Source organism: Pongo pygmaeus, chromosome 13 (assembly GCF_028885625.2).
Source record: "Pongo pygmaeus isolate AG05252 chromosome 13, NHGRI_mPonPyg2-v2.0_pri, whole genome shotgun sequence".
Classification (NCBI taxonomy): Eukaryota; Metazoa; Chordata; class Mammalia; order Primates; family Hominidae; genus Pongo; species Pongo pygmaeus.
In genome coordinates, this window is record NC_072386.2 from 105,288,234 (window position 1) to 105,360,322 (window position 72,089).

A 72,089-nucleotide genomic window follows, 5' to 3' on the forward strand; every position below is an offset into this window, starting at 1 on the left:
TGAGTCCTAAACAATGAATAGGAGTGAACCAGAGAAGGTTGAGGGAGGAGAGGGGACTGAAGGTGGGAAAGAGCTGTCCAGATTTTTGGAACATTTCATGTAAAGACATTAAATTGTCCAAGAGCATTTGAAAGAGCTTCAGGTGGCTGAGAGTGCCAGATATTCTAGGAACTGAATACAAAGGGCTCTGTGGGAAGAGGGGCTCCTGGTTTTATTGTATCAGAATTGATATGGTTGAAGACAAAGATTCCTAGATCAAGTTTCCAAGTTAGTTTTACTTCTCTACTCGATTGACATCATGCCATACCATTCTTTGAACCCCCAAAGCAAGGGCAAAAGTTAGAGGACTAGCAAAGTAGGATCATTCTGCTCCCTCTCTAAATGTGAGTCCAATGGTATGTGGGACTGGTCCCCTGAAAGGTAGAACAAAGGGAGTCTTAGTTTCTTTGGGTGAGTGTGCATACATTGGGAGTAGTGAGTGTGCAGATATATACACATGTGTGTGCATGAATGGGGGTGGAATGTGTGTGTGTGCATGGGGTAGATTGTGTGAATGTGTGTGGATGCATGGGGGTTGAATATGTGTGTTTGCATGGGAAGGTGAATGGATGTGTGTGTGAATGTGTGTGCATGCGTGGGGTTGAATATGTGTGTATGTATGTGCATGGGGGTAGATGTGTGTGTGTGTGTGTGTGTGTGTGTGTGCATGCCTGGGGGCACTGAATGTGTATGTGAACATGTGTGCCTGCATGGAGTGTGCTATAGACTGAATGTTTGTGTCCTTGGTAGATTCACAAGTTGAAATCTTAACCCCCAATAGGATGGTATTAGGAGGAAATTAGGTCATGGAATGTAGCCCTCATGATTGGAATTACTGTCCTCATAAAAGAGACCTCAGACATCTACCTTGTCCCTTTTACCATGTGAGGTCACAACACAAATATGGTCATCAATGAACCTGGAAGGTAGTGGGCCCTTGCTAGAAAACAAATCTGCCAGAACCTTGATCTTGGACTTCCTAGACTCCAGAACTGTGAAAAATAAATTTCTGTTGTTTATAAGCCAACCAACCAATGGTGTTCCCCTTGATAGCATCCAAAATGGACTGAGACTTCTTGAGTTTCTGGACCATTCCATCTTCTGATTTACTGAACACCCACTATGTGCCACTGCTGAACTAGACACAAAAAGAATATGACATGTTCATATAAGCTTATGTCCATAAGCTTATAAAGAGCAGGAATCATGTCTGTCTTGTCCAGTGCTGGGTCCCAAGTACCTAATATAGTGTCTGGCACACAATATGCACCCAGAAAATTGTTTGAATAAATGAGTACAGGCCTCAAATTTGGTTTCTTTGTGGAATTAAGACACTCGGCATATCATTGATTCACAGCAATAAAAGTGCTTCTGGAGAAGAGAATAGATGTACAAGGTGATCCAGAGAGTTCTGATGACTTCCCTTCCCACCAGCATTTCAGAAAAAGCACTGATTTTGGGTCAGATAGATCTGGCCTCAAAGTCTGTTCCTTCCACTTTCTCTCTGGGTAAATTGGGCAAGTCATTCCCCTTCTCCAAGCTTTGGGTTCCATCTGTAATTTCCTACAGTGGCCCAAACAGCCTAACCTGAGGGGTGAATATGCATGTGTGTTCATGAGGGGCAAATGTCTGTTGTGTGAATGTGTATGTTTAGAGTGATTGTGTGACATGGGGGTGAATGTGTGTATATTTGTGCATGCATCGAAGGTGAATGTGTCTGTGTTTGTGTGCATGAGAGTGTGTGTGAATGCGTGTGTGTCTATGGAAGTAAATGGGAAATGTGTGTGGGTGTGTGCATGAAGGGTGAATGTGTGTGTGTGTGCACAGGGGTGAATGTGTGTTTAGAGTGATTATGAGTATGTGTGTTCATGAGGTAAATGTATATATGTCTGTGTGTGCCTAGGCGTGATATGTGTATATCTGTGTGTGCATGGGGTTGGGGCGAATGTGCATGTGTGTGGTGTGCAGTTGGAATGAGACAAGAGGAGGGCTGGGAGCCAACACAATGAAACAATACCACTTCTGAGGTCCCACTTTGTTCCAGGAGCCAGAGGGTTAACAGTGATTTCACAAAACCAGCATCTTTGGCTAGAGAAGCACCTGGCAGCTTATCTCACTCTCCCTATAATTCTTGTTTCACCCTTGTAGTAAAATTTAAATTAACTTGCTTTGATGGCCCTGAGTCCACATGGCAGGCTACACAAGATAGAAATGTGCTCGCGTTAGCAGGAAAGAAAAAAAAAGTACAGGCTTGCCCACAAAAGCTGACTCAAATCATTTGTAAGCTGGTACCTCCTAAGAGAACTTTTACTTTCCTTCTTAAATACTTTCGCACAAGTGGAGAAGGGCATGCGAACATTAGATAATGTTCAGTGGAAATAGAATTCTGGGATAAAGATAATAATAATAGATAACATTCACAGACAGCTTAGAGTGAGCTAAGCTGTTTACACGTGGGGTCTCATTTAATACACACAATAATTGAATGAGGAGGCATAATTATCCTCATTCTCATATTACTAATGAAGAGGCTGAGGCTCTGAGAGGTTGCCCATGGTCCTGAAGCTGGTGGAACTTAAGAGATCATCAGTTGCTTGCCCAGAGATACTCAGCAGGTAAGGAGAGGAGTGAAGAGCAGAACCACAGTAGTTTGACTCCAGTCCTCGACCTCCCAAGGTGTGTCCACCATCAAACTTTCTCTAAGGTTTGCAATCACTGTAGGGCTCCATTTGGAAAGAAGCTCACTGCTTGTTTTTTAATGGACTGGGGTGAATATTTATCTTCAGAGAAAAATCCTCAAGGATCTGCATTTTTCTGAGACTTTGGTTGTGGAAAGGTCTGTGAAATCAAGTGCGTAGAATGGTTTCTGTGTTGGAGCTGGTAGATTCTAGCATTCTCAGGAAATCCAAGGTGCATGAGTTCCAGCTCATACTTCAAGAGAAAGACAAGCTGGTCTTCACTGGTTAGGTCATTCACCAACTCCCACTTTGGCTTGGTGCTCATTGTATCTGGGCCTTGTTGGCAGGCTGAGCTCTTGGATCCTAGTTATCAGAATGTGGCCATTCTTGAGTTTCTGGCCCATTCTGTCTTCTGATTTACTGAACACCCACTATGTGCCACTGCTGAGCTAGACACAAAAAGAATATGACATGTTCCCTGCCCTTATGGGACTCACAGTGTAGTGGGGGTGACAGATGCAGACACTAAAAATTTGACTACAGTATGGCTACATAAAATGATAGGGAGGTACTTGTACAAGCTCAGAGAAGGTCTCCAACCTGGTGGTGGCAGAGGAGGGGAAAGAGGGTGTCAGGAAATGCTATAAATGACATCTCATCTGAGACCTGAATTAAGAGAAGTTGGCTAAGTGAAGAGGGGTGTGTGTGTTTGAACATTAAAAATGGGAAGCAATGTGTAAAATCAGAGCTAAGTAACTCAAGCGGACTGCAATACAGTTTGCAAAGGGAGAGTGGTGGGAGGTGAGGCAGAGGTATACATGAGCTGGATCATGCAGGGCCATGCCTGAGAGGAGATGGAATTTATCCTAAGAGCAATGGAGAGTGACACTGAAATATTTCTCTTTCAAACCAATCATTGAATACCATGTGAGGGCCTCACTGGAGAGGTCAGACTACAGGCTGGCAGTCTGTCTAGGAAGCCATTGCTGTGGTAGGACTGCAACTAGTATGGAGGAAATGAAATTGCTGTTGAAATGAATGGAACAAAGAAATGATAAGGCAGGGTTCCATCCATGTTTTGAAGAAATCTGCAGATTAGAGTGTGAGCCTCTTGATGACAATGTCAAGGTTTTCTTCTTTTTAAAAATTGGTGTGCAATTTACATAGAGTAAAATGCATAGATTTTAAGTGCAGGGTCTAATGAGTTTTGATAAATACATATATTGATGTAACCCGTATCACTATTGAGATACAGACTATTTTCTTCATTCCATAAATTTCCCTAGTGTGCCTTCCCTGCCAGTCCCTGCTCAGAGGATAACATTGTTCTGATTTCTATTATTCTGATTTTTATCACTGTAGATTAGTTTGGCCTATTCTACAACTTCATATGAACAATATATATGCATTCTTTTGTGTGTTGCTTTTTAACATGATGTTTTTGAGATTCATACATGTGGTTGCATGGTGAGTAGTAACTTACTGTATAAAATACTGCAGTGTGTTTATCCATACTCTTGTTGATGGACATTTGGGTTAGTTCCAGATTTTGGCTATTATGAATGAATCTTCTCCAAATATCCCTTTTGGGGATATATATTTTAATTTCTCTTGAGTAATACCTAGGAGTAAAATTGTTTGGTCTGGGTGGTTATATAAGAAAACTGTACAAGAAGCTGCCAACAGTTCTCCGGTGTGGCTGTACCATTTTACATTCCCTCCAGCGAGGTGTGAGAGTTCCAAATTCTCAGTGTCTTGGACAATATTTGCTGTTGTCAGTGTTTTTAATACTAGCCATTCTAGTGGGTGTGCCGTGGTTTCTCATTGTGGTTTTATTTGTATTATCCTAATGACTAACGATCTTAAGCACTTTTTAGTGTGCCATTTAGATATCATCCTTGGTGATGTATATGTTTCAGTCTTTGTCCGTTTTTGCTTTGGATTATATAACCTTTTTATTTTTATTTATTTATTTTTTTTGAGACCGAGTCTCACTCTCTTACCCAGTCTGGAGTGCAGTGGTGTGATCTCGGCTTACTGCAACCTTCACCTCCCAGGTTCAAGTGATTCCCTTGTCTCAGCCTCTGGAGTAGCTGCGACTACAGGTGTGAGCGACCACGACTGGCTAATTTTTGTATTTTTTAATAGAGAAGGGATTTCACCAGAGTTCGAGGCAACGTTGTTCTCCAACTTCTGACCTCAGGTGATCCACCCACCTTGGCCTCCCGAAGTGCTGGGATTACAGGCGTGAGCCACTGCGCCCGGCCAAGGACTGTATGACTTTTAAAGATTGAGTTATAGGAATTCTTTTTATGCATTCTGATGTCTAATTTATTATTTTTTCTTTTATAGTTAGTGTTTCCTGTGTCCTGTCTAAAGGATCTCTGTCTATCTCAAGGTTAAGAAGATATACTCCTTTGCTTTTAGCTTTCGTTTTTACGTCTATAATCCATTTCAAATAATTTTTCTGATTCATGATGTGAGTTAATATTTTTCAAATACATATCTAGTTGTTCCTGCATCAATTATGGAAAAGACTTTACCCTTTGAATTATTTGGCCCTTTATAAAAAATCAATAAAAGTTATAAATATAGGAGCATTCTCGGACTCTTTATTTTATTCCACTGAAATATTTATCTATCCTTGTGTCAATATGAAACTGCCTTGATTACTATAGCTTTACCATAAGTCTTGAAGGCAGGCAGAGTAAGTCTTCCAACTATATTTTTCTTTCACAAGATTGTGTTGGTTATTTTAAATCCTTTGCAATTTCTTATGCAGTTTAGAGCCAACCTATCAATTTCTATTAAAAAACAAGTCTACTGGGGTTTTGATTTAGATGGCAATGAATTATTTATTAATCAATAATAGACAGAAATGACATCTTAGCAATATTGAGTTTAGCAATCCAAAAAGTGGTAAATGTGTGTACTTTTTTTTTTTTTTTCTTTTGAGATGGAGTCTCACTCTGTCACCCAGGCTGGAGTGCAGTGGCACTGTCTTGGCTCGCTGCAACCTCCGCCTCCCAGGTTCAAGCAATTCTCCTGCCTCAGCCTCCTGAGTATCTGAGACTACAGGCAAGTACCACCACGCCCAGCTGATTTTTTGTATTTTTAGTAGAGACCGGGTTTCACCGTGTTAGCCAGGATGGTCTTGATCTCCTGACCTCGTGATCCACCCACCTCAGCCTCCCAAGTGCTGGGATTACAGGCATGAGCCACTGATCCCGGCCAATGTCTGCACTTTTTAAGGTCTTCTTTAAGTTCTCCAAACATTGTTCAGTAATTTTCAGTGTAGAGCAGGGGTGGGCAAGCAATTTTTTGGTAAAGGTCCAGATAGTAATTATTTAAGCTTTGTGGCTAAGGGGCCAAATAGAAGATATTAGGTAGACTGTCATATAACAAGACAGAAAACAAATTTTCACAATTTTATTTTGATGAAATAAAAATATTGACTGCATTTTTTGGTATCTTTCTGTTATACCCTTTCAGGTTCTCTCCATTTTCACCAAGACGTTACTAAAACTAAGGTTTACTTTCACTCTAAAATCATTATATCCCTATGCTCTCAATCTAACTCTTTAAACTATCACACAATTAGAGTTATTGAGTTAGATGAAAATTAAAATGCTTAAGGTTGCCACAATGAAAAATTCACATGTACTGAAAATTCAGCATCAGGGAAACTCTATTAAGGAGGAAAAACTGTAGATACATTCTCGCTTTAAAGATATTTTTGTAATGTGGTTTAAGCTGCAGTATTTTTAATATATTTCATAGCTTTAATAGGTCTCAGGAATAGAATTTACTTTTTTTGTAGAATGGTGTTATTTATATGCTTCAATTTTGACTTCAAATTTAAAGTCTTAACATTTTTAAAAGACTCACTATAATTAAAAATTGTAAAGCAATTCAATGTAAACAGTTCAAGATGTATAGTATCTAAATTTCTTCCTTTCAGTAGGCTATTTCTCAATTAAGTATTCCTTCATTCAGCACATTTTCATTATGTGCCCACTATTAGGTTGGTGCAAAAGTAATTGCAGTTTTTGCCATTACTTAAAAAAATGGCAAAACTACAATTACTTGTATACCAACCTGATATATGCAAGGCACTGGGCCAGGTGCTGGTAGTCAGCAGTGAGAAGGCAGATGTGTTACTACTACCTTAAAACACATTAAAAGAAATAAAAAATAATGCAAGAGGCTATGAAGGAAACAAAAGAGATGCAGAGCTCTATGTAGAGTGATCTGGGAAAGTCACACTAACGAGGTCATCAATGAATTGGCTGACTTTGAATAACTGTTGGTGAAAGCATGGATGAGAAGGACAATCTCAACAAACCACCTGAGACAACAGCAGACTCATTTCAGATTGCTTATGGCAATATGGAATCTAGTTTCATTTCCATTCATTCAGTCTTAGAAGTTTCTATATGTGGCTGCTGAGCTGGAACTAATATGTATTGTTGCTGTTGAGCTGTGCTAACTGCTGAATTTTTAGTTCATTCGTCCCCTGAAAGAGCTGCTGCTGGAAATTGCGGTCAAAAGGGCCTGCTGCAGTAGCTTCTGAAGTGTCATTGGTACCTAAATACCAGATGGTCAAACTGTGAGGAATCCAGAGTACCTCGTTCCAGAGCATCCTGATTCTGAATCTCAGGATCTGGAAAGGCTTCTACTAGTGGCTTATTAGCTGTAGAGTTAGGAAGAGACCCTAATCTATCTGGAGGATTATTCTGGACCCCAGATGCTCAACTACTTTGGTTGGAGAGATGTAACAACTTCTAGGAGTACAACGAAAATCTTTGTAATTAACATCATTTCATTTCTTTGGAAAGTGTTGAATTTCCCCCCCCCCCCGGCCCCTCCCCTTGGTGGGGGTTGGTCCTTGGTTTAAGGACTTGTTGAAATGGGACTAAGGTAGTGTAGTACAGCCTACTCCTAATTATGGCCTTTCTAGAGTCTCAATGAATGCCTGTGGTTACAGTGAACTGTTTCTACCCTGGCTTGTCATAATTCCATCTTATCCTGATAGTGTGAGATCTCTGTAATCCCCATTCAGTTCTTGGGCCTCTGCAGCTGTCTTCTGTGAGGCTTCTGCACTTGCACAGTTTAACATTCAACCAAAGGGACCTACATGAAGATTTCTGCAGCTTCTCTGCATAGCATCCTTCTTTCCTTTATTCTTTGCCACAAATTCTAGCTATTGCAATAGCGCCAAAATCTGTTATATATTTCCCCAACCTTGTAAGATTGATGCTCTCTCTTTGGGCTTACTTTCCTGTGTCACTGGCAATTTTACAGGCAGAAAACTGAGGTAAACATGGAGTACATCTCACATATTTTCCTTCTCTCAAAGATTGTAGCCCTATGTTATCTGTTGTCTAATGTCCAATTTTATAGTTGTTATAATAAGCAGGCAAGTCCTATAGCCATTGCTCTGTCTTGGCTAGAACTGGGAGTTCCAATGTTTTCTTCATCTTTTTTTTTTTTTCTCAGAACTTAGAGTAGTTCCTAGAACTAGGTGCTTGGGGTTAGTTGAATGAATACACAATAATTTTGTTATGTTGACCTGGATAAGGGCAGATGGCAAAGCAAAATGTAGTAGACCCCTGGTCTCTGGTCTCTTGGTGTGGGCTATTCTATGCTGTATCACACAGGGCTTCATTTTCTTCTCTGTGGTTCTGAATTGGGGATCACAGTTCACTCAACATATACCTTTGTGGATAAAAGCCTCAAGTTCCCCATGAATGACTTTTTTTCCCTCCTTTATAAAATTGACACCCATGCTTGTGATGAAACCACATTTAACCTTTTGGGATTCACTTTGCACTTTGGGGGACTGTGGGGGAAGCACACAGAAATGTCTGGAATTTTTTCAGTACTATCTTCTTAGCTTCCTTCTTCATTTAACAAAGCCACAGAACATGGCTTAGATCATTTGTCTGATAAAATGCGGAGCTACTTTCCTGGTTTCTTGAATAATTCTGTTGATTAGCCAGGTCCTCTTGGGGCAACTGTTTATTGGCCTACATTCTTTCAAGTTGATGCTGAAATACTGATTTTTATTTCACTCACTTTCTTAAGTGACTTAAATATAAATTAAGTGGCTGCAGGGGGAAGTGGGGTACAGCTTAAGTAGCTGCAGAGGGAAGTGGGGTTAGAAGCTTGTGTCGGTCAGAAATGTGGACCCTAGAAGGAAGAAGGCTTTTGAAAGCTAAGTACTATTGTGTATGAGATGTGCAACACTGGCCAATTTTCTCAAGCTCTCTGAACCTCAGTTTCTTTAGGTGTAAAATGGGAATGATAATACTTCTATATAAAGTTGTATTAGTCTCTTCTCATACTGCTATAAAGAACTATCAGAGACTGGGTAATTTATAAAGAAAAGAGGTTTAATTGGCTCATGGTTCCACAAGCTGTACAGAGAGCATGGCTACGGAGGCCTCAGGAAACTTACAACCATGGTGGAAGGCTAAGGGGAAGCTGACACATCTTCATATGGTGGAGCAGGAGAGAGACTGAGAGCAAAGGGGGAGGTGCTACACACTTTTAAACAACCAGATCTCGTGAAAACTCACTCACTGTCATGAGAACAGCGAGAAAGAAATCCACTCCCATGATCCAGTCACTTCCCCCTTGGTCCCTCCCCCAACATTGGGAATTACAATTTGACATGAGATTTAGGTGGGGACAGAGACCCAAACCACATTAATAGTTAAATGAGTTAACAAGGGTAAAGCACCTAGCGCTGTACTTGCCTCAAAGGAGGTTCTCAATAATAGTGTGAATATTCCTTTCTTTTCTTTTCCTTCCCTTCTTTTTTCCTCCTCCTCTTCTCTTTCTCTCTCTCTTTCTTTATCTCTCATTCTTTCTTTTTTCTTTCTCTCTCCCTCTCTCTCTTTCTGTCTTTCCTTCTTCCTTTCTCTCTCACTCTCTCTTTTTTTCTTTGTTCTCTTAAAGAGGACAAGGAAGAGAGGAATAGTATGTTTTATTATAGTGGTTAACAACATGGTTTTTGCAATCAGACAGACCTTGGTTTAAATCTTGGCTCCATAGCTCATTACCTTTGGGACTTTGGAAGAGTCACAGCATATCTTCAACCCTCAGTCTATTTAGCTGTAAAATGGAGGTAATGATTTCTGATTGATAAAATTATTGTGAGACCTGAATAAAAACTGAGTAAATGAGAAGTGGCCACCTAAACCTGTTTCATGGCAGGTGCCCAGAAATTCTCTCTTCCAGTTTAGCTGTGGGTCAATCCCAGTTGTCATCCTATGATCAGCTACTTGATAGGTCTAGGTCCTCCCATTCTGAGTCCCTCTCCTTTTTCCTCACTAGGGAAAGTTGTTTTGGGGTGAAGATATGAGTGGAAACTGGATTTATATTTATTCAAAACCATAAATGATTAAAATGCATTTTGCAGATTTGGGTTGGAACTTCCCCCTCCATTTTCCCCAACCTGCTTCCACTTCCCATATAAAGCCTGTTTTTGCTCTGGGTGACATCCTTGGGAATAGGTAGGATTGAATAAAAACTGGAAATTGGAAGACAAATGTATATAGGGAAGGAATCCAGATATGAAACTATGTTGAATAGTTTGTCCCACAAACATTTATTAGAGTTCAGCTGATGCCAGTTCCTAAAAGTGAGTAAGACACCATCAGATGGGGGAAAGACAGACGATCAGACAACATGCCCGAGACAAGGGATGGGGAGGGTTCCTGTGAGAGTCCCTGCATAAGGCATTCAGGGTTGGCTCCGCAGATGAAGGGACAGCTGAGCAGAGTCTTGAGAAATGACTAGCAGTTCACCACCCGGTAGGGGAGGGCAGGCATTCTACCCAGAGTGCTTTAATCAGGGGTGCTAGGGCAAATGTGTACCAATTTACAAGAAGGGAATATTAAATTACCAGGAGTTTTGTGAGCTGGTCATTAAACACAGCCATAATAAAATTAAGTTACATAAACCTACATTTATATAAATTATATTACAACAAAGGTAATGAATACTCCAAACTTGTCACTTCTTAATTATTACTACATTATACGATTATCTATCCTCTTGTGGTTGTAAATATCTATTGTATCCATATAGCTGAAATACATCCCCTCTGAACTCACTGGCAACACATTGGTTGCTTGTAGTTGGTCATGGTGGAAATGTTTACCACACAGATAGCAACAAATGGTGCAAATCAGGGCTTTATTTTGGAGAGCTGGATGTTCAACATTTATTAGCACATCACTGCCTCTATAACATAGGCAGATGGGACATAGGAAACCAAATGAAGAAGAGAGGTTGGTAGGGACTGGATCAGGAAGGGCTTTGAATGCCAAATCCAGGAGCTTGGATTTCCCTCTAAAGGTGATAGGAAGCTACCCTGGCCTTTCGAAGAAGCAGAGTTCTATGAACTGTTTTTGTAATAGCAAGACCACTCTAGTTGCTGTAGAGCAGATGGACTTCAGTGGGCTTCACTTGGTGCAGGGAGACCAGTGAGGAGGCTATTGACATGAAGAAGGAAAGAAGGGGTCTAATTTGAGACTCAGGAGTTGGCCTTAGTGAGTGATTAAATGTGAGCGAGGGGGAGAGTGGCCAGCCTAAGATGACCCAGGGTTCTGTCTTGGGACACTTGGTGAAAGATGGTGATGCCTCAGAAGTACAAGTGCCCATGGGCAGATGGACAGAGTGTGACAGTGTCCTGGAGAGAAGGGAAGGGCAGATCCCAAAGCATTCAGACCTCACTCCTCAATTCCTGCCTTTATCAAACTCGTAAACACAGGGATTTATTTTTGCTAGACTTGCAGAGTGGGGTCTCTCTGACCCTTTTGCCCATGGACTGAACGCCTAAGGCAGCATCATGGGACTAGAAGCATGGTACTGGATTTGGTCAGATCTGGCTCAGTCCCTTTAGTCCTATGAATATGATGGCTTCCTTTCTGAGCCTTGATTCATCTTTTTGTATAATGGGTATTCTCATCCAGACCATACTTTCCTCCCCATGGAGCTCTTGAAAGAAGGGACACATGCTGGTAATTTTCCTTATCCTTATGATGTCAGATCGTGTTTGTTAGCACAAGGGCAAAAACCAGGAAAACTTCCTGGCACACAGGAAAGCAAAGTCTATTTGGGCGTCATTCTTGAAAAACAGTAGGGAGTGCCAAGGACAACGTTGGATCTTCCTGTAGTGGCTGCAGGAGAAAAGTTTTCCATTGAGAGGCTGGAGTGGAGCTCTAGGGATTGGTGGGGTTGTCACCAGCCATGCCAGTGGATTCTAAGGCACAACTTGTTTGCTTTGGCCCAGAAACAGCTGGCAGTTGGCCAGTGCCCAGCCACCTTGTCCTTTGCCCATGAAGGCTCTAGTAATCAGCAATATTCACTGAATGAATCACAATTGCTATCAGCGAGTAATTGTGCTATGGAGTCATGAGTCTAAATGTTAACTAAATCAAACACACTGTGCAGAGTGGCCTTAGAGAGGCCTTCACTGAATCACTGACTTGGAAATTGGGTCCCATTTTTGTTCTTCATCTTTACAGCCTGTTTTTCTCCTTTAGATCACTTATCACAATATGTTATTGCACAGTAATTCCTTTATTGTAAACCTCCCCATCCCCCTCCAACTTCAACCCAATAGCATGGAAGCTTTATGAGTTTAGTAGCTATGTTTATTTCATGTGCAGCACCTGGCATTGAGGGTACTCATTAAGTAACAGTTGCATGAATGAATAACCAAGTCTCCAGCCCTTCATGTGCCATTCTATTATGATCTTACAATTTCTATAATTTGATGTTGCTTCTTTAAATGTAGAAGAGAAAAAATAGAGACAGCAGAATTTTCAGGTAATTTTCTGATAGAAAAACCACTCTACATTGAGCACTGATGAGGGACCAGGTACCTTTGTGGGTTTCATCTCATTTTATCCTCACAAGGGCGTGGTGAGGCACGTACTACTTTAAAAAAAATTTTTTTTCAAGTATTTCATATTTTTTGAGAAGCTTTCCTTCTGGTACCCATGAGCTTTTAGTTTACAGTATATAAATGTTTTAATGTCTTTATTTCCAAAACACAATACATTGCATTGTCTAAAGCATTCTTAAACCTTGGCATGTAGGAATAGCTTTATGCTGCTCTCATGCAATGGATGAATTGTGGTTTATATAATTAACATAACTAGAGTGTCAAACTCAATGGATATAACTGTGTATTGGGGAAAAATCAACAACAAAGGGATCAGGTCCACTGAGAACTTTTAAGAAGAGATATCAAAAAATATTGTATTGGTACTAGAGTTCTCATTTTGACATGGTCACTGGCCAGGTATGTTACTCGCGACATGTACTGCTTTCATTCCCATTTTGCAGATGAAGAAATTGAGTCTCACGTAGATTAACTCAGCTCTCTGAAATCTCATAGGTAAAAAGTGGCAGAACTGAAAACATAATGCGCATCTATCTAGCTTCAGGGCCCTGCTCTTTCTCTCATGTGCCAGTGCTTTGAAAACTGCGATTCTCAATTCTGGCTGCACACTGGAATTACCTGAGAGGTTAAAGAAAATATATCATTGTCTGCCATGCATGGTGGCTCATGCTTGTAATCCCAGCAGTTAGGGAGGCTGAGGTGGGAGGATTGCTGGAGGCCAGGAGTTTGAGACCAGCATGAGCAACATAGAGAGACGCTGTCTTTATAAGGAATTAAAAAATCATCTAGGCATGGTAGTGCATGCTGGGTAGTCCCAGCTACTCAGGAGGCTGAGGTGGGAGGATTGCTTGAGCCTAGTAGTTGGAAGTTGCAATGATTGTACCACCGTACTCCAGCCTAGGCAACAGAGAGAGGAGTGAGACCTTATCTCTAAAAAAACCATTGTCTATCTTCCATCATTAAGGATTCCGCTTTAATTAGCCTGGGGCATGACCTAGATACTGGGCTTTTTATTTTATCCTAATCCCTGTTCCCATCAATGTGCAGTCGAAATTGGGGACTATTGGGCTGAAAGGTAATGAGATACACGTGGAGTCCATCAAGTATCTTTCCTCCGGAGCAGCCACAGCACAGCTTACTGGGAAAAGCTTTGGTGACGGTGCTTCATGGTTCCCTGGGGTAGATGCACAGGCTGAAGAGGAGGGGCTTTGGGTAAGATGCCCCTTAAAAATTGAGACCTGACTTACCTGGGAGTGCTCAGCTGGTTACTGTTTAGCTGGAATCCTAGAAATTTTGGGTTGAGAGTGTAAGTGGCATTCCTTACTGAGGCGCAAAGAAGTTAGATGACTTACTCAAGACCACACGATGGTTAAGAGGCAGAGATGTGGGCAAACCTGAGAAGCAGAATAAGACAGTTGATGAGAGGCAGGAGTAACACTGACTGATGGGTTCAAATCCACATTTATCATTCTGGCTGTGTGGCTTTGGGAAAGTCACTGTGCCTCATTGAGCCTCAGATTCTCATCTGCAAAATCACAGTGATGATAATAGTACCTGCTCTCCAGGGTTCTGTGATGAGGAGAGGAAATTGTATTTGCTAAGTGCTTAGCACAGTGCTTGGCCTGGGGTAGGTGCTCAAATCTTTCTGTGGTTGACAAAAGCAGAATGGAGAATAGAGACAAAGGCAAAATGGGCACCAGAGGCCAAGTTGGGTGGAGGGTAACATTGCAGAGGATCCTGAGGCCAGTGGAAAAGGGAACCCCACGATCCCGAGGTTGGTAGCTGGAGCTGGTCTGCATGTGGCCAGAGCTGGGGCTCCCCAGCTTGGGCAAGAATAGGCTGACATGATAGTGGTGGTACCAATATTTCTGTTACAGGAACCAGGAATGGGGGATCAAGCAGGACCTGCATTCTAGCAAGAGGACATCCTTGGATCCCTTTGGGGTCAGTATGCCTGATCAATGGTTACTATTTTGAATAGAAGACCCAGTCATCCTTTGAAGATTTGATGGCTCATTCCTGGGAATGCCACCTCTGTAAGAGTAGATGTGGCTTATTGACTTGGAGCCAGGAAATCCACCTTTGATTAAGGATTGCTTTTTTTTTTTTTTTGATACAGAGTGTTACTCTGTAGACCAGCTAGAGTGCAGTGGTGCGATCTTGGCTCACCACAACTTCTGCTTCTGGATTCAAGCGATTCTCTTGCCTCAGCTTCCTGAGTAGCTGGGATTATAGGCACTGCCACAACACCCGGCTAATTTTTGTATTTTTAGTAGAGATGGGTTTTTGTCATGTTGGCCAGGCAGGTCTTGAACACCTGACCTCAAGTGACCTGCCCGCCTTGGCCTCCCAAAGTGCTGGAATGACAGGTGTGCGCCACCACACTCTGCCCTTGATTGAGAATTAAATGAGATGATGCAGGTGAAGTGTTCAACGCTGTAAATGCTCCCAAATGTTTGCTGCTGTTATTCACTATTGACAATGAATTCAGCAAGGGGGACAGTTTTATCCTGATTGACTTGGAAACTTGGTTTAACTGAGTCATCCTGGGCAAGTGGACTTAATCCCTCAGACCTCATTTCCCTCTGTAAAACAAGAGGATAATGCTAATCTCATCGCATTGTGAAATAAGATGAGTTATGTGATGAGTTGAGCTCAATGCCTGACATGGCCTAAGAACACAGGAAACACTAGCTGGTGTAAGGACTGGTATTAAGGTCCAAAATGAACCTGTGAGGATGGCATCCTTGGCTATGCAGAGTGGAGAGTGGGCCACCAAGCCCCACTGAAGGTTAGAGAGACCAGGTGGGGAGAGGAGGAATGAAGTGCTGTCAAAATGGGACAGCACTGGTGGACCTGGGAGTTCACAGCTCAGTTCCAGTTACCTTTCTATTTCCTGCACTGAAGAGGTAAAAAGTCCCCATATATCAGCTGGAGAGCTTTGCAGTCTAAGGTACACGGGGGGATTTTGCTTTCTCTTGGAGAAACCCTCTTGTCTTCTACCACATACCTGAAAAAAGGGAGCTTATTTGAAACTCAAACGCTACAAGCACAGAATTATTGAGACCTGCAAATGGAAGGGAATTTAGCTCAGTTCGTCCACTTCTCCTCCAGATTCTCAGAGAAGGAAACTGAGACCTGTTGAAATGGTTGTTCAAGGCCTTAGAATTTGCCAGTTTGGCAGACCCGGGCCTGGAGCCCAGGACAGCGGACTCCTGATCCATTGCATCTTCTTCAATTCCATCTTGGGCGTTCTTATTACGGCTTATGATGAAGATGATGATGATGTGTGCATGTTGTGGAGGGGGAGTGGAAGCAATGTAAACAGGAATGGTAGTCAGAACGTCTAACAACCAGTGTGGTATGAGCATCCATTAATCAGAATCACATCTAACAAATCGGAACAGATGCCACCCGTGTGCGTCCTAACAGAATGTTAGCTGGGGTCTGGTTGGACACTAGATATCCCCTGTGGACAACTGGACAAACATCAGGAGAGACCAATGGATAGTTTTTCTCTTTGCTCCGAAGTTCTTAGGCATGGAGGGTCCATTTGAGAATTAGTTGAAAAAGTTGTCTTTGGTGACCTAGATTAAATGACTATCAATATTTTTCCTCTAGAGAACTGGCACTATGACTTTTGCAGATACTTGGTTTTTAATAAATTCAGGGCAAATAATTCACTTCTCTCCCCAAGTGTAAAAATATTTTGTTCTTATCACCCCCAGGAATAGAGTGAGAACTGAATTTCAGAAGGCCATCAATACATACATTCTGATTCCCCACTGGGAGGGAAATTTTTGAGTCTGATGTTTTAGAGGAAAGCCTTACCCCCTCTCCCTTGAAGTTTGATTCTACATACAACTATCAGGTGGAAACAAATGAAATTTCTGGCATGTGACCCCTTTTGACCTTCAGAAATGGCAATTTAATATGGTTCAATCTAATATTATTGACTGAGCACCAACAGGGACCCCAGCTACTGTGCTGGAAAACAGAAAGTGATGGATGTGTTGAACCCTTTTGATTCCTGTGGATTGCTGTTTTGACGCAAGGCAGACGGTGTAGTGTCAGAGAGTGACCTGGATCCAAATTCGGGCTCCTCCATATACTGGCATGGGTCTTTATGGCCTCTCTTTCTTTTTCAGGGTTGTTCAATGTGAGATTAAGCTACTCAACTACAAAGTCTTCTAATTCATAAAAGGAACCCTGTAGATTCTCTCCTTCCCTCCTTTTCCCTCATCTGACCAGAATGACACCATCTGTGGTTCAGTTTAAGTTTTATTATAATCTTAAAGTTTTAACTTTATAAAGTTAAGGTTTGTAATATCCTTAAAGTTAAGTTTGTTTTAAGGTTTATTATAACTATGAAAGCCAGTTGCCATTTTGCAGCCAAGTACATGGAGAATTAGATGCATTTTTTTTAAAAAAAAAAATCCCAAGAGGTTACCCTTAGACTTAATCTAGAAAGAAAAACAAAGGAACACATTAACAAAAGAACTGACAGTGTGAAAATTCTTAAGTCTTCAATGCCAGTTTATTAAGTTACATCTATTAAATATATTAACACATACAACATTTCATTTACAGAGATTAGAATTCATACACTAGTACCCAAAGACATGGGATGCATACCAGTTAAGTACGTATCCAACAACATACAATATGCATTTTACCTTGCGGTTGATGTTTTAACATAAAACATAAAATCAATGAAAGCACATGGGGTTTGTCACTAAAACCACATAAACACCTACACTTGTTCAATCTGTACACCCCTGACACAAAAAAAGGGGAACATTATATGCTTTAATGACTTTAAGAATAAAATCATTTGATGAAGTTCAGCTACTTTATTTACTTGGCACTGTGTGTCTTGTTCCTCCTGAATGTATACACTGTGAGAGTAGGACTTGCCTGTCACGTTCCTTCTCAGCTCTCCAGTATCCAGGTAAGTGCTGCCATGTGACAGATGCTCAAAACAAAAATGATTTATGAATGAAGTTGAAAGACTGCTGGGCTTATTGTTAAGAGATCTAAATTCTACTTTTAGCATCCAACTAGCTACTGTCTGGCACTGGCCACGAAGGGTGACAGGGTGTGGATGTGATGGCTCCCTCTGAGCCTGGGTTTCTTCATCCTTGAAATGATATAACTTGGAATAAACTTCGCAGATACTGTCATTTCTAAAATTCCATGACATTTCTCTATTGGCCAAAATCTTAGGGGTACTTTGTGTTGGACACTCTCTGGACAAATGGGAAATGACAGCTAATTACTGAACTCTTGAGAAGGCCTGCCAGGTTTGTGATGATCAACTGGAACACATGGAAGTCAATGAACAAAAGGCCACATAATCATAGATTTGAAAAAGACCTCAGAGATCCTTTGGCTTAATGTCTCCCCCAACCTCTGTGAAGAATAGCTTCTACAAAAACCTTTGTGACAAGCCCTTTGTTTGAGTATCTCCAGGGACTGAGAAATAGCTTCCTAGAAAAATTCTATTTTGGAGTAGAAAGTCCCTTTGGGGATCAAGCCAGAGAGGGCAACCTTGTAACTGCAACTCTGTAGCTCTAGCTCTGTTCTCTGGGGAGCTACAGAAGAAGTCTCCTCCCACTTCCATGTTGTCCTACAGGTGTTTGAAAATACTTCTCCCATCTTCCTTCGAATCACTAAAATGAACTCTATTTGCTAAGAGTAGAGAGGTTAGAAGAGTCCAGGATTACGGTTCAGGAAGACAGCTTCCTAGCTCTAGATCAGCCCTTAACTCATTATGTGGCCCTGGGCAAGTAACTTCTTCCATCCAGGCTGGTATGGTATTTTCATCTCAAAATGGGGTGATGGAAGGGGTGGAGGCAAGTGTGTCTCAGAGCTGGGGAAGTTGTAAATGTGGTTGTTAGAGGGTGACGGGGCATGGATGTGATGGCTCTGATCCACATTCTCTCACCACTGGTGCAAAAGGATTCAAGGGTTATTAGGCTAACAGTCTACTAAATTCTCTGTAGGTCCAGCTGCCAATATGATGCAAAAATGTTAATATCCAGGATAATGATGTACACTTGAAAATTCTGCTACAAATATCAAAACACTCCTAGGACTCTGGGCCATAGGACAGCCAGACATCTTAAGGCAAGAGTTGTTTGCATGTGTTTTTAAGGTACAGAATGTAAACAGTTCTGTCCTGCAGAATTAATCCCCAATGTCATAATCATGGAAACAGAATTGGGTAAGGGCTTGGGAAAATACCTTGCAAGAGAATGTTGGCAATGGCCATGCCTTGTGCACAGTGAGTTAGTTAAACTTTTATAATCCAGGGGGATTACTGACCAGCACAGAGGCGGAATTTCCTCTGGGGTGATGAGAACTGAATAGTTTAGATTGAAATGGAGCCAAGAGTTCTAGTGTGCTCTATTATTGATTCAAACTGACATATTTCAGGAAGTGAAAAGGTACACTTTTCCCTTTTCTTACCGTACCTTAGTAAAAAAAAAATCAGAGGCAGGGCACGGTGGCTCATGCCTGTAATCCCAGCACTTTGGGAGGCTGAGGCGGGCAGATCACGAGGTCAGGAGATCGAGACCATCCTGGCTAACACGGTGAAACCCCGTCTCTACTAAAAATACAAAAAATTAGCCGGACATGGTGGTGGGAGCCTGTAGTCCCAGCTACTCGGGAGGCTGAGGCAGGAGAATGGCATGAACCTGGGAGGCAGAGGTTGCAGTGAGCTGAGATCGCGCCACTGCACTCCAGCCTGGGTGACAGAGCAAGACTCCGTCTCAAAAAAAAAAAAAAAAAAAAAAAAGAAATTTTAGTAGCATAAGCAATTCTGTTCTGCCAAATAGACTGAAACCATGCTAGCATCAAAATGTTAGTGATTATGTGCATTTTGATCATGGTCTCTGTATTTGCTGAGGAACACAGGTTTTCAAAGCATTTCTGGGTCATCCATAAAGTTCTAATATTTTTAAGGGTGTTGATGACCAAACTTGAATACAGCAAATAATAACCTTTCTCTACATGTAGCTTAAATAATGGATTCTACAATAAAAAATGGGAACTTTTTTACCTTCTTGATTTATGGAAAACTATCCTTGAGTAGCTATTTTTAAAAAACCACTTCGAGTAAACACAAATCATTTTGTTAGTCATCAGCCTTCAACAAATGGCATCCATTTTCATAATGAGAATAGATCCATGTGCCTAAAGTTAACGAATTAATTAGCTAATACAACCAAAATAAATTAAAGAATCTGCAGACAGTAGAGGTGCTTGGAAGTTAGAATGAGTGTGTCTGAGACTAAATAATTTATCTCTGTGTCCCCAGGGGCAGTAGGTACACAGTAAATGTTTGTGGAATTGATTTGAATTCAGCCTTTTGAGTGACATTTAACCAGCAAAGCATTTTCTCCCTAAATTTACTATTTTCTAAAGCATGCTTTTTCCTTCCTCCCAAACCCTGAATACACCACATTAACCCCTTTTAGGGGAACATCACATGATCTTAAAAGCATTTTCCCACCTCACTTTTGAAAACAGTGCACTAATTTTTGCTATGGAGATAATAATGCCTTGGAAACAGAAGTTCTGACATGAGCCCTATTAGGAATGTCTGACTGTGCCTTTCTGTAAAAAATATACTGTACGGTACAGAATTTAACAAAATCAGCAGTGAAGACTTGAGCTATGATACATTCTTTAAAGAAAAAGCTTATGACAGGAGCCAAATAAATGCACAGCAGAGAATTTCCCAAAGCCTCAAGCGTCTTCGAATATTAGGAAATTCCTGTAATGGGATAAATTTCCAGATCCACCAAATCACCTGGTGGGCAGGTTTGAGCAGGCCACTCTTCTGTGCAAATCTCCTCCTGCATATCAAAGCTGCTTTGTGCTCTCATGCACCATGAAGACCGGTTCAGAAAGAACATTTTATGTTTTTAATGGGTGTTAGTTCTGATCATAGAGCTAGACTAGAGTTATTGAGGAAATATTCTTGATCTACCAATAAATATTGTCCTAGGAATTGGTTGAGGGAATATTCTCTTATCAAGCAAGTTTTGGAGTTACTGAGAAATCTTTCTTTTCTGCTTTAAGTCAAGGGTAATTCCTCCATCTGAGATGCCCTTTCCCTGTGGTCGTCTGGGGCCCGCCCAGTTTCTTCCAGGCTTCACTTCCTCTATGAAGACTCTGGTGAGCCAGGTGGAGGTGACCACACTCCTCTGTGCTCCCACTGAGTCTGTGCTGACTGTTTTGAGAAATGGAAGGCAAGAAAAAGGCCTGGTTTAAGTTAGCCTAGCAGAGGTTAGAAAATATATTTAGAGCCTTAACCTCCAAACTGAGAAATCAGAAATTAATTTTTATTTAATTATAACTCAAGAAATATTAATGAAGTGCTCCTGCTACACTGGACACTTAGCTCAGGAGCCTCTCAAATGCCTCTCTGCCTCTATAGTCTACTGGAAACCAGAGTGAGAGTGATTTTGGTGCCAAATTTGCTCTCAGACTCATCCGTGAGGTCTCCCAGGATAGGAAGAATTTATAATAGGGGCCAAGGGTCACCAGTCATATCATACCAAAATGCTCAGATGGCACAGAATGCATGAAGTTAACATCTTTCATTCTCATGAGCTCATTTGCTCCTTGGAAACAAATGGGCAGATTCCTGCTTTGCAAAGTCAACAAAGGCTAAGAGAACAGAGCTGCCTCTCCTGCCCTAGACGTATTAGCGTAGGAAAATCATACAGACTAGAGGATATGAACCCACTGAAGCACAGAAGGGACCTCTGCAATGTCCAGCCTCTCCTCCAGTGAAGGTCTTGGCTAGGCTCATTAGCTAATCCCATATGTAAATCCCTTTGAATATTTTAAGGGAAAATACTCACATAATACTCTGCATATAAAGTTGCAAATCAAACCTCAAAGATCTAGGTTAACTTCTTCAGATTTGGTGATTGACTTCTTTTTTCCCTTCCCCCAAGGAGTAAGTCCATTGTCTCCCAGCATCAAACAAGTTGGCAGTATAGTTGATCTAGTTAACTAGGTATCTGTCTTCAGGTTTCTTCAGGAAACTAATCAGCTGGCTATCTTCCAGGCAGCTGGCTATCTTCCACAGTCAGGAGAGTGCCAGAAATCTGATGTAACAGTTTCAGATGATATTTTTTAAGGACTTGGAGTTATTATTTTATTTTATTTTTGGACAGAGTTTTGCTTTTGTTACCCAGGCTGGAGTGCAATGGCACGATCTGGGCTCACCACAACCTCTGCCTCCCCAGTTCAAGCAATTCTCCTGCCTCGGCCTCCTGAGTAGCCAGGATTACAGGCATGAGCTACCACGCCCAGCTAATTTTGTATTTTTAGTAGAGATTGGGTTTCTCCATGTTGGTCAGGCTGGTCTCGAACTCCCGGCCTTAGATGATCCATCTGCCTCGGCCTCCCAAAGTGTTGGGATTACAGGTGTGAGCCACCATGCCTAGCCAAGACTTGGAGTTATTCTTTAGAGTATGTTGACTGATGTTTGATCAGGAAGCATCTAGTGGTGTTCATATAAGTTTTGAGTGAAGTCTGTCTTGTTTTTCATAGTGTCTTCTGGGTTAAGGTAGCACCCAGCACGTAATAGGTGGGCAACAAAACTCTGCTGAACACAAGCAACTGTTGTATTTTTGATATACATGTGAAACTCATACTTGCTTATTTAGATATCTGTGTACATAATCAAAAGAAAGGTAGCTTTTCTCATATGCTGTAGATGACATGAAAACCAACTCCTTCTGTGAGAACATTCATGAGACACACCAACTCTCTTCATTTTTTTTAGGCAAAGCATAAAAGTATGTGGAAATATTGGTGAAGGATTTTGCCTCTGAAAGTTTATAGTGTTTTCTTGAGCTTTCCCTGGACTTCCTTCAAAGCTCCTGAATTGAAGCAAATTTATGATCAAATTGAACAATAACTGGACCACTGGTGACTATTGTATAGCAGGAAGGTGTTGAAATATTTCTCTTTCAATCCTGACCTGAGTAGATCATCCACTCATTTAGCGATCAGTGTCTTAATATTTAGAAACTCGCCAATCCTCCAACCCATCATAATAATATATTTGCTCTCTTCAGCCTTTTTCCAGTTAGTACTCACATCAGTAAGGCACATGAAGTGTGAAATTTTGGGCCCCAAATTTCATAGCTAAACCGTTGTCCCTGTGGAATGCCCCCTACTCCCGGCCCCAAGAAAACCCCTGGTTATAATTACATTTGAACAAAGAAAATTAGGAACTCGGTGGCAGAGGACTTTCACATAATGATATTTGCTCTCCTCCTATAGTAAGAAGGCGCCAAAGAAGGTTTTATCTTCTTTTGTGTAATCCACCAAAGAGATGTCACTGACGTTCACCATTAGCTTGTCCCCTTCTTGCAAGGAGAACATGGCTCCGAGGTAGATGGGCTGGAACCAGTTGCTACCTACTTCGCACACAGACTTGGTCCCCATGAGGAGCTGGGTTGGCTCAGGGTAGCTGTCTGTTACCTTGGTGATGACCACAGTGATGGAGTCTGGCTTGTTTGGTCGGCCTGCTTGTCTGATTTCACTGCACTCAGAGGTCATCCCACGGAATGTGACCTGGGAGTAAATGAAGTAGTCTCCTGACTCTGGGATCAGCAAGAATTTGTTGGTATAGTTCATTCGGTTCTTGGTGAAGGCCAGGCCTAGTTCATGTTCCCAGTGCAGAGCTGGGAACTGATTTTTTAAGTGCTGTGTGGGAGTTTGTCTCACAACTGGAAAGACAAGAGAGAGGATTAATTTGCTCATTTGGAAACTGTAGACTTTGCTTAAAAAGGGTCTCATATCATTTTCAAAAAAGACCAAAGTGATCGAATATACCTAACAGCTAAAAACTGCTTTGGGGAGGAATGAATGAAGAATATGTGACTGGACATACACATTTGTTCAAAGAGAATAGCATCTTGGACTAGTGACCTGGGGCAAATTACTTTGCCTTTCTGAGACTGAGTGGTCTGACCTTAAAATTTTAAATTTTACCTGAGACCTATGATCCTGGAGAATAATGAAGGTTAAGGAATCCCCCCATTCTTCTGTGTTTAGGAAAATGGCTTGCTGCCAGAATTATCCTTTCCCAAATGACTCAGATAGAACTCATTGATGCCTCTCTTGTTTATGTATGACAAGGCCAGGCACCAGACCTTTCAAATTCCCATTCTTTGCCCCACAAGTGATTGGCTGAACTGTTTTATCCCCATTCATCAATTGGAACAAAACACTTGTCTTACAGGCATGAGGTAAGTGATAGAAACTTGGCATCTCCCTGGTCCTAATCCTCACTCAGAGCTCACCACAAATAATTTCCTCTTAGTCAAATGATAACACCAATGTCTTGGGCCACAAGGATATCCCCCTGCGGATTGCAAATTTTCTTATAGGTCAGGAGGGTGTGCTTCCTTTTTAACCTTCTAGGTTTTCAATGGGTTCTAACATATCCTTCTGCACTGTCTTGCTCTTTCCCCTGGAGTCTCAGAGGTATAGGAACTCTAGGTGTGAGGTGCCTGGGATTTCTACACTAGACTTGGAAAGTTGGCCAACTGGTGATAGTATGGAATTTCTCTTGATTTCTATACATCGATGAAAATTCTTTGGAAACACCTCCCTGAAGGTAAATGTTTAGTTACATCATCTTGAATAGGGCACAGATGAACTAGATAAATTGGCAACTCTGGGGACTTTTTGTTTGTGACCAGATCCAGAATTACTTGCAGCTCTGAGTTGGAGAGAAGCCATTTCTGAATGACTCAGTGTGTGAATGAAAGAGAGAGACAGGAGAGAAGGAGAGAGGGCCGATAGAATCTGAAAGAAAATGCCCAAGAGACATGGGCTTTTGGAACCCCCCCCAGGGAAGAAGACATCCAAAAAACCCTCCACTGAGATACCTGCACTCACATGCTTATTGCAGCACTATTCACAATCGCAAAAATGTGGAATCAACCTAAGTGTTCATCAACAGATGAATGGATAAGGAAAACGTGTGCGTGTGTGTATATACATATGTGTGTGTACACACACACACACACACACACACACACACACACACACTGGAATATTGAGGGGAGGAGTCTCTTACCAAGGAATATAGTTTTCATTTTAAGCCACTAGAATGAATTTTGGTAAAGTGCTGAAAGAAATCTCAGGATTCTGGCCCATGGTCTCCTGTAAAACACAGCAGGGAGGCTTACCTGTCAGGTGTGCCCTTGGCTTATCTCCATCTGCTCTAAGAGGTGCATCTGTAACAAAAGGAGAAATGTACTTTGTATGAGACAAAGGGTGACTGAAATGAAGATGGCCCTTTGTGAGTTGCACGGTGCGTATGATAGGAGAGAAAACTTGATCTCCTCCAGCTTGGTCCAGTGCCACTCCTTGCAGGATTTTGGATTGGAATGTGGCACCTGCAGCAAGCACCACCAAGGACAGGGTGACTCAGAAGAAAGAGTCTTGAACACAAATGAATCTTGGCTCCATGGCTTTGGGCAAGTATATCTAGCCTGCCTGAGACCCTGTTTTCTCATCTCATCTAAGATGGGCACAGTATAGATGGAGGTGCTTAGCATGAACTTTGCACATCTCACTGCTCTTTCCCTCAAAATTCTTTCATAGGAGTGAATTGGCTTTTTGCCTTCTTCCATGGTCCCTTTAACTATATTCACTGAATAGACGGCCCAAAAGAAATGGGATGAGGAGTGGATGGGAACTATTCTTTAGCTATACGACCTTGGTGAATCCTTTTCCCTCTCTGGGTCTCTGTTTGTCTATTAGTTCTTGAGAAGACCTTAGAATTTCCCTTTGGTTCTCAGAAACTATTATGTTGGATTAGGCGTGGTCCAATTGCAGTTATAAATATGGTGGTGTTGATGATAATAAAAAGCAAAAATCAATTGCATACTTTTGATGTGCTAGACATTGTTCTAACCCCTTTATAGGAATTAACTGATTTAATTCACATTAACCCTGTTGAGTAGGATCTACTATAACTATTTTTACAGGTGAGTAAATGCAGGCAGAGACAGGTGAGATTATTTGCCCAAAGGTCACACTGCTAGTAGATTCCAGAGTTGGAGTTTGAGTTCAGGCCATCAGCTCCACAGGCCATGCACTTGGACATGGTGCCATTTTGCCTTCTCAGTGCCTGCAGTGGAGCCTCAATTCTCCTCTGGATTTGCATCCCTCAGCTTAGCAACTTGTACTTAAAGACTCATCTCTGAACTTCCTACATACAGAACTACTAGAAACGTTCTTATTCCCCACAAGGAAAGGCGTTGAAGATGAGCATACTTACAAACTTGCTGATGTGAAGGTGCAAACTCCTGTCCTTTTAGATCCTATTGGGAAAGAAAGTATAGTTTAGACCAACTGTGGTCCTTTTGATCCCAACACTTACAGCTTCCCATAGCACAGGTATGATTACAAAGCTTCTGCTGCCCAGCCTGGGTACTCTGTGATGAGGGAAATGAGAATGAAAATATTTTTGTTGATGGGAATCTTGCATCTCAGCTCTCCACTTTCCTCCCCTGACACTTCCAATGACCTTCCTCTTTCTTAGGCTTGTCTCTGAAGCTCAACTTTAAGGTTCTTTTTTTGAGAGCTTCTCTCATTCTATTCTAGGGGAACTCAGCATCTTGTCTATGCTTTTGTTACTTGAACAAATAATGGCACTTGCTTTATTTTCTTTTCTCTACCATAATTTAAAAATTGGGACTCTTCTTAAAAATGATACAGAAAAGAAAATAATGGCTGTGTTCTCCTTTTCATCAGCCTCAACAATTCTTCCTTGTTTCTGTGCAATACATAAAGACTTTTTAAGTAATTGCAACCCTAGTTTGTGAGCTATTTCAGATACCACATGATGGTGGAAGAGTAACTGCCTTAGAGGCAGACAGATCTTAATTTAAATCCTTGTTCCACCATTTATTAACAATATGACCTTGAGCAAGACTTTTCCTCTCTGAGCTTTGGTGTCTTTATTTCTAAAGTGGGAATAATAACATACTTAGCCCTAAATTACTCATTGAGGTGAAGAGCAAGTCAGAAAATCTATGAGTTAGTGCAAAGAATGCATGGAAAATGAAGGAACCACCACTCACATACCTGAGCATAAAGCTTAATAGCAAGAATATGCTCTTAGCTTATAAATAATATAATGCATTGGACTATTATACATGGTTGGTGGGAATATAAATTAGTACAGCCACTATGGAAAATAGTATGGATATTTCTCAAAAAACTGAAAATAGGACTACCATACAATCTAGCAATCTCACTACTGGGTACATATTCAAAAGAAAAAAAATGAATATATCAAAGGGATACTTGTGCTCACATGCTTATTGCAAGACTATTCACAATAGTAGAGTTATGGAATCAATCTGATCCATATCTCTATCAAGATATAGATGGAAGGATAAAGAAAATGTGGTACATATAAACAATGGAATACTATTTGGTATAAAAAATGAAATTATGTTATTTGCAGCAACATGGATGGAACTGGAGGTCATTATGTTAAGTGAAATAAACCAGACACAGAAAGACATACTTTGTATGTTCTCATTGATATGTGGGAGCTAAAAGAGTTGGTCTCATGTGGGTAAAGAGTAGAATGACAGACACTAGGTGTGTGAGTGAGAGAGGACGGGGATGAAGTGAGGTTAGACAATGGGTACAAATGTACAGTTGGATAGAAAGTTTAAGTTCTAATGTTTGATAGCAGAGTATGGTGACTACATTTAGCAACTATATGTTATACTGTACATTACAAAGTAGCTAGAAGAGAAAACTTGAAGTGTTCCCAACACATAGAAATGAGAAATACTCAAAGTGATGGATACCCCAAATACCCTGACTTGATCATTACACATTTTATGTATGTAGCAAAATATCACATGTACCCCACACATATATAAAATATTATGTATCAATAAAAAATAAAAATAAAACAAAATTTATGATATTAAAAAAGCCTTCTCTAATATGATTTCGACTCAACCCAATCTTCTGATTTGGTTCTTGTTGCTACACAGTCTCCACTGATAGAGTGATCCTCTTATTATATGAACACTTGATCTATTTTACATCTCAAAATCTGTGTGTTGTGAGTGTATAGTCAGGTTCTATGATTTCCATATTGGCAGATTCAACCAACCGTGGATCAAAAATATTTGAAAAAAATTACAGCCATGAAAATAATGCAAATAACAAACAATATAGCATAGCAACAATTTACATAGCATTTACATTGTATTAGTTATCATAAGTAATCTACGGATGATTTAAAGTATATAGGAGGATGTGACTAGGTTATGTGCAAATACTATGCCATTTTATATCAAGGACTTGAGCATCTGCAGATTTTGGTATCCATGGGGGTCTTGAAATCAATCCCTGTGGATACCAAGGGAGGACTGTCTCATGAATGAGGAATTGTGTGTCTGTGTGAGTGTGAGAGAATACAGCTCCATCACTGGGGAGACTAAATTGATGTGTTTTAGCATCTGTACACTTGTCTGTGATGTGGCGTCATATGTATGGATGTCTTGTCATCTGCCTGCGTAGTCATGTGGATGTAATTGTGTTATTGCTGAGTCTAGGTCTGTGAGCAGGTCTGTGATATCAGTGATTTTGTTAGAGCCAGGACCTCCAGCCTTTTTTCACTCCCAGGTCATGCTACCTAACCTCTACTAGAAGCCCCTTGAGGGCAGAAATCTTGTCTTTGAATGACTAACTGACTTTACAGTCTGTCCAGCCCCTTTCCATCCACTTCTCAATTCTGTTAAAGCCACCATTACTGCTTTCTCTCGATTACCAGACCCGAAATTTTCTTTTTTTCTTCTTCCACAAAACCAAGGGCTGTCATTTCTATTTTGCAACTTTTCTCATGGTGTTTCAATTCCAGGCCTTGGCATGCTGCTCTCCTGGATTCTTTTATCAGCCCCTGGCAGGGTCTTTGTACTTCAGTTTTCTCCTTTTCCTTGATTTATTTCCTGGCCTGCCTTCAGAGGGCTTTTTCTAAAGCATCACTTTATCTAGATACTACACTGCTCATAAACTTTCAATGGCTCCTCATGGCTCTTAAGACCCAGTCCAATCTCATTTTGTCTTGGCATTCAAAGTCCTAACATCCCAGTCTTGCTATCCATTATTTACTTCTCTCTAAGCCCTCTGTGTTCCCAGCCATGAAAGGCAACCACTGTGAATTGATTCAAGGTATCTGAAGAAAACAGAGTAAGTGTAGTTACTTTATTGAATGAGTAGGGACACAGAGAGCTGGCCCAGAAATGGGAGAATCAGAAGAAATTGCTCCTGAACAGAGTCTTACAGGTCCTGCAGGTATTAGCCAGGTGATAAAAGAGGTAATGACTATTCCAGACAAGGCCAACAGCTTGCACAACAGCAAATACCTCAATACCCTGCATCTGTGATGTGGTGTCGTATGTATGGATACGACATGTAAGGAGGCTCAACAGGACATGGGAGTAGTTGGAAAACATCAAGGCTTTCTGCTGGGAAATGAATACATTGTGTGCATTTGGCACAGGGTCATGAGTACAGCAGTTTTTGAAAACCTAAATCCAATTTCTGTGATCACTTATCCAGAATCAATAACTTGGATGGTCTTGAGGGAGTGGAGAAGCAGCCCAGAAATGAACTTCTTCTGTAGTCTATTGCCTTCCTTGATATTGACAGAGCTGAAGGAATTGATCCTTTGGCAAGGCAGAAAACTGAAGGTGGAGTTCTCAAAGAGAATCAGAGAGATCTTGATTGCGTCCTCTGGTGTAGGAAAGATACCTGCCCTGGTTGGCCTCTTTTGATGTATTTAATTATCTGCTGAGAAATTTTGAACATCCTGCTTGTCTTTGGCTAAGATGACACTCAGCTAAGAGTTTACAACATTCCTTTTTGACTCAGAATCCCATTGTCATTAGCATGTATCTGAGCTGTGGACACATTTCCCTGTTTGCTCTGCTGGACTTCTGTAACTTGGGCACACATTTTATTTTCATATATGGATGGACAAGTATGGTCCAGTGTGCTACTAAACATCTGGAGGTGGTGAGCAAGCCTGTTGGCAGATGTTGAAGACTACAACATTCCAAGAGTCCACAAGAAGGACGTCATTTGAGACTCTTTCTCCAAGAACAACATCTAAACCTTCCATTGCTGTTGCTCTTAATAACAGCTCTGTCTATCACAGGAGGAAAATTATTGTGATAGGAAGCAGTAATGAATGAGGAAGAAATTTGAGAGGATGGAATAATAGCTTATTTGAGAAAAGGTTTATGCATTACAGCTGTCCCAATGCCTGCTCTCAGGATGGTTCCCGGGAACACCAGGCCAATGCAATGTCTTCTGTGTTCCAGCCCTGACTCATCTCCATCACTTCTCGTTATTCTGGGGGCACCAAAAAGGTGTTGGCTCCTAAGAGGTGCTGGTCATGGAAACATTAGCCTCCAATTGAATAGACATGGTGTCTGATAATGAGATTATTCCTCTATACATATCTTTTCAAACTACTGGCTGAGATCCAGGATTGAATTTTATTATTTATTTGTGTGCTTATGACTTTTCTCGCTCTGAAAATTCAACCTGCCTACAGGTGGGGACCTATATTCCTAGTGCCTCAGTCAGTGCCTGGCACTTTTGCCAGATTATCCAACTGGCAAAATGCACAGATTCTGAGGCATCAGGAAGACAGAGGCAGACAAACAGAGTCAGAGAGGGGGTGAGGATGCAGTGACTTCAGCCAGAGTTTTACAATCCAAAAATCTAGGAAAGATAACTTTTTGTTCCTATTAAAAATGTTTGTCATTTAGTACTAGGGCCTCTAAAGGTCTTCATCAGGCTCTGTGTGGAGCACAGCTGTGGCTCTAGAAAGATTTGTTGTAAGTGGCAAGGCTTAGCCTGGAGCCAGAGTCAGAAAAGCAAATGTGTATGCCCATGAGCATGCATCTTAGAGGGAGATGGGATGCTTGCTCCCACCAGCATAAGTTAGCCCTAGCAAAAAACAGCTGGTGCTTCCCTTCCCCTACCCTGCTTAGTTCTTGTAGGTCAGGGAATTTTTCCTCTCATTTGATTTTTTTTTTTTTTTTGTATATTGACTGGTAATCCCTGACTCAAACTAACCATGGTCTGTTACTACAGGTATTTTTGGAGTTAGTTTAATTATTTAAATTGGGCAGAAGAAAGCATAAAGAGGAGATTGAAGTTTAGTAGAATGCTCCCCAGGTGCCAGGTCCTGTATTGGGCATTTATGTGTCTGCCTCATCTAATACTCCAGCTACTTTTAAAGGAGGGGTGAGCATCACCTTTTCATGGCTTAGAACGGCACGAAAAGAGGTCAAGCAACTGTCTAAGGTCAAAGAGTGCATGGAGGGCTTGGGATGAGAACCTTTAGACCAAGTACAGACCCTGGCACATATTAGGAGCTTCATAAACATTAGCTGAGTGTACAATAGATGAACAAGCCTGAAACAAAATAATCTTTGAGATTTCCTGGCATTTCCCCAGAAAAATCCCCTAAGTGTATTTTAACTAATGATCCATGTAGCCTTTCCTCTCATGTACTATAGTCACTCTCTATCTCTATTCATAAACAGGGAGAGATATTCAGCTCTTGCTGTCATAAATGCTGTAATTGCAAAGGCATAAATGTTTTATGATCCAAAACATCCTCTCAGCACTTCCAGGAGAAATATGCAGACGTTTGCCTCTTTGTCTCTTCCTTCTGCTTCTGCCTGTTTATGCTTGCACAAGGATAACGCCAACCTGGAAATGTTTTATTCTGAGGTCATTTCATTTCATCATCCTCCGAGGTGCCCTGAATAGGGCTTTATGTGCAACATTCAGCACAGTACAGAGCAAAGATGCTGGTGTGTGCAGGTGAGCAAATTTGGAAATCCCAGCTCCATTATTTCCTGGTGCTCTGATTGTGACATGTCACTTGACCTCAATGGAACTGTTTCCTCGTCAATAAAAGCAGACAATAATTCTTACCTCCCAGGTCTATTGTGATGGCTTAGAAAGGCCAATACATAAGGTTCATTTTCCTTATTTCTTTGGGCTCAATATATGATTGTAGGCTGTATAGTTGGTTCTGCACATCCTCTTTTTGGTCTTACAACTTCAGTTGTACACAGAAGCCACCCTTGTATATCTTTATCACAAGGAGTAGATTTGGATGCTTTAGGAGCTCTGGGAGGCATCTGCTTTTCCCCAAGGACAAACATTCACTAGGCTTCCTCAGGCTTTTGAACTTCTGCCCTTTCAGAATGCAAATAGGTTGAGGGAATGGAATTTATGCCCCACCCACTTCACATCCCCAGCTTGTTGCTGCTGTCAGCTACAAGGAGGGGTCAGGCTGGGAGATGACCCCTCGTAGCCAGTGTGTGGTCTGCAGTGTATGCTCCATTGGGTGCAGATGCAGGAGCTCTCCAAGCTGGCCTGGCACTCAGTGATATGTTCACTCTACCTGGTGGTTGAGTGGATTCTGCTGTTACCAGCTGCAAGCTGCCTGGATGTCTGAGATTCACAGCCAGGCTTGCTTGCCCTTCCTGCCTCTGCACTTCCTCAGTGTGCCTTCACTGCCTCTGGTTTCCCTTCCCTTTGCCACAACCTGATCTTTGGAGCGAGTATCTTCCAGGTATGCTGGTGCTTCCTGAGGTAACAGCAGGGGCATCTTCACTGAGGGATAAGGGGTCTGCAATTTACAAAGTACTTTTATCTCAACTATCTGTTTGTTTTCTCTAGACAACACTGAAAGAGATTATCATGATCCATAATCCTTCCGAAAGAGGAAATAACTTGAGTGAGATAAGAGGGCTCATCCCAGGTGGAGTGGGGAGGGGGAGGGAATCATGTCTGCTGAGCATCTACTCTATGGCAGCAGCTTTCTGGACATTTTGCAGAATTCTCACCATAGTGCTATATAGAAAGTGTATTAATCTCCTCATTTTATAGACAGTGAATCTATGGCCCAGGGATACCTAGCACTGCCCGCCCCTCCAACCCTCTCTTCATCCAGAAAACACTTAGTGAGTGCCTTCTGTGTGCCAGGTACAGATAGGTGCCCTCAGGGGAGGAAGATGACTGGCATTTATTGAGCACTTACTATGGGGTAGGAGCTTTTCATAGTTAAATCCTCTTGCCTATCCCAGGAGGTGAATACTTGGTTGGACTTTTTCCCAAAGGCAGACAACATAGTGATTAGGACAAATATATAGAGTGGATTTAAATCCCAGTGTCACATTCTTTAACTGTGTGACTGGGCACATTGTTTAGCCTTTCCAAACCTCAGCTTCATCATCTCTAAAATGTGGATAATAATAGTAGTTTCCTTATTGTGTGATTTCCATTGTTAACTGAGATGATGCATGTAGTAATGATAGCAAACAAGTATTGCACATGTTTACCTACCAGATACCATGCTAGATGCTTTATAGGTGTGATCTCATGTACTTGTCTCAAGACCTTTAATATGAAAAAATTTAGTGTGTTTTCTGCTATATAATAAGTTATTAAGAGGTCGCAGCTGTGATGTGGTGGAGCCATGGCTTTTCCTCAAGTCTGTATGACTCTGAAGCCCAAGCCATCACTACAAGACCCTATTGGTCTGATTGGAGACCAGGAGACCTCAGCGGGGAAGAATGGTTCAGGAATAAAAGCCAGGAGCATTGTAGAGATTTTCAGGGAGGCGTGAAGTGAGGTTGGAGGGAACCAAGGAGAATGTGGGGAGACTGTGCAGTTGATGCTAGAAATAGGACTGAAAAGGGAAGGACAGGTTGGGCAGTGGTTAAACCCTGGTCTATGGCATCCCTGAGGATTTGTTGTGAGGTACTGAGTGCCACTGCTGGGCTTAGGCTGAGTCACCTTGGTGCATTCTGCTTTGCCTGCACAGGCTCTGTGTGCCAGAGCTGTGTCCAGAGAGGATGGAGGCCTGGTCTCAGGGGACCTGGGCCCAGAGTAGGGACTGTGGACCCAATCTGAGGGCAGTGGAAGATGCTGTAGGGCCCAAAGAATGTCCAGCCTACAGGGCTGTCAAGTGCAGCCAGGTAAAAAATGGATTGAGGAATTAGTGGGGGTTGGGAGGCAAGACCTGGGTGGGGAATGAAACACAGAGACAGCTCATAAACATGGACCAAGAAAATCCCTCTAGCATCAACACCTACTCTCTGGCCAGGCGACGGCAAATTCCAGGGCAGGTGAAGAAGTTGTCTTCTATGATGTAATTTCCCTGAGCAGGGAAATTCCCTGGTCATAATAATAATAATTGTTAACATTTACTAATCCGTCACTCCTTGACAGACACTTCAAATACTTTATTTCTAATTATCCCCATTTTATACATAAAGAAGCCGAGGCCCGAAAGGGTTAGGTAACATGGTTAAGAAGTGTCTAGGCCAGAATTCAAACTGGATTTTAACCCTAAACTCTTCCAAGATACATCTGCTTAATATTCTGCAGAAATCTAAAGGACCTAACAGGTTTTATTATTTCTATACTTTTTTGTATAGGTAGCATACACATTTTGTATGAAAGAGGCTAGGTTTATAAATGACTCCCTCCTTCCCTTGCTGACAAGCCACCCAGTTTTCTACCAGGATGCTAGCAGAATTACCAATTTCTTTTGTGCTCTTCCTGAGATATAATATGCATTTACAAACATGTTCATATAGGTAAATATTTTCATAAAATGAATGTACCATATTATATATGCCGTTAACGCACTTTGCTTTTTTTTCAGTTAACTTGTGTGCAATGGGTTGTATTTGCTGCATAAGAAGGTGAGATATTTATCTTTGCCATCTCTTGGTAGATTGCCTGTGATGTGCATCACTTTCTGGTTTAATGCTTATTCAACAATAAAACTGTTTTCTTTCTCTACTACCTTTGTGGAGAGGATTTCTGGGTTGGGAGAAGACTTTGTTTTTTTTTGTTTTTGTTTTTGTTTTTGAGACGGAGTCTTGCTCTGTCACCCAGGCTGGAGTGAGCTGGCGCGATCCCAGCTCACTGCAACCTCCACCTCCCAGGTTCAAGTGATTATCCTGATTCAGCCTCCTGAGTAGCTGGGACTACAGGCGCGTGTCACCACGCCCAGCTAATTTTTGTATTTTTAGTAGAGACAGGGTTTCACCGTGTTAGCCAGGGTGGTCTCGATCTTATGACCTTGTGATCCGCCTGCCTCGGCCTCCCAAAGTGCTGGGATTACAGGCATAAGCCACTGTGCCCAGCCAGATTTTGTTTTTAATTGTATTTCTGTAACATAAGCATGCTGTGCTAGCGCTCTGATTCTTAATTCTCTCTTTGGAAAAATACAGGTAGCCTTACTCTCTGCTGAGCCAGGAGTTCTAGATGGGTGATTCTGTGGGTGGCATAAGATTTGCCATGTGAAGTTCCTCACTGGGAGAGGGGTGAGGCTCAGTAACTGGTATAGTTGTGGTAATAGTTTACTCCATGGTATTACTGATCTCCTTCTTCCTTTGATCCATGGTGTGGCCACCTGGCACTTGGAACAGCATAAATATGGCTGCCTGAATGCACAGGGAAGGAGGCCAGATGGTCCAGTTTCAAATTGTGGCTCTGTCACTGACTAGAGGTATGGGCTTGCGCAAACCTCTTCAATCCCCTGGGCCTCAGTGTCCCTATCTGCAAAACTAGGCGCTTTAGGCTAGCTGACCTTCAAAGGCCTTGTTATCTCCAATGACCTGCGATTGTCTGACTGGTTTTTATCCATAATGGTGTCTGTGATCTGGACCTCAGCCACAGCATCTAGCCCAGGTGCCTTCCTTCCCTCCTCCAGAAAGCGTTTCCTGAACCACCCCTGCCTCTGTGGCTGGGCCAGGAGAGCATCTGGAATTCCATAGCACCTCTCTGTTGAAATAGCCTATTTCCTGAGGCCAACATCAAATTTTCTCTGTAGTTGCCTGGTGGCTGGGGTAGAGTGATGATCACATCACGGCCACCATGTGCATATGGCTGTCCCCACATTTCTAACATACACAATGCTCCTTCTGCACACGCCTTATTGGTGCTGTCAGAGTATTGATATTAATACCCCCTTCGAAGAAAAGGAAAAAGCCTCAAAGGAATGAAGCCACATGCCTATTTTCATAGCTGGAAGTGAGCCACATTTCACTGTATGTTTACCCAAGTTCTCCTTGGTGCCCTGGTTTTCCCTCCTTGAATCCAGTCTTTTCCCATCTCCTCTGAGCCATTTCTTCTCCATCAGTCCCTCCAGATCCTCTCTCAGCCCTTCCTGACCCTGCTGTGTCCTGTGAAGCTGACTCCTGGCTCAGTTGCCCCTGGACCTTTGAGCCCTGGCTTCCTGCTGAGCCTGGTCAATGGGATTGGATTGGACGCAGGGTGGGGGATGGGGGAGCAGTCAGCATTCCCTCCTTCCTTCTGCGCTCTTGCTGCTGTTTTGGCGTGACTGCCTTTCTCCCCAGAGCCCTTAGGTCTTCCAGGCAGGCCCTCTCCTAGGCTTTAGTTCTCTCTGGGTTTCTCTAACACTTCTCCCTCTATGTGCCCTTCATGCCAAGGCATCGTTGCTGGTTTCCCACTGTTGCTAGTCCTGGATGCTCCAGCCCTTTCAGTTCCCTTCAATCCGTCTGCATCTCAGCAAAGAGGCCCTTCTTTAAACCCCTTCAAACTCTTTAAATATTCTTTTACAAACACACTTTCTTGAGTGAGCCAGCTGTTTCTTTTCAGGACCCTGATTGCTACATGAGCCCAGCCTCACCCCCATTTCCCTCTCCTTTTCTTCTGACACACTAAGAAGTTACAGAGCTTGGGCAAACCAGAGCTGCAATCATCCCCACACATCTCTCCAGCAAGATGAGTTTAATGATAATGGAATGGATGGTGTCAGCCTTATTCATTTCTTGAGCATCTGCAATTGGATAGGCACAGTGATAGATTCGGCGGGGCGGTAGCAGTGAGTAAAAAAGACCCTGTGCCTTCCTTCACCGAGCTTCCTGTCTAGTGACAGTGCATGTCTCCATCTCACCTTCTGCCTGGGCAAGTCATGGATCCTCCCTGGACTGTAACATTCTGCTTGCTGGTCTTCTAGATAGACAAATGTATTCCTTGCCTTCTGCTGACCAAGGGCTCTCAGACATCATCTTGATCATGGGAACCTGTCATGCCTCTGGGCTTCCTTCAGACCCCAGTGCAGGTTTCTGGAAGCCACTCAGTGTCTCATTCAAGGACAACTGTCTCCTTCTGGCTAAAGAGGGACAGAGTCCCAGAGCACCAACTGGGCGCTGCAGTTTGACTTCCAGCAGAAACTGGCGCCTTGGTGGTCAAAGGGTCAAAGTCTGACTTCCCATGACCTGCGGTTCACCTTTAACAAAAACAGCATTTCCGGGTTGTCTGCATATTTCTACATTTTATGAGCAATGGCATCTGGCCATGAACGCTGCTGCCTGAATCACAGTCTGTTTGTTGACCCTGATGGGGCAGCGAGAATTACAGATTTTCCATGGCTTACTTGTGGTGTCTATGCTTTGAAACTCGCCAGGATTGCTTAGAGGCCAGGTTTCCAGTTAAACCCATTAAAAACCCATTTTTTTCCCTTTGCAATTTAATACTTTGAACTGAAACGAAATCAGCCATCATAGATTATGAAGGGACATTTTTAAAAAGGATATTACTGGAAAGACACATTCCTTAGGTTTTGAGGTAAGTCTCTGATGTTCCCAGCCAAGAATTATGTTTTCTTCTTGACACCTATCCCAGCCCCTACCATTGTTCTCCCTAGATTTTATATTCTTTTTCTGACTAGGCTTCTCCCAGGCCTCAGCAAGACCTTAGAGATAGACAATCAGGCAGGAGGTTCTTTCTTAAGCCCTAAAAAAAGAAAAAGTTCTAAACCCAAGAAAAAGAGTGGGTAGAGAAATTATAGCATCCACATATAGGAATGTGTATCTATAGCATCATGCTGTTGTGAATTCATTAGCATATAAATAAAATAATATATTAGCAGACTCAGAATAATCTCGTCTCATTAAAAAATCCATTTTATATCTGCTATATAATTCTGTACAGAATTATATATCCCAAATTGTTAACAGTGGTCAGCTATAAGAGTTATGGGTAATGATGACTTTCTTCCTCTCCTTATCTGTATTTTCTAACTTTTTTCAATGACCATGTTAGTTATGTAATTTTAAAAGTTTTTTTCTTAAATAAAAAGAATGTTCCCAAATTACCAGTATACTATGATTATAATTATTTAAAAAATATGAGGCTGAAGGTTATTCCCATAGTAAAAGAAGGGACTATTCATTCCCTAGAAATATTAAGAATAAACACCAAATTGAACCTCTCCACCCCTCCCACTCTACATTTCCTCTGCATGTAGAAACAAGAAATGTGATACATCAAGAAACTCTGTCCTCTGTCCAGAGCTGAAATAGTTGCCACTCGCTGCAGAGAGTCCACTGATCCTCCCCAAGGTCAGAGTGGCATGTGGCTTACCTGGAACTGCACACAGGCCTCTCCCTGGGCCTGGAGCTGGCTGACAAGCAGGTATGTGGTGAGTCCTGCAAGGAAGGGGAGCAACACCAGGCAGCAGGTGAGAGCCCAGCGTGCGCTGCTGCTCCTGGCCTTGGGCCTGCAGCTGCCGTGCTCTGGCAGCATTTCCACACTGGCTGTTTCCCCAAAGCTGAGTCCCAGATCCTCGGCCATGCTTCTGCTGCTCCTGGAGGCACCTCTGACTCCTGGGCAGAGAGAGCCCCCATTAAATAGAAGACCAGCTCTCAACAGTGGGTGACTTAATCACTCAGTCTCCTCCTTCCCTTTTCCTCTCCCCTCCCCTCTTCAAGAGCACACTGTGGCCCTACCCTGCTAGAGAATGCACCGCCTACAACAGAAACCAAGTTTGGTTTAAGGAAAAAAAAAAGAAGAAGAAGGAGAAGAAGAAAGCTTTCCCAAGCATATTTATATACAGTATGCTCATGTGCTCCTTCCTTCGTTTACAGAAGGAAGTTAGGAAAGTCCCTGAAGGAGGAGAGAAAGAATTCATCAAGTCAGTGGGTGGGGTAAATTAAAATATACCTGTTCCCTGCACTGGAGGCTTACCAGCTGTGCCAGTCTGGGGAGTGTGCTTCTGGAAGTGAAAGTGAGGGATGAGAGGTGTGTGGTTTGCAGGTTGGGAAACGGAAATCACATTTGCATCAGCCTTTTGCAAAGTGCTGCCTAGCCCTCTGTCATTTTGAACCTCATAGAAACTCATTCTCAGTGTACAGATGGGAATAGCAAAGTTCTAAAAGGTGAAGGCACTTGTTCTAGGTCATCCAAGGATGAAGACAGAGGAGCTAGGAAGATGACCTAGTTCTAAATCACGGCTTGGAGTTGTAACCTCTAGCACATGACTGCCCATGAAAGGAAAGTGTATTTCCAGCCTGCATTGACCATTGTTTAATCAGAGTACGAGGTCACAGATCGAGGTGACTGTCTGTGAGGGTAGAACATTAACCACTACTCCCTGATTAGTCCAAAGTTAATTGATCATGTGATGTGCTTTGCCTGCAGTTGGGTGTGGGGGCCACAACATGTAATAAAAGATTGTATTTATTAAGTGCTTACTTTGTGCGAATCACTGCTCTAAGTTAAATATATCAATAAAATTATTCAATCCTGAGATAAGTTTTGTGACAATAAAGCTATCACTCTCATTTTACACATAAGGAAATAAAGCACAGAGGGCAAGTGGTACAGCCAGGATCGGGACTCAGGCAGGCTGGCTGCTGGCTTCTTCACCATCACACTTCACTGTAGGTACTGCTGGATCATGCATGTTCATAAATACCTGCACCCTCTTTACCCAGGAGGGGGTAAGACCCTGCAGTGAGGGGGTTGGGGGGGCTTCCTGGAGAAAGAGGTGGTGTTGGAACTCGGCCTTAGAGCTCAGGAAGGGTTGATCTCAGAGGAAAGTAAAGGACCCTGGGAAAAGATGGGTTCTAGAAATAGGAAAGTTTAAGGAATGGCCTGTGATGTATGGCAGAAACCAGTTTTACTAGCGCCTCCATCCAGTTGTTACTTCTGGTTATATCACAGCCTGGACTCTCCAGGCTACTTGGAAAGGCCTTTCATGGCTTGGTCCCTGCTCACTGTCACCCCTCCCCAGTGTCCAGCCTCAACTTTTACTACTTTCCCAAGCTGCAGTTCCCCGGATACACTATTGACTAGCTGTACTGTTGCAAAATGGAAGTGTCCAGTCCTCTTCCTTCATATCACTATGCTCCTATACTCATTCTAGCAAAGGATGATTTTCAAGTCCCATGGCTACTCATTCTTGGTTTAACAAATCTATTAAAAAATGTCTTTGAGACTAACCTAAATCTCTGCTATTGTAACTTAACCTTTCTTTTCTATGCTTCTGTTCCTTAATTGTGTGTAGGAACCATTCTTGTATCCGCCTGCCTCCAAGATTGGGTAAGATGATCATATTCTATGTTCCTATAGCTTCCTTTTCTTCCCTATCATTGAATACTTCCTACTAGACTGTGTTTCACCATTCCTTCTGTCTCCCCAATTAGACCATCAGGTCTGGGAGAGCAGGTACTAAGTCATAACCCTTCCCCATGACTATTGCTCCTAACTGTTATGCAATAGACTCATTACCATCTACTAAAATAAGCATCTAATGTATTTTCAAAGAATTCTAGCAAAGGATGATTTTCATGTCCCATGGTTACTCATTCTGGGTTGAACAAATCTATTAAGAAATATCTTTGAGATTAACCTAAATCTTTGCTATTGTAACTTAACCTTTCTTTTGATGACTGAGTAGCATTCTATGGTACAGATATACAATAGTTTGTTTAATCATTCGCCCACTGAAGGACATTTGGGTTATTTCCAGTTTTGAGTTATTATGAATAATGCTGTTGTGAATATTTGTGTACAGATTATTTTGTGTGAACATGTTTTCACTTTTTCTGGTATAAATGCCCAAAGTGAAATTGTTGGCTGTATGGTAAACACATGTTTAATTTGTCATGGTAAAATTAACTGCCATGGTAAAAACATGGTATGTTTTTACCATGGCAGTTACCTATAAAATTTAAGCAGTTGCCTAAATATGGCAGTTATCTACAATTAATTCTGTAGATAACTGTATGGCAGATACCTACAACCAGAGTGGTTGTATCATTTTACTTCCCACAAGTAATGTGTGACAGGTCCAGCATCCTCTCTGTATCCTCCCTCCAGCATTTGGTGCCTTTACTATATTTTGCTTTCACCGTTCTGATAAGTGTGTGGTCGTTTCTCACTGTGGTTTTAATTTGCATTCCCCTAATGGCTAATCATGTTGAACATCTTTTCACATACTTATTCGCCATCTGTATAACCTTTTTGATAATACAGAGATCTATTTTGGCTGCCAGGAGGTACTTCTTTTTTCCTTCTTGAATCTCAGTGGATCCAAAGGCAAAAGGTAAATCACTTACAGATAAATGATGAGTTACCGCACTTGAGTATGTGCAAGATAGTGTTCTAGGTACTGCGGATAAAGCAGTGAAGAGAACAGACAAAACCTCCTGCTTTCATGAAGCTTATATTCTGGTGGGAGGAGATGGTCAGTAATTAAAACAAATAATTTATAGTACATTAGATGGCCTTAAGTGGTTTAGGGAAAAAAAGAGAAAATGATCTTAATTGCAATTGAAAATAGAGTTGTCAGAATAGACCTCATTGAGAGGAGACATTTGAGTGAAGACTTGAAGAGGGTGGGGGAGGCCATGGAGGTGTCTGGAGGAAGGGAGCCTGGCGTTGAAGCCAGTGTATATGGTGTATTTACAGAGTAGCTAGGTGGCCAGGTTAGCTGGGGCAGTGGGTGAGGGGGAGTGGGGGGGCCACAAGGTCAGAGTGAAGGAGGAGGCTGACCGTGTGTGTCCTCCTGGGTCCAGGTAGGACTTGGCTTCTTCTTCACTGAGTTTGACGGGAAGAGGGGTGGTGGTGAGTGGAGTAGGGGTTCTTTGGAAGATGATGGGCGGAGAGGTGGCAGGCTCTGATTTTACTTTGAAAAGATCATCCTGTGTGCTGCGTTGAGAACAGCCTGAAGCAGGAAGTGTGGAGTCTGGGAGACCCATTTGGAAACCACTGCAATCATCCGGGAGAGGCAGGATGGTGGCTTGGATGAGGTGATGACAATGAGGGTCACAAGAAATAGTGGATCCTGGATATATTAATATTTTAAACTAGAGCAGACATAATTTCTTATTATGCTAGATGTGGAGTGAGAGAGAAAGAGAAGAGAAAAGTCTGAGTCGAGGGCTTTTGGTTTGAGCGTGGGGTGCGTAAAGACATCTTTAATGGAGGCAGGGCAGGCTTTGGCTAGATGCTTGAGAGCGGAGACTGAGATAAACAAAGTCTAAGGGGACTTTTAGATGACCAAGCGGAGGCAATTAATAGGTAGATGGATGGTTATTTGGGGCTTCCAGGCAGGGGCTTGCGTGGAGATACTAATTTGAGAGTCATGCTTGGCACAGCACCTACCGCACAGTTAATACTCAAAGCAGAGGGTCTCCATATGGTTACAGGCCCTCAAATCCTGTATCTCAAGTCCTTGGAGCCAGGTTTCAAAAAGCATTAAGTTGAACCATCTGAAATTGCATATATCTGGTCATTTTTGACCTGCAGTAATAATAGTTATATATGGTTGTCCTGAGGATCCTATTACACATACCTTATATTTCATAACACTTTTGGTGGGGTCTGAAACAACACCTAATAATCAAATACAGAAAGAATTCTGCAGCCCAACATGCTCATACTGAATGCGATAGGTAACGATTCCCAACAACACATGCCTTTCAGGTCAGCTTTTGCTGTCAAATGCTTTCAGTTTTTAGATATTTTTGGATTTTGTTTATGGACTGGTATTATTATCACTGTTGCTGTTATTATTGTTACCATTCTGTATGGCATTCAGGAGATTGAACTAGGCAATAAGTAGAAGTTACTGAAAGGCAAACTTTGGCTCAATTTGAAGACTTTGTCAATACTGTCCAAAGATAAATCATGTTGCTTCCAGAGGTGGGAGCTCTGTTTCAACGATACGGATGAGACCTGAATGGCCACTTATTGAGAATATTTTAGAGGAAATTTGATTATTGGAGAAGTGATTGGAGTTGATGTCTTTTACAGCTTTTGCTCTTACTGAGACAAGATGACTCTAAATTTTTTCTACTTTTCAGGCCTTCTCCTCTCCATGTGTTAAATGGGGACAGGGAGCTTTGTGATTGCTAAGGATGCTTCTACCATTAACGTTTTCAGGGTCTCGTGCTTCCCTGTGTCTTCTCTTTGCTTGTTGGTTGTTCCTTCCACCCATCTCTGCACATCTTTGCTTACATCCTTGTTTGCTAAGAAATACGTTTTTCAGAATGTCCCATAGCAATTTCCTCATGATGTGCAAATGAGGGATTAGCAAGGGCAGCTGAGTTGTGTCAGCAGATGTTTTCTCTGTTGCTTGAGTTAGTAAAAAAAGCTAATTTTTCAGCAATTACTTCTAGATATGTTTTGGACTTGAGCAATATCCACAGCCTTTCTGCAAGGGTGCTTATTTGGGCATAGCCCTACTTTCCTGGACTGGCATCGATGGTTGGCAAGACCTCCCCGCTGTCTGGTTCTCTTGGGAAAAGAGCTATTTGATGAAATAGAAATTTTCAGTGGCTAACTCACTGTCTTCTAAGTGGCAACAGAAAAAGTGCAAACATTTTGAATAGAAACCTTTCTAAAATACAGTTTAAACTTTTAAAACAGTTTTTCTTATGATTATAAAAGTAACATTTTAACTTTAGAAAACTAAAACGGAAGACAATTGAGTCTTCTGCACTTATTGAATCACAAAGAGCAATGTTATTCCTATGCGGAATATGCCCTGAAAATCAGGCTTTGAGAAATCTTTCTTCTTTTCCTTTCTTCTTAATCATTTTCTTTCTTCCTGCTTTGCTTAAATCTAGCTTCCCTTTGGATTAATAAAAATTCTCAAGAGGGTGAGAGCCAACTATTTCACTTACAGGCATATACCCGAGAGAAACCCTCACATATGTTCAACAGGAGGTATGTATGAGGAACAAGGAGCTTAACTGTAGCACCGTCATCACAGTGGCACAAACCTGGATGCACACCAGATGCCTGTCTTCAGGCAGGTAGCAAATAAACTGTGGTGAGCCACACAATAGGGCATTGTTCAGCCATCCAGATAAAGGATCAACAGCAACATGCCTCAGTGCGGATGAATCTTAACACAATAATACTAAGTGAAGATGCAAATTTCCAAAGATTTTATACAACAAAGCTTACATAAAGTTAAAAATAACATGTGTGCATTTGTGGTACACACACACATATGGACATATATACATACCACTCATTGAAATGGAGAGCAAAGCAATGATGAATACAGGACTCTGGGTGATGGATACCCTGAGCAGGGGGATCAGAGGGTGGATTGGCAAGGGGTTTCATATGGTGTCATTTGATGCCCCATCCAGGCCCTAGCTTCCATTTTATGTCATGGGTTACTAGGTACTTATAACATTGCAACTAATTAACTAACTGACTTAATAAAAGAAGTCCAGGCACGAACCTTGATGACAATGTGACATAATCTGAGGATGATGATTATTCCAATTCTGTGTATCTGAGATCCAAAAACAGAATAGAAATGGGAGTCAGTGGGCACTGTATGAGATCCTAATAAACTTTCCATGAATCATGGGATGAGCATTAGTGCACAGATTTCACAGTGTCTATTTTGGCTTCACATAGAAACATTTTAAAAATTTTTTTCTTAGTTCTTGGCATTGGTCCAGGCAGGTGATGTTGCCAGACACATGAGATCTTGCAGAACCTGGCCCCACTCTTAAAGCTAATAAGCACTTCCTTGAAAGAGCCTGGAGTTATGACTTTGTATTTGATGGCCATTTCGTTCCAGTTAGAATATAGGAGTAGACCTGTCTCTGGGTAGGTGACAAGCTCTGGTTGAGAGAGTAGGGCCCATGTGGAGAGAGGACTGGCAGAGGTTCAGGAATAGAGAACAGCCAGCACCGAGGTAGAGAGATGCACCTGGTAGTGAGAGAGCATCTGCAATTCTGAGCCAGCCAGGTGGAGCCCAGGGAGTCTTGGCCAACCAGACAATTTCATTGGACCCTTTCTCCCTTCTCTGGCTTTGAGATTACTCAGTTTTAACTAAGAATGCTGCTAAATTGTGAGGCCTGGCTGAAGATGTGGACAATCTCTCATTCCTTGGATACTGACTCTGTGGCCCAGAGTCTATCAGAACCTGGAGATACAGATGCAATCCAGATCTGAAGTTGGAGATTGTTATTATTTTTCCATGGTTGTAGCCATACTTCTCAGGAAGAAGGTACTAGCTTTCAGTGCTGAGCTGAGTTAGTGGATCTTGCTATTAAGGAGCAAAGGGATTAGCTATAGACTGCGTTTACAGCGGCAGCCCCAGGCAAAGTTAGAGCTCCCTCTTTTGAGTGTGTGTCCAGCCCACATCTCCATTACTGTATTCTTATCACATCGCATTGTTATGATTTATTTACCTGTGGCTGCCACCCACTAGCTTGTGAACATCTCAAGGTAGAGACCATGTCTTTTTCATTGCCAAGTCTCCCAAGCCCAGGGTGCAGTGTAGGTGCTAAATAAGTGTTTGAGGGGACACCATATATTGCACTTTGTGGCTGATGCCTGGTGAGTGAAATTCAAGGTGTGGACAGATGATCACTGGTTAGGAGGGATCCAAGGGGAATTTAGAAGGGAGGAGGGGGTGGTTTGCCTTGGGCTTTGAGTGAATTTTATGAATGGAGATGATAGGGAGAGTGAAGGCGGTGATGAGGGAGTTTTGGTATTGCTGCTGGTGGTATGGGGATATTCAAAGTAATAACCAGAACTGCATCCCTGCTGACCCACCAGAGTGGATTCTGGCTGTAAATAGTCAGCATTGCCACTCCTGTGCCTCCTAGCTGCAGGTCAGCCCTGAAGATAATGAGGGGTGTGGGGCCATGATGGTGCTGTGGTAGAACGGGAATAAACGTTTCAGCATCACCACCTTTATTCCAGCTTGGTATCAGGACCTTTTTGTATATGACCTTTGCTGATTCTCATACAACCTTGACAGGTGGGCACTATTACCTTCAATTTTGAAACAGACCCAGAAGGGTGACACAAGTGGCAGGGCTGGTGCTGAAGTTGAGCCCAGGTTCCTAGTTGCTGGGACTGTGCTCTGTTCTCTCTGGAAGGTGTGGGCGGCAGGGGTCAGAGCCAAGACGCCTACCGGGTCTTGAGCAGGAGCCATGAGATAGGTCCAGGGGCAAATGTGGGGGAAGAGCAGGAGATCTGGCTTTAGAAGAGGGATAGCAGGGTGTTTAGGGCTGGAGTGGATAAAGCACCATATTCAGGCATCTGTGTTCAGAACATTCTCTTCCTTCATATCCAAGGAAGCTCACACCCTTGGCATAGCCTTGCTGGGAAATGTTTCTGGAACTGGACACAGAGTTCAGGGTCAATGGAAGGAAAAGTGCTGCCCTGGAATCAGGGCCAGAGACAACAATTTTGGAATTGAGAGTGGAGAGGTTGAGCACAAGGTTTCAGTCACTGGGGCTGGAGATGAGTAATGCCTGCCTGGTTAGGGGAGAAACTTCATTAGAGGGATGAAAAGAAAGTGATTTTAAAAATAAAAGGACAAAAAGTCAGAAACTGAAGATGTAGTTGAACAAGAAAGTGGTTTTAGTACCAGCTATGGTGAGAGAGAAACGCTCAAGGACCAGTTTCCTAGGGGTGCATTTTACATAAAAAAGTGTCTGACTGATTTATTGATGGAGGCAATATGTATAAGGGAGAGATAGAGGGAGGGTTGCGAAAGAGGTGAAAAGACGCACAGAAACAGAAAGACAGACTGAGATGGAGGCGGGAATATACAAAGGCAAAAGAAATACAAATACAGTAACCCAGAGACACAGAGGAGGATAACAAGCCAGAGGTCCAGCGACAAAAGGAAACCGGGACAGAGAGAATCAGAGACAGGGAGAAAAGGACAGAGACAGAAAGAGGAAGGGGTCCAATGACACAAATGCCCAATGCATAGCTGTGTTTAATGGAGAAAACACAGTGAAACTTCCTGAGAAGGACTGCATCCTGGGCCTTGGGGCCTCCCCAGGAGGATGGGTCTTTTGGCTTAGCTGAGATACTGAATGGTCCTATGTCTCTGTGCCTTCCTCACTGTCTTAGTCTGTTACAGTTGCTATAGCAAAATACCTTAAACTGGGTAATTTATAAATAATAGAAGTTTATTGGTCTTAGTTCTGGAGGCTGGGAAGTCCAAGATCAAGGCACCAGCAGATTCAGTGTCTGGTGAAGGCTCACTCTCTGTTTCAAAGATGGTGACTTCTTGCTGCATCCTTATACGGAGGAAGGGACAAACCAGCTCCCTCAGGCCTCTTTTATAAAAACACTAATCCCAAAGGTTCTGCCCTCATGACCTAATCACCTCTAGAAGGCCCCACCTTTTAATACTATTGCATTTGGGATTAAGCCTCAAGATATCAATTTTTTTTTTTGGTGGGGGGCACAGACCTTCAGACCATAGCACTCCCTGACATGTGGAAACTCCTGGGCCAAAGGCTACCTTTAATACAGATTTTCCATGTAATGACAGCATCTTAGCACTGGAAGAGAGAGGCCTTGGAGCCATCTCCCATTCTTTTATCTCAGACTGCTGCTTGCTCCTCTGCAATTAACTCCAGTCACCAGTTGCTCATTACTCTTCCAGAACATCATTCCTTAAACTGAGCTACCTCCCTGTGATTTCCACAGTTTGGGAGCAACACATGTGCAAATCTAGTATTGGTTTTTCTCTTGGCTTTTCAGGTTGTTGATGACAACAACAACCTTGTTCCCAACTATGTTCTTTCTTCTTTGGGTCAATCTCCTGCATTTCCTTCACTGGTGTTATTAGTCAGGACAAGCTAGGTTATGCTGTAGAAACAAACAACTCCAAGATCTCAGGAGCTCTCAGGAGCAAAGGTTAATTTCCTGCTCACACTATGTATTCATCACAGGCTAAAACAACTTTACTCTGCTCTAACCCATATTCACCCCAGGACTCAATGTTGATCAAGTAGACTCTATCTAAAACATTGCTGATCATGGTGATTGAAGAAAAAGAGAACACGAGTCTTCATACCCTGTTTCTGAAAGTTTCTACCAGAACTGAAACATATCACCTTCACTCATGTGACATTGGCCATGCCAATGAGGTGGGGAAGGGAAATTTGCTCTTAGGAAGGGACAGAAAATATTTGTGAACAATAATAGTCTACTACAATTGGCTTCTCCCATCCCACAGTTTCTAGCTCTCTATAGAAACTACTCCCCTGTTCATGGAGGCTTAAAAGTTTATTGATGTTTCTCTTGATATTTGGGAGCCAGTACAGAACAAGCCACTTGGAGGGAGGTGATGCTCACGGGGCACCAGGTGACCATACTCACGAATGGTCCTCCTCTGTCTTAGAGCTGCACCATATACAATACGTGTCCACTGAGTTTGCCAATGCCATGAAGAGAGAAGAAGCACACTTTTAATCTGATCTTTCTACTCAGGTTAAGTGGGCCTTTATCCCTTGAAGCCTTTTAAACAATCTCATCCTTTATTGCTTAAGTTCTAGAAGCAATTTTCTTTTCTGTAGCTCCAAGATGAAAAAGGTCTTCCCTACCTTCATTGGATTTTGAATGAGTGAGTAATAAACTTTTATTGTATTAATCCACTGAAATTTTCAGGATTTGTCTGTTTTAGCAGCTAGTGCCAATTAGTCTAATGCAGAAATTGATACTGGTAGTGAGGGTGCTTCATTAAAAAAAAGGTTAATAGAAACGATTTTAGCTTAGTGGTCAAGAGACAGGTAATTGGAAACTGAACTGTAGACTGGAAAGATGGAGATCAGGTTATGCAGGGGCAAAGTTTTGGAAAGTTGTCACCTGTGATGACTAGACGGGCAAACAGTGCTCATTGAACTCATCATTTCAGAGCAAGAAGTAGGAAAATAGTGTTATGGTAGCATAGCTGTATTTGGCAAGGTATTAGGAGTATTACACAAGCTCAAGAAATTGTTAGATGAGTTGCCAGCAGAAATTCAGAATAATAGAGCCCAGAAAGATGGGGCCTTGGAGTTGAAACAGCAGACTATTTCTAGGTTCTACACAATATGAGATGGAATTTAAAAGGGATTTACGTGGCAAGGGCCCAGTAAAATCTCCTGTTTGCGAAATGACTCAGGTCAAAGATCAAATTAGAAGTGTGGTCTTCTCATTGATTTTTCCATGTAGCCTCAAGGTAGCTGCTATTAGGTGAAGAGAGAGAGAAACAAGGTGACGAAAAAGAAAAGGAAAAGGCAGATTGAGGAAGTATATCTTAAAAAGAACTTTGCCTGTGTTCACTGGCAAATACATCAGAAGCCTATTAAGTTATTGAGTGAAATGCAACACCAAAGAAGCCTCAAGTCTGGGCTGGACAGTCTTTGAGATTTAAAGCAATCCCTGGGATGCCAGCCTCCCATGAACAGAAAATGGATTAAGGAAACTATTTAAACTCCAAGGAGTGTTGTGGGAAAGAGAAACCCCCCAACCCCCAACCAAAGAGTGGAGCCAGTTGTCATGAGAACAATGGACAAGGCTGAGCTTCCCTGAGAGAAGATTCACAGCCCGTCACCTAGAGCTGGAGCCTTCAGGACATCTGCCCAGCGGGATTTCAGAGCAGCTCTGTATCTGTGACTCCTGTGTGTGTCCCATTCTTTCCAGCAGGTGTGTTTATTGTGGCTGTCCCGTCCTGTTCCATCTTTGTATCTTGGATTTGTAGTGTGTGTAGGGGTTGTTGGCAGAGAAGGATGTAGAAAATGTCCTTACAGATTATGGGCCTAGGGCAGTGACTCTCAACTGGGGGCACTTTTGGCCACAGGAACTTTTGTTAATAGCGGAGGGCGTTTTTGGTTGTCACAACTAAAGGTGGTGGTGATATTGACAACTAGTGGGCTGAGGGCAGGATTGCCGTGAAACATTCTACAATGCAGGGGACAGTCCCCCCACGACAATGAGTTATCTAGTCTAAAATATCTACATGACCAAGGCATTTATTCCCTTGTCTAGGCAATAAAAGGCACAACATCCCAATCTCATAGCAAGATTATAGGACATCACCTGGCAATCAGAGAGCCTGGTGTGGAGTTGGTGCTCAGTTCTTCATTCAACAGACACTGAGTATCTGTGGACGGTTGGGGGAGGTAAAGCAGTGGGGATTTGTCAGGGTAATTAATGCTGGTTGCTGCAATAGACAAGCCCCCCAAATCTCACTCAGTGTCTTAAACAATAAAGGTTTATTTTTCACATCATGTCAAAGAAAATCTGTTTCTCTTCTGATCATCAGATATATATTTTTTCTCTTATGGGCAGTGTAAGACTGGTAATGGATTGATTTTCCTCATTGATTTGGCTACTAGGCAGCTCATTATAACAACTGCTTCTTGCTGTTTACTGATGTTTCCTGGCTTTTCTTATTATCTGACATTCATTTGCTCATTACTCTGATTTCTTCTGCCTGCCTGCTACCCACTACTGTCAAAATACCTTTGGGATGAGATAAGCTATAAACTAATGAATGAAGCAAAAACATTCTTGCTGGCACATGGCTGCATGAAAGAGAAATCTGGGAATCACTGTGTGCCTCTTTCCTTTTCTAAAAAGGAAAGTGGAGCTTTGAGTCCTGGCTTAAAGATTTACAGAATTGAAACATTTTGGGGTTGGGATCTTCAAACAGCTTTTCTTTTTGCATTCTGTAGTTTTACTTACCCATGTTAAGTTGCTATTTTAACAATCCAGAGTCTCATTTGCTTTAGCTGAGCAAGGGAGGAGACAAGAAACCAAGATCTTTTCTCCAAGATCTTTTGGGGAATCACTTCATGCAAATGTCTTTGTATCAGAAGGAAACTGTCTGAAGGTCAGCCCCCTCTCCACTCCTGAAAGGCATAATTCAGAGTTGGTATTTTTAGTTTTGCTTTTCTATTTCCAAATATGAAACAGACAAGGAGTCAGGAGACCCATCATGAACTTGCTATGTGACTTCAGGCTGTTCACACCCCTGTCTCTGGTCTCCAGAAAAACAAGAGGGCTGAGAATCCACCCAGATCCATGGTTTTTGTGTATCTGTGGAGTGGGCTATTCCAGTGAAATGTGCGTTTTGATGATCATGGCTAAGTGGGACTTTAGTGACTCAAACCCTATGTTCAGATGAAGCCTGCTCAGATTTCTCCTATAAGCATAGAAGAAATGAGGGTTTTGGAGGCCCAGGCTGGGATCTCACTGGACAGTCTTGAGAGGTGGGAGTGAATGTGAACTCTGGAGCACGCTGGTTTCCACATGTCCCTCTGTTGTGTAACCCCAGGCAAACCATGGAGCCTCCTTAGGCCTCAGAGTCCTCATGGACTACAACAGGATGACAGAACTACTTGTTACGAAGAATAAGTGACATGATGCTTATAAAGTCCTGGGTACATTCTGTAATTCACAATCCTGATTACTGCCCTTCATTGGGTCAGATGTGGCTGGGTTGGAGTATGACCACCAGGAGGACTGGGACAGGATGCCCTCACCCAGGGCACCACTGACTGGCCTCTTTCTCCTTGAAAGAGGTTAGAAAATAGTTGCCCCAGCAACTCTCCCTGAACAAAGAACAAGAAGGATACAGAAACATCTTTACTGCTAAGGTTCCAGACAGCCAGCTTGCAATTTGCAGGGTCTTCTTCCTCTCCATCCAAATGTTCCTCAAGACACAAGCCGCTTTTCCTTTCTGGGTTTCCATTTTCTCCTCTGTAAAATGAATAAATTAGATTAGATCGTTCCTAATCTATCTGGGTGCAGTGGCATGTGCCTGTAATCCCAGCTACTTTGGAGGCTGAGGCAGGAGGATTGCTTGAGCCCAGGGGTTTGAGACCAGTCCAGGCAACATAGTGAAGCCCTGTGTTAATAAAGGGGAAAAAAATGTGTGCCTCTCATCTAATCTTGGCACTACTGGCATTTTAGACCAAGTAATTCTTTGTTGATCTGTGCACTGTAGGACGTTTAGCAGCACCCCTGCCTCTGCCTACTAGAAGCCAGTAGCAACCTTCTCCTGAGTTGTGACAACCACAAATTTGGCAAGAGATTGCCAAATATCCCCTGGGGGCAAAATGGCCCTGGTTGAAAACCATGATTTAAGAGTACTTAAACACAGCAATGCTGAACACCTTTATTAAGTACTTCTTTATTCCAGCTACTGTGCTAAGAGATTTCCGTGTCCTAATCTTAATCAATCCTCATGACATCCTTGTGAAGTCAGTAATTATCTTTTGCTTTGCAAACGAGGGTGATGAGCTGCTGATAAATCACGAAGCTGGGATTTGAACCCGTGTTTTCCTGACTTCAGAGCCTGTAAGCTTCACCATTCTGAAAATTTTGAAATACAGGGGTGGTCTTTTGAAGACCAAGGCAAAATGGTTGATGTAGTAAAAGCATAGGATTTGGGACCAGGTGGACCTGACTTGGAATCTCAACTCCATGCGGATGAGCTTATCACTGTCTGCATGCTGACCCCCACTTCTGCCATTGTTAAATTGGGAGTAACACCAGCCATGCAGACTGTTGGAGGATAGAATAAGGCTGCAGGACACCGGACATATCAGGTCCTTTTCCCGCTAAACTATATGCTTAACGACAATGGAGAGCTCTGTGAACGTTGCTTTTGTTCCTTCCCCACCATCCCCCATTTGGTGTCAGCTCTCCTGGGGTAGATGAAGACCTCACGACACAGTGTATCACCCCCATCTTGGTACCACTGTCCCTTGGGTGTTGAGGCCTTTCTTCCAAGCCCCATACCAGTATAGACAGTGGGCTGCTGGAAAATTCATACTCAATATAACTAGAATCAAAATAGGCATGTTGCCCCAATCTGCAACTCCCCTGTGTCTCCTATCTCAGCGACCACCAGAGTGGTCCCAAGGCAGGACTCTGGGAGTCATACTTGACTTCTCCCAGCACCTCACTTCCATAGCCAAGCAGTAGCCAGGCACCGTCCGCCATACTTACTCAGCCCCACTGGCATTTGTTTGCGTGTCTCATCCTTGCTGCCTTTTCCCTGGGCCAGGCTGCCATACCCCTCACCTGGACTGCTGAAAGCGCCTTCTAACTAGTCTCCCTGCCTCCCCTCTTGCCCTCACCATCTATCCTGACAGTGCCCTCACCATCTATCCTGACTGTGCCTCCAGAACAATCCTTCTCCTCTGGAAATCTGAGCAGGTCTCCGCCTCCTTGTTCTGAGATAAAGCGTAGCTCCTTAACTGGCACATAAAACCCCTCTCATTCTGGCTCTGTCTTCTTTTCACCCTCCTCTTCGGCCTCTCTCACCTTAATTTTCTCAGTTTCAGTCCTAGGGGACCATTCACAGTTTCTCGAAGGCACCATGCTCTCTCTTCAGCCGTCGGAATATACTTTTGTCCAGCCTAGAGCTCTTCTCTGCCACTTTTGCTTTGGCCTAGATGACTCTTTTAAGCTTCAGCTTAGAGTTCACTTCCCCTTGGGAGCCTTCTCTGATCCCTCAACATGGGTCAAGTACAGTCATGCGTCTTTAATGACGGAAATACATTCTGAGAAATGTGTTGTTAGGCAATTTCGTTGTTGTGTGAACATCATAGAGTGTACTTAAAACAAACCCAGATGGCACAGCTACAGCACACCCAGGCTATATGGTAGAGCCTACTGCTCCTAGGCTACAACCCTGTACAGCATGCTGCTGTACTGAATACTTAGGCAACTGTAACGCAGTGGTAAGTTTTGTCTATCTAAACATAGAAAATGTCCAGTAAAAATATGGTATAAAAGATTTTAAAAATGGAAAAGCAGTATAGGACGCTTACTATGAATGGAGTTTGCTGAAATGGAAGTTGCTCCGAGTGAGTCAGTGTGTGAGTGGCGAGTGAATGTGAAGGCCTAGGACATTACTGTACACTACTGCACTTTGTAAACACTCTACATTTAGGCTACACTAAATTGACATAAACATTTTCTTTCTTCAATAATAACCTTAGTGAACAGTAACTTTTTAACTTTATGAACTTTAACTTTTTAACTCAGTTAAAAAGTTAACTTATTAACTTTATTTTTTAAATTTTTGACTCTTTTGTAACACCTAGCTTAAAACACAAACACATTGTACAGCTGTATAAAAATATTTTATTTCTTTCTATCATTGATCTATAAGCTTTTTTCTATTTTAAAATATTTTTAAAATTTTTTATTTTGAAAACATTTTTGTTTAAAGACACAAATACACACATTATCCTAGGCCTACACAGGGTCAGAATCATTAATATCAGTGTTTTTCATTTTCACATGCTGTCCCATTGGAAGGTCTACAGGGACAATACCATGCATGGAGCTGTCATCTCCTATGATACTAACGCTTTCTTCTGGAAAACCTCCTGAGGCTGTTTTGCAGTTAATTTAAATTCAGTAGAGGGAGTACATGTGAAAATAATGATAAAAAGTATTGTATAGTAAACACATAGTCTAATAACATAGTCATTTCTTATCATTATCCAGTATTATGTACTGCACATAATTGCATGTGCTATATGACTAGCAGCACAGTAGGTTCGTTTACACCAGCATCATCATAAATATGGGAGTAATGCATTGTGCTACAACGTTATGATGGCTATGATGTCACTAGGTGATAGAAATTTTTCAGCTCCATTATAATCTTATGGGGCCACCACCATACATGTGGTCTGTCATTAACCAAAATGTCCTTATGTGGCATGTGACTGTATCTACTTAGGGCTTCCCCACTAAGGTAGTTACTCTTGTATGCCATAACCATCCATTGATGTGTCTGTCTCCCCCACCAGACTGAGAATTTTTTTTTTTTTTGAGAGAAGAAAGTATGTCTTTTTGTATAACCCCTAGACCCCAGAACAGGCATTGCTACAATCATTGTTGGTAGCACAAATGAATGATAGGTGGTGTTGCATAACTTAAAGCGTAGCATAAGGAGGTGGGAAGAAATGAAGGCAGGGAGCTATGGACTCTGACAAACAAGCAGTCATGACCAGTTTTGAAACTGGCTCAGCATCCCCTCATCCCATTTTGAAATCTCCAGGAATTCAACAGGTAAATTATCCTATTTGTGGAAATATGACTCAAGGCAACTTTATCTTTGACATTAAGAGAAATAAAAAACTAATGCAGAAACAGAAAATCAAACATCACATATTCTCACTTACAAGTGGGAGCTAAACATTGGGTACACATGGACAGAAAGATGAGAACAATAGACACTGGGGACTGCTAAAAGGGAGAGAGAAGGGAAGCAAGGGCTGAAAAACCACTTATTAGGTACTATGTTCACTTCCTAGGTGATGGGTTTAGTTATACCTCACACCTTAGCATCATGCAATATACCTTTGTAACAAACCTGCACATGTAGCCTCTGATTCTAAAATAAAAGTTGAAAAAGAAAAATAGAAACCAAAACCAAAACCAAAACATCTTTGCACCTGACAAGAAAGCTGTGCTCCTTTTGTGTGATCTAAATGTCAGATGGGGAGGTTCAAGAGCCAGGAGCTATGGGACCTATGATTCATTCTTAGCTGGGATGTTAAATAATTTATTAACAAGACTATCTGTTGAGGTAACTTGAAAAACCAGATGAGCTTTTGGTATGCTTAGAGCAGGATTTCCCACCCTTGACACCATTGACATTTTGGACCAGATAATTCTTTGTTGTGGGGACTTGTTCTATGCATTGTAGGATGCATAGTATCATCCCTGGCTTCTACCCATTAGATGTCAGTAGAACTCCCTCTGCTCCTATTGTGACAACTGAAGATGCCTTCAGACATTGCCCTGTGGGGACAAAGTCAGCCCTGGTTAAGAATTACTGTCCCAGAGGAATTGGAGCCCATCTAATGGAATCAAAGAAGCACTGGATGAGAGTTGAGTTTGAAGTCCATTGCCAACTCTGCCATTTAGTGAAGATGTTTTCTTTAAGTTCTATCTGAATTCAAGGTCAGGCCGTTTGACTCTGGATAAACAGCTTGACCTGCTGGATAGCAGCCTTCTTATCTCAGGTAATAGAATAATGCAAGTCCAGAATATTGTTGATATTTCTGAGTTCAGCTTTGGTCTTAGGAGTGATCTGGGGGATGGGTGAGCTCAGACCTCAGGATGGGAATCGGTGGCCTGGCAAACACAGTCAGATGATAAGATTCAGGCCCCTGCTAGCTCCAGATGGTTTGTCTCCACAGGCTAGCTCTGCTCTCTTCCTCGGGCTTTTCCAGATGTCCCAGGGAGGACTCTGTCTCACCCATTCGTTTCTGGGCTTTCCTTTTTTTCCTAACAGCTCAGGCTGAAGTGTGCTTAGAAACATTTGATATCAGCCCTTTGCTACAGAGGGGTAAACTGAGGCTCAGAGGAGGGAAGAGATTTGGCTGAGGTCATATAGTGAGCTAGAGTAAGTCCCTTATATGTCCAAGTTTTAAAATTCATAGCGTGGTATTCTTTCTCTTACTCTGTGCTACCTAACTGTGGGAGCCCACTCCCATATCTTGGTGGAACTCTTAATTGTAGACTTTTCTTTTTATTTCATTGAAACTCACACGTCTTTAGTTTTACACTACCTGCATCTTGCTTTCTGCTTGGTGACAGCCATCTTACATGAAAGTAGGACTGTAACACTTTAGCAAGAAATAATGGGCTTACTTTACATCCCTAGTGCAACATTTGGTTTTTAATTGAGCTTTAATCCAATGAAGCAAAACTAATGGTAAGACTTTGAGGGACTTAGCTAGGTTTAGAAAGACTTTTGGAGCAGCTAGGCCCTTTTGGGAAACTCCCCCATTCTTGGAAGCCATCTAGTCTACCATTGTAGGGTTACACACTGGGGTTATTTCCCATCATGTGATTTGGAGGGAAGAGCCTGGGCTTTGGACATTGGTTCAGATTCCAGCTCCATCATCTCATAGCTATGTGAATTTACCACAAGGGTAACACCACGTTTTTCAATGGTCACTGTGGGCTGGTTAAATTATATATTACTTTAATATACTTTACAAGGACTGTGAGAAGAAGGGTTTACAGTTTATAAAAGAGAATACAAAGTGGCAGATAGTTTAAGACACAAAGTTACTACATTAAGGAACAAAGTTAAAAGTATCAGAACCAGGAGTTGAACCCAAGGCAATCTGGCTCAGGATTATAAGTGATTAAAATCAGATTTTAAAAAATGATTAGGTATAGCATAACTTTCTCAAACTTCAGTTACTTAGAAGGCTAAGTTGGGAGGATAATACCTCCTTAGAAAAACTGCTCTGAGGATTAGATAAAGTAATGCCTTCACAGCACGTGGCACCAAGTGTCTGTTTAATAGATACCTAGTCTTCCTCTCTTTAGCACAAGTTGTTAAAGTTAGCTAATTGTCAGTTATGATTTAACAACTGCTAGCTTGGTGCAGGCACATTGCTAAGGAGCTTACATTTATAATTTCACAAAAATAACATGAAGTTCGTATTATTTACTCCATATTCTCACTGAAGAAATGGAGGCACAGAGAGCTGGAAGGAAACTGCGCAAGTTCAAACAGGGAGGTGATGGCAGACTGAGGATTTTTGCATTCACACCTAGCTAACTCCAAAGCTACACTCTTGGCTCTGGGCCATGCTCACCTCCTCTAACTACTCAAACCTTCAGAAAATCTCAGCTGCCCTAAGTTATCCCATTAGCATGCTTTGCACCTTTACAAACTAAAATAAACCAAGTTCTCATTTTAAGTAGTAGATCTTTTCCTGTTCAGGAGGCTGGTACCTTGAGAACCATCTGAGTTCTATTAAGCCTTGAGGATGCTGGAGTCATTTCTTGCTTATTCCTAGTGAATTTCTAATTTAGACTTGTTTCCATCTTTCTTCCAGTGTACCCAATACCTCCTCAGGGACTTCAGACTGACTAATCTTCAGCTGAACTGGAGTGAGATCTAATTAAAGTTGTTCATGGTCTGGGCCTAAAGCACCTAGCCAATCTCATTTTTCAGCATACCCTCTCCTCTCCAAGCCCCCTGTGACTCACAGCTTCCTGGACCCTCTGAAGCCTTTAGCCAGGCAGGCCCCTGCTCCTCTGCTTGGCATTTCCAAATCCAGCCCAGCCCTGTCTCCATCTGATTCAAATATTTCTTCTCTCTGAAGCTATGTCTGCAAGTATGAGAAAGCTGGGTGAAGTCAGAGTCACATATTTCAGACCAAAGTTATCAGACTGAAAGCTCATTTTCTCTTTGTCTCCATAAGAGCCCAATATAGTGCCCCAAGCTGTAGGCCCTGATAAATGCCTGGTTAAAAAAACAAAACAAAACAGAAAACTGCATATGGCGTAAAAGCAGGGGCTGTGGAGGCAGACAGACCTGGGTGTGAACCTCAGCACTTATTAGTTCTTTGATCTTAGGTTATACCAAGATATTATTCTGAACCTCTCTTAGCCTCAGTTTCCTTATTGGTAAATGGGGGACAGCAATGTGATTGTTGTGAAGATTTAAGGATGTCTTACCTATGAAAGCATGTAGCATTGCTGAGTTTGGTCTAAGCGGATGGTTACTAAATCATAGCAGAACCATAAGTTGCTCTTCTTGGATAGAATAAACAACCTTTGGGAGAAAAAGAACTCTATTGTGCTTCAAGGAGAAATGCATAAGAATCAGTTTGTGAAGGTAGGGATTGTATTTGTCTCAGTCACAGCTGTGTCCTCATCACTTGACACGGTGACAGGTGATATCCGGTATTCAACATATAACTACTGGAAAAATGAATATGGGTCCAGAAATATTTAGCCTATTAGAGTGCATAAAACTCACTTGGACTGATACCCATCTAGCCTCAGAAAGAAAAACTGAGGCCCAAGGAAGGGAAAGGACTCCCCAGTTTCACACAGAGACTTGGCAGCAGGTATTTTAGGTTACCTGGTATATAGTATTATCTATAACCTGGTATCACCATGGTGATTGGTTGACAAAGGCTGACTTGGTGTGGCCAGTCAGAACTGAATCTAGCCCGATTCTCTTGCTCCTCAGTGACTGGCAAGAGTGGAACCAAGCAGAGGATGAAAAGGGCTAAAGCATTCAAGGGGAGTAAGCACCTGTGTAGTAATCCACTCGGCACAGCTAGAGTACGGGCTGCCTGGAGAAGAAACAGGGGAGGAAAGGAGGGCACAAAGATAACGAAGACCCGGTAAACCAGGCTCACTGGGACTTTGTACCTGTGATTGTAGATTGTAGGCAGAAGAGAGACTTGATCATGTCTGCGTGTTAGAATATTCATTCTGGCAGCTGTGTGAAGGGTGAGTTGGTGGTAAGAGAGGCTGGAGGCAAGGCCCCCCATGGAAGGAAGTTGCCTTTGTCCAGGTGAGAGATGCTTAAGACAGGGGCCAGATAGATGGGGTGGAGGAATAGATGAAAATAACATTAAGAGATATGATCCATCAAGGCCTCAGATTCCCCATCTGTAGTTGAATATTTCAGAACCAAAATTTCAATGATGGCTTCAAAGACTAGAATAGAGTGTAACTACAGCTAGGATTTGGGATGCCCTGGGAAATGAGTGGACTCCTGGAATAAGATTTTGTAGATTCCCTATTGTTTTATTGGCTAGATATATTTCATGGGGGTGGGGGTGCAGTGAGTGTTTCAATATTTATAATAGTCCTCCTAAATGGTGAAGAAAGTGCTATGGGCCTTGAATGATGGGTTCTAAGGCTGGGTATATTTGAATGGTGGCAAGAGTTGGAAGAGCTTTAGAAGCCAACTTGTTGGGTGCTCTCAACACCTCTACAACCTGCTCACCAAGAGATTGTCCAGTCTCTTTTTGGATCTCTTCTGTAATGAGAAGACTTTTGCCTCCTGGATAGCGTGTTCCACTACTGAGAAGTTTCAAGTTGCATATCAACACATTTGTCTCATTTTTACTCCGCCTTGGCCAGAGGAAAGAGTGTCTTTGAAAGAGATTGTGTTAAGAATCCTTGCACAAAAATACCCAGTAAATGAAGGCATGAAAAAGGCAAGCCATCACCTTGACTGAAATTGATTTTCAGTTTTTCTCATTTGAGGCCCAATAGTATTTCAAGCTGCATGTCAAACAGAGACAGAAACATGGTAGAGCTCAAGAAGGATTTTTGTCAAAATGGAGCTCTGGTAGCCAGGTAAATCCAATGCCAACAGTACAGTTGAGATAGCTCCATTCATGGAGGAGCCCATCGTGGGGAGGAGGAGCACAAGGTGGAGTCTGAGAAAACTGGAATCTATTCTTGGTGGTGGGGATGATGTCAAAGCATGAATACAAGCTTAAACTCATGATCATTAGAATGTATGATCACAGTCACTAGGATGTACATGGGAGCTGTTAAGAAATAAGGAAGAAACTGCTGCAGTGAGTGTGACCAGAGGGTTGGAAAAACATTGAGGCAATGACTTTAAATGCAATGGGCTGTGTACTACCCTCTCTTACCTCCACTTCCCTTATCCTCCTCCTACTCCAAACCTCTTCTTCCCAGTTTCTTCCATTGTCCTTTATCTAAACTGACTACCTCCTTCCTCCTTCCTTCCCCACCTAGATCTTCCTCACTCCAGGTTTCTGTCTCATTCCCCCCATAGAAGCCATGCCTTACGTTTTTATAATGGTTGGCAGTTCACAATGCTAGCTGGAATACATTATTTCATCAACCTCGTAACCACACTTGTAGGTAGGTGCTGTCCCCATTCTGCAGATGATGAAAATGAGCCTAAGGGAGATGAAGTCACTGGCCTAAAGTCACATAGCCACGTGGGGGCAGAGGCACAATGATGGCCCATGGTTTTTTCTCCATTCACCTCTCCAACTTTACAGATTAAGTCCCTGGCATTCCAGTGTGCTGACTTGCACTAGATTTGCCCTGAATGTTGAAAACCAAGTGATCCCCTCATTTAAGGACCCCAAGGTGGCTACTTTCTCTAGGAGGGATTTTTAGAGTGAAAAGAGGATTTGTCTCCCTGAAAGTTGTCTTGAATTCTGGGGAAGTCCCATCCTAAGTCATTGGAATCTTTTAATGCCCAAGCCCTTTGCCTATGTTCAAACTCCATTCTGATGATACTGATATGTGGGTACAAATCAGCAGGCTAGAATCAGCAGCGAGCTGGAGCCCACATATACTGGCTTGTTGGTTAAATTTTCAGGAATTTTTTGAGCTGGCTGTTAAACACAACCATTATTGAAAATTATTTAAGCTTATAATCAAGTGAATTATATTGAAAACAAAGGAAAGGGATATTCAAAACTCATTACTTCTTATTTTGCTAGATTCTACTATTACTGTAATTAATGTACTCTTGAAGTTATTCCCATGTATTGTATCCGAAAGAGGAAAATGCCATATAATGCTCTGCTGTTGCTCATCTCTTTCCCACTCTGTGTTTAGTGACATCACATTGGCAGCTTGAAATTTGCCACAGAGAGAATATTTACACCATGGAAATCAGCAAAAGTTACAAATCAAGGTCCTCTTTCTCCCTCATTAAACATTTACCAGCCAACCACAGGCTAAGATACATCAAGGTTTATGGTAATTGGGCCTCTAGACTCCTGAATGCCAAGGCTGGTTCTCCTTCCTGCCAGCATGAAGCTGGGCAGAAGGCAGAATGGTGTCTAGAGAAGAATGGAGATAATAGAAATCAGGAGGTAACTCACTACTTGTCCTGTCTTCCTCCACCTTGGTAGTGATGACAATACCAGCAATGATATAGGACACTTAAGACCATTATGGACCAGGTGATGTATTAGGCATTTTAATTACCCTGTCTGTTTAAGTCTCACACAAATCATATAAGACATTATTGTTCCCATTTTACAGGTGGAAATCTGAAGCTCTGAGAGGTGGAATGGGTTGCCTGAGTTTACCAGAATGTGGGATTTACCAGAATGTTTGCCAGAACGAATTTACCAGTCAGGCTTTGAGGCCGGATCTGTCTGATCCAAAATCAGTGCTCTTTCTGAAATGCTGATACAAAAGGAAGTCATCAGAACTCTATAGACCAACCCTGCACATTTGTTACCTTCTCCAGAAGTGCTTTCATTGCTGATATACCAGATGTCTTTTGTTAAAATTAATCTACTACCATCACTGTATGGGGAATAACTCTGGCTAGCCTAAGAAAAGCAACCTTACATAGATAAAAATAATTGCACCCCTTCCATCTGCCAAAAGAATTCTATTGTCTGTTTCCCAGGCAATATATGGGCTTTGGGAAATATTGCCATTAGACAATCTGAGTGTGGTTGCAGTAAAGTATTCTAGAATGACTGGAATACCCAGCAAACTGGGTAAGAATCATGTGTTCTGCCATCAGCAGACCTTGCCTGGGCCTGGCAAACTCTGCCTCTGGGGTTAGCAAAACTCCCTTACTCTCCCCTCTTTCAAACAAGAGTGATTATCAGTTGTCAAAGTTGTTACTTCTGCAGAGAAGGAAAAGTGCTGGACACTGTCCACAGATTATTTCCTCCTCTGGGGCAAGAGGATTGGGAGAGGGGTGTGCACATGTTTTTCTCAATTTGTGGTTTTCTGTTTGGGTTTGTGGTTTAAATCCCTAATTTTGGCAGTCACCTCTGCCACAGACCATCCAATCCATGCAGGTGGGTTCATTCCATACTTGGTGAAATATATTTTGATGTTAGAGGGGTGGAGATGTCTGGTTTATTGTTTCATCCTTGTCTCTGGGGAGGGGAAGCAAAGCTAGTAGTAGTTTTTTTTTTTTTCAAGGGCAATCTCAGGCCATTCTAGAATGCTTCATTGCAGCCACACTCAAATTGCCTAATGGCAATATTTCCTGAAGCCTATATTTTGCCTGGGAAACAGACAGTAGAACTCTTTTGGCAGATGGAAGGGGTGCAGTTATTTCAATCTATGTAAGGTTGATTTCCTGAGGCTAGCTGGAGTTATTCCCCATATTGCGATGGTAGTAGAAACCTCTTGAAAAGGCTGGAAGCCTACAGAGGAAAGTCCCTTGGGAAACCTGATTGTTGAATGTGTCTGACCATAAGCTTATTCAAATATGGTTGTTTTTCAGTTATCTGAAGATTTGGGCTTTCCATGTCTGCCTTCTTTCTTGCTCTTGATGTTTGTAAGGGAGGTAGGTTATTGATTGTACTTGAAAAGTATGCCCAGAAGATGGCGTTCATTCCAGTGGGATGGCGAGAGAATGACACATTGGCACTAGAAAATGCCAGGCTGGGAATCTAGAAATGAAACAAAGGAAAGCACCCTGCAGAGCTGGTGAGGTGTGAGTATGGAGAGTCCCCACCTGGCAGTGAAGGGCTGCAGAAGCAGATGTGATCTGAGCCAACCTGGTTTTCCTCTTCAGTCTGCCTTCTCCCTTCCATTAGGGACATGGCTAGATCCTCCTTGATAAGAGCCCCTACAAGAGGTCCTGCTTTAGTAATCTAGGCTAATTGAGCTGTTTCCTCAAGCTAGAACTACATGCAGAGAGCGGCAGTCTTGTGTTCTGCAGACTTCTTAACCTTTTTGTTGCTCTTGACTGCATTCCACAACTTTGGAAATCCCTCTTCCCTTGGCTTCCACAAGCAGATCCCAACTCTTCTCCATCAGAGAGAGTTTTACTATTAATATTATACAATTCTACTGCTCAACAAAACTCAGTATATTTACTTATTTGACACATTGTAATTGAACACATTTATAGAAATGCCATTTGATGCTTTGACACATATCTATGTTGTATAATGATCCAATCAGAGTAGTTAGTGTACCCATCTCCTCATGCATTTAGCATTTGTGGTGAGGATATTCAAAAGCTTTTCTTTTAGCTGTTTCATATTATACAATATTTTACTGTTAACCATAGTCTCTCACAGCTGTGCGATAGAACACCAGAATTTATCCCTCCTATCTAATTGTAACTTTGTACCCATTGACAAACTTCTCCCCATCATCTCATCCTCCTTTTCATCCCCATTCTCTGGTAACCATTGTTCTACTGTATGATTCTATGATACCAATAGAATCTAACCAATAACATAGATCTAACCAATAGATCTATGTTATTTCGCTTAACATGATGTTCTCCAGGTTCATCCATGTTGTTGCAAATGATAGCATTTCATTCTTTTTTTTATGGCTAAAGAGTATTCCATTGTGTTTATATACTTTATCCATTCATCCACTGCTAGATGCTTAGGTTGATTCCGTATCTTAGGTATTGTACATAGTGCTGCAGTAAACATGGGAGTGAAGATAACTCTTTGACATAATGATTTTATTTTATTTTTTGATATATACTCAGTAGTGGGATTGCTAGGTTGTATGGTTGTTCTATTTTTAATTTTTGAAGAATCTCCATACTGTTTTCCATAATGGCTGTGCTAGTTTACAATCCCACTAACAGTGTGTAACTGTTCACTTTTCTCCACCTTCCTTGCCAACATTTGTTTTCTTCCTTTTCTTTTTTTTTTTTCTTTCGATAATAGTAATTGTAACTGGAGTGGAGTTGTATCTCATTGTGATTTTGATTTGTATTTCCCTGATGATTAATGATTTTGAGCATTTTTTCAAAGACTTTTTGGCTTTTTGTATGTATTCTTTTGAGGAATGTCTATTTGGGCCTTTTGCCTATTTTTTAATTGGGTTGTTTTATTTTATTTATGTATTGCTGTTGAATTATTTAAGTTCCTTATGTATTCCAAATACTGACCACTTGCCAGATGTATATTTTGCAAATATTTTCTCCTATTCTGTAGGTTGTCTCTTCACTCTGTTAACAGTTTCCTTTGCTGCAAAGAGGCCTTTTAGTTTAATGTAATTCCATTTTTGTATTTTGTTGTTGTTGTTACCTGTGCTTTTGATGTCTTACATTAAAAAATCCTTGCCCAACCCAATGTCATAAAGTGTTTCCCTCATGTTTTCCTTTAGTAGTTTGGTTTTAGGTTTTCCGTTTAAGTTTTTAATCCATTTTGAGTTGATTTCTGTATGTGGTGAGAGGTAAGGGTCTAGCCTCATTCTTCTGAATGTGCATACCCAATTTTTCCAGCACCATTTACTATTTATTTATTTCTACTTTCAACTTTTATTTTAGATTCAGGGTGTACATGTGCAGGTTTGTTATAAGCATTTATTGCATGGTGCTGAAGTTTGGAGTACAATCAAACCCATCACCCAAGTAGTGAGCATAGTACCCAATGGGTAGTTTTTCAGTTCTTACTCCCCCAACTCACTCCCCGACTTGTAGTCCCCAGTGTCTATTGTTCACTTCCTTATGCTCATGTCCAGCACCATTTATTGAAGAGATTATTTTTCCCCCAATGTGTGTTCTTGACATCTTTGTCAAATCAGTTGGCTATGAGTGTGTGAATTTATTTCTAGGCTTTTTTTTTTCTTTTTATTATTATTATACTTTAGGCTCTATGGTACATGTGCGCAACATGCAGGTAAGTTACATATGTATACATGTGCCATGCTGGTGCCCTGCACCCACCAACTCGTCATCTAGCATTAGGTATATCTCCCAATGCTATCCCTCCCCCCTCCCCCCACCCCACAACAGTCCCCGAATTGTGATGTTCCCCTTCCTGTGTCCATGTGTTCTCATTGTTCAATTCCCACCTATGAGTGAGAATATGCGGTGTTTGGTTTTTTGTTCTTGCGATAGTTTACTGAGAATGATGATTTCCAATTTCATCCATGTCCCTACAAAGGACGTGAACTCATCATTTTTTACGGCTGCATAGTATTCCATGGTGTATATGTGCCACATTTTCTTAATCCAGTCTATCATTGTTGGACATTTGGGTTGGTTCCAAGTCTTTGCTATTGTGAATAATGCCGCAATAAACATACGTGTGCATGTGTCTTTATAGCAGCATGATTTATAGTCCTTTGGGTATATACCCAGTGATGGGATGGCTGGGTCAAATGGAATTTCTAGTTCTAGATCCCTGAGGAATCGCCACACTGACTTCCACAAGGGTTGAACTAGTTTACAGTCTCACCAACAGTGTAAAAGTGTTCCTATTTCTCCACATCCTCTCCAGCACCTGTTGTTTCCTGACTTTTTAATGATTGCCATTCTAACTGGTGTGAGATGGTATCTCATTGTGGTTTTGATTTGCATTTCTCTGATGGCCAGTGATGGTGAGCATTTTTTCATGTGTTTTTTGGCTGCATAAATGTCTTCTTTTGAGAAGTGTCTGTTCATGTCCTTCGCCCACTTTTTGATGGGGTTGTTTGTTTTTTTCTTGTAAATTTGTTGGAGTTCGTTGTAGATTCTGGATATTAGCCCTTTGTCAGATGAGTAGGTTGCGAAAATTTTCTCCCGTTTTGTAGGCTGCCTGTTCACTCTGATGGTGGTTTCCTTTGCTGTGCAGAAGCTCTTTAGTTTAATTAGATCCCATTTGTCAATTTTGGCTTTTGTTGCCATTGCTTTTGGTGTTTTAGACATGAAGTCCTTGCCCATGCCTATGTCCTGAATGGTATTGCCTAGGTTTTCTTCTAGGGTTTTTATGGTTTTAGGTCTAACATTTAAGTCTTTAATCCATCTTGAATTGATTTTTGTATAAGGTGTAAGGAAAGGATCCAGTTTCAGCTTTCTACATATGGCTAGCCAGTTTTCCCAGCACCATTTATTAAATAGGGAATCCTTTCCCCATTTCTTGTTTTTGTCAGGTTTGTCAAAGATCAGATAGTTGTAGATATGTGGCATTATTTCTGACGGCTCTGTTCTGTTCCATTGATCTATATCTCTGTTTTGGTACCAGTACCATGCTGTTTTGGTTACTGTAGCCTTGTAGTATAGTTTGAAGTCAGGTAGCGTGATGCCTCCAGCTTTGTTCTTTTGGCTTAGGATTGACTTGGCAATGCGGGGTCTTTTTTGGTTCCATATGAACTTTAAAGTAGTTTTTTTCCAATTCTGTGAAGAAAGTCATTGGTAACTTGATGGGGATGGCATTGAACCTGTAAATTACCTTGGGAAGGATGGCCATTTTCATGATATTGATTCTTCCTACCCATGAGCATGGAATGTTCTTCCATTTGTTTGTATCCTCTTTTATTTCCTTGAGCAGTGGTTTGTAGTTCTCCTTGAAGAGGTCCTTCACATCCCTTGTAAGTTGGATTCCTAGGTATTTTATTCTCTTTGAAGCAATTGTGAATGGGAGTTCACTCATGATTTGGCTCTCTGTTTATCTGTTATTGATGTATAAGAATGCTTGTGATTTTTGTACATTGATTTTGTATCCTGAGACTTTGCTGAAGTTGCTTATCAGCTTAAGGAGATTTTGGGCTGAGACAATGGGGTTTTCTAGACATACTATCATGTCATCTGCAAACAGGGACAATTTGACTTCCTCTTTTCCTAATTGAATACCCTTGATTTCCTTCTCTTGCCTAATTGCCCTGGCCAGAACTTCCAACACTATGTTGAATAGAAGTGGTGAGAGAGGGCATCCCTGTCTTGTGCCAGTTTTCAAGGGGAATGCTTCCAGTTTTTGCCCATTCAGTATGATATTGGCTGTGGGTTTGTCATAAATAGCTCTTATTATTTTGAGATATGACCCATCAATACCTAATTTATTGAGAGTTTTTAGCATGAAGGGTTGTTGAATTTTGTCAAAGGCCTTTTCTGCATCTATTGAGATAATCATGTGGTTTTTGTCTTTGGTTCTGTTTATATGCTGGATTACATTTATTGATTTGCGTATATTGAACCAGCCTTGCATCCCAGGGATGAAGCCCACTTGATCATGGTGGATAAGCTTTTTGATGTGCTGCTGGATTCTCTTTGCCAGTATTTTATTGAGGATTTTTGCATCAATGTTCATCAAGGATATTGGTCTAAAATTCTCTTTTTTTGTTGTGTCTCTGCCAGGCTTTGGTATCAGGATGATGCTGGCCTCATAAAATGAGTTAGGGAGGATTCCCTCTTTTTCTATTGATTGGAATAGTTTCAGAAGGAATGGTACCAGCTCCTCCTTGTACCTCTGGTAGAATTCGGCTGTGAACCCATCTGGTCCTGGACTTTTTTTGGTTGGTAAGCTATTGATTATTGCCACAATTTCAGCTCCTGTTATTGGTCTATTCAGAGATTCAGCTTCTTCCTGGTTTAGTCTTGGGAGGGTGTATGTGTTGAGGAATTTATCCATTTCTTCTAGATTTTTTAGTTTATTTGCGTAGAGGTGTTTGTAATATTCTCTGATGGTAGTTTGTATTTCTGTGGGATCGGTGGTGATATCCCCTTTATCATTTTTTATTGCATCTATTTGATTCTTCTCTCTTTTTTTCTTTATTAATCTTGCTAGCGGTCTATCAATTTTGTTGATCCTTTCAAAAAACCAGCTCCTGGATTCATTGATTTTTTGAAGGGTTTTTTGTGTCTCTATTTCCTTCAGTTCTGCTCTGATTTTAGTTATTTCTTGCCTTCTGCTAGCTTTTGAATGTGTTTGCTCTTGCTTTTCTAGTTCTTTTAATTGTGATGTTAGGGTGTCAATTTTGGATCTTTCCTGCTTTCTCTTGTGGGCATTTAGTGCTATAAATTTCCCTCTACACACTGCTTTGAATGCATCCCAGAGATTCTGGTATGTTGTGTCTTGGTTCTCGTTGGTTTCAAAGAACATCTTTATTTCTGCCTTCATTTCGTTATGTACCCAGTAGTCATTCAGGAGCAGGTTGTTCAGTTTCCATGTAGTTGAGCGGTTTTGAGTGAGATTCTTAATCCTGAGTTCTAGCTTGATTGCACTGTGATCTGAGAGATAGTTTGTTATAATTTCTGTTCTTTTACATTTATTAAGGAGAGCTTTACTTCCAAGTATGTGGTCAATTTTGGAATAGGTGTGGTGTGGTGCTGAAAAAAATGTATATTCTGTTGATTTGGGGTGGAGAGTTCTGTAGATGTCTATTAGGTCTGCTTGGTGCAGAGCTGAGTTCAATTCCTGGGTATCCTTGTTGATTTTCTGTCTCGTTGATCTGTCTAATGTTGACAGTGGGGTGTTAAAGTCTCCCATTATTAATGTGTGGGAGTCTAAGTCTCTTTGTAGGTCACTCAGGACTTGCTTTATGAATCTGGGTGCTCCTGTATTGGGTGCATATATATTTAGGATAGTTAGCTCTTCTTGTTGAATTAATCCCTTTACCATTATGTAATGGCCTTCTTTGTCTCTTTTGATCTTTGTTGGTTTAAAGTCTGTTTTATCAGAGACTAGGATTGCAACCCCTGCCTTTTTTTGTTTTCCATTTGCTTGGTAGATCTTCCTCCATCCTTTTATTTTGAGCCTATGTGTGTCTCTGCACGTGATATGGGTTTCCTGAATACAGCACACTGATGGGTCTTGAGTCTTTATCCAATTTGCCAGTCTGTGTCTTTTAATTGGAGCATTTAGTCCATTTACATTTAAAGTTAATATTGTTATGTGTGAATCTGATCCTGTCATTATGATGTTAGCTTTTAATTCTGTTTCGTTGGTCTGTGTGTCTGTTTTTATGCTAGCATCATGCTGTTTTGGTTACTGTAGCTTTGTAGTATATTTTAAAGTCAGGTCATGTGATGCCTCCTGCTTTGTTGTTGTTGTTCAGGATTGCTTTAGCTATTTGGGGTCTTTTGTGGTTCCTTATAAATTTTACATATGTTTTTTCTATTTCTGTGAAGAATGCCATTGGTATTTTGATAGGGATAGCATTAATTCTGCAGATCACTTTGGGTATTATGGCCATTTTAACAATATTAATTCTTCCAATTCATAAACATAGGATATATTTCTATTTGTGTCCTCTTCAATTTTTTTCAAAGTTTATAGTTGTCAGTGTAGAGATATTTCACCTTCTTAGTTTAGTTTATTCCTAGATATTTTATTTTTATTTTTTAAATTATTACACTATGGGACTGATTTGTTGATTTATTTTTCAGGCATTTCACTATTAGCATATAGACATGGTATGGATTTTTATATGTTGATTTTGTATCCTGCAACTTTATTGAATTTTTAAGTTAGTTCTAACAGTTTTTTGGTGGAGCCTTTAGAGTTTTCTATTTATAAGATTATGTCATCTGCAAACAAGGACAATATGACTTTCTCCTTTTCAATTTGGATGCCTTTACGTTCATTCTCTTGCCTAATTTCTCTGGTTAAGACTTCTGATATAAGGTGGAATATAAGTGGTGAAGGTGAACATCCTTGTCTTGTTTCTGATCTTACAGAAAAATTTTCAGTTTTTCTTCATTCAGTATATTAGCTGTGGGCTTTTCAAATATGGGTTTATGGTGTTGAGGTACATATGTTCTCTATCCAATTTGTGGAGAGTTTTTATCATGAAGGGATGTTGAATTTTTTCAAATGCTTTTTATGCGTATATTAAAATGATCATATAATTTTAGTCTTTTTTTCTGTTAATGTGGTGTATCACATTTATTGTTTTGTCTGTGCTAAACTATCTTGCATCCCTGGGATGAATCCCACTTTGCATCCCTGGGATGATTTTTTAACATGTGGTTGGATTCAATCTGTTAGTATCTTTTTGATAATTTTTGTACCTATGTTCATCAGGAACATTGGCCTGTAGTTTCCTTTATTGGTGGGTCCTTTTCTGGTTTGGGGATTGGAGTAATGTCACATTAATCAAATGAGTTTGAAAGAATTCCCCCCCTCCAGTTTTCTGGAATAGTTTGCTGAGAATTGGTATCAATTCTTTATGTTTGGTAGAATTCAGCAGTGAAACCATCATGTTCTGAGCTTTTCTTTGATGAAAGACTTTTAAATTATTGATTCAATTTTCTCCTTTGCTATCAATCTTCTTAGATTTTCTATTTCTTCATAAGTTAATATAGGCCATATGTGTTCAGAAATGTATCCACTTCTTCCATGTTATTAAATTTGTGGGCATATAGTTTTCATAATAGTCTCTTAGGATTCTTTGTATTTCTGTGTTGTTATATCTTTTTCATCTGTGATTTTATTTATTTGAGTCTTCTCTCCTTTTTTCTTAGTCTGTCTAAAGGTTTGTTTATCTTTTCAAAAAAACAACTTTCAATTTATTGATCTTTTGGATTTTTAGAAAATCTCTATTTTGTTTACTTTTGCTCTGAACTTTATTATTTCCTTCCTTCTGCCAATTTGGGGCTTTGTTTCTTATTTTTCTAGTTCCTTAAAGTGCATCAAAATAGCATAAACCTATAAACAAAAGAAATTCATTTCTCACAGTTCTAGAGGCTGGTAAGTTTGAGATCAAGGTGCTAGCAAATTAGATGTTTCATAAGGGGTTACTCTCTGATTCATAGTTGGTGCCTTTGTAAGGTGTCTTCACATGGAAAAAGAGAAGTTCTGAAGTCACCCTCTCAAGCCCTCTCAAACCCTCTTGTAAGGCACTAATTCCATCAAGAAGGGTGGAGCCCTCAGGGCATAATCACCTTCTAAAGGCCTCACCTCTTAATAAAGATACATTGGGGATTCAGTTTCGACATGAATTTTGGAAGAGACACAAACATTCAAACCATAGCATCAGCTGTTAGCTAAAAAATATTCAGTGACTCTCCATTGTCTAAAAGGAAATACCTGGTCAAGTTCTCCTGTTGCACATTCTTTCTCACCATTTTCTAGAATGAACTTGCTGCTCGGGCCAGGTCAGACTCCTGGAATCCCCTTCAATATTTGGTTCATTCAAGCCTTCATATTTTTGGTCATGGTGAGAGCTATTTGAAAAGTCAAGAGACTAATAAAGGAACTTAAATTAAACTCAGTTAAGACAGCAAAGAAACTACTCAACTCTTCTTAAATTAAAACAAAAAATGTAAATTTAAGGAAAACAACAAATATTTTGAAATGAATTTGTGTTCTATACCATTGGCTTTTGACAACTTGAGATCATTCTGTGTCCTTTGATGTTCATGAACTAATAGAACCTGATGATTGCAGTGGCTTACAAAGTATTCCTTGAGTAAATAAATGTATTTCAGGATGGTGAATGAGAAAGCTAAAAGGCAAGACAAGAAGGATGGAGATCTCTATATATGGAGAGAGGAACTAATGTAAGCAGGCTTCATTTGTATTTCAAGAGCCTTACATTTTATGTAAAAATCAACAAAATAAAATATAGCATTTATATGTATTATTTTAAATGAAAAAACAATTTAAAACTTTTAACACTAAAAATATATTGCAGTATATTTGTGATATTCATAGGCTGAAACAGATAATAAAAAGTATTATTCTCCATGTCCAAATATAAGGCAAGTTCTTTACTCAATTCACTTTGCTATTACTTCTAAGAGAAGAGGGAGTTTCTTCATACTCAAATCCTTGTGGAATGTC

General features: G+C 41.5%; 1 protein-coding gene across 1 annotated transcript; it reads right to left on the reverse strand.

Moving 5' to 3' along the window:
- Window positions 1–17,140: 17,140 nt before the first annotated feature.
- Window positions 17,141–38,765, reverse strand: TNFSF15 (TNF superfamily member 15). The gene is made up of 5 exons (XM_054502396.1): window positions 38,740–38,765; window positions 38,161–38,402; window positions 25,970–26,012; window positions 24,873–24,920; window positions 17,141–23,402 (listed from the first exon to the last, which is right to left on the reverse strand). Exons 2-5 carry the CDS (start codon window positions 38,368–38,370, stop codon window positions 22,948–22,950), a joined length of 756 nt encoding a protein of 251 aa, XP_054358371.1. The 5' UTR covers window positions 38,371–38,402; window positions 38,740–38,765; the 3' UTR covers window positions 17,141–22,947.
- Window positions 38,766–72,089: the final 33,324 nt, after the last annotated feature.

Excerpts from the sequence above, each read along its gene's own strand:
- TNFSF15 (XM_054502396.1), bottom strand. The coding sequence starts at position 38,370 with ATGGCCGAGGATCTGGGACTCAGCTTTGGGGAAACAGCCAGTGTGGAA. Across the intron at positions 26,013-38,160 it reads AGGCCTGTGTGCAGTTCCAG|GATCTAAAAGGACAGGAGTT; the intron begins GTAAGCCACATG and ends CTTTCCCAATAG. Across the intron at positions 24,921-25,969 it reads ACCTTCACATCAGCAAGTTT|ATGCACCTCTTAGAGCAGAT; the intron begins GTAAGTATGCTC and ends CTTTTGTTACAG.